The sequence below is a fragment of the Elgaria multicarinata genome, chromosome 18 (genome assembly GCF_023053635.1).
Source record: "Elgaria multicarinata webbii isolate HBS135686 ecotype San Diego chromosome 18, rElgMul1.1.pri, whole genome shotgun sequence".
Lineage (NCBI taxonomy): Eukaryota > Metazoa > Chordata > Lepidosauria > Squamata > Anguidae > Elgaria > Elgaria multicarinata.
In genome coordinates, this window is record NC_086188.1 from 3911653 (window position 1) to 3981481 (window position 69829).

Below are 69829 nucleotides of genomic sequence, written 5' to 3' on the forward strand. Positions count from 1 at the left end.
AAAGCAGATGTTCTCGCACCGAGCTACAGCCGCTGCCCCAGAATTGGGGGCAAAGGAGGAAGGCTGTATCTGAACTGTAAGGAGAGGCGTTTTGAAACTTTCACTTGCTGGCTGGATCTTTGAGAGGGAAGGGAGCCCTCTTCATCTCTGGGCACTCTTTTTGCATTTAAGAAATATCCTGTTTTTGCTTTTAAAGCCTTCATCTTTTTTCATGTTCTATTGGGGGGGTTAACTTTGTGAACTGCCCAGAGAGCTTTGACTGTTGAGTGGTAGAGAAATGTAGCACGTAAATAATAAGGAAGGAAATAAAATAAGAGATAGCTGTATATGATTCCACACACGCGCCTGATGTTCATACATTTGCTCTGTTCTGCAAACACCGGGGGGAAAATATGCCGAGATAATCGAAGCACCCTTAACCCTGATGCGCGAGATGTGGTTACGGCACATTAGTCTCCTTTAATATCACAACAGTTCTTAACTCAGGCAAAACAAGACAACACAAGGTGTGAAGGAGGCAGCCTCATATATTTATTTACGAATTAATAAATAAATCTATTTGACTTTTGTAAATTACAAATCAGAGAGAGAGAGAGAATGAAAGGAGGGCGAGTTCGGGATTGTCACCTGTAAGACAAAAGCACTCTAATGAGGTTATATTAATGAAGCTCTCTGAGGTCTGCGAATTAGAGGACAAAAATGACAAGACACTTTTAAACAGCTTTAAAAAGGTCTCCGGCCGACAAATAGAAAATCTCCGATATACTTTATGGTTCCCTTTGATTTCCACAGATGTCACCCTTTCCCAGAAGAGTGTCCAAACAAAGTCGACGACTTGGTCCTCTCGGAAATGTCCAAACTTGGCAAATAAATGCAAAAAAAGGGTGGGGAAGTGTTTCACGGAGAGCACTTGATTTGGCAATATCAGTAGCAAGCAATATGCTTGGATAACCGATTTCCAGTGTTGCTAGTTGCAAATGTTCTTCTCTTCAGAGCAATGGGAAGCAATCTGCAACTACAGGGGTGAAAGAGGAAGGAAGCAGAAGTTGTTGCTGAAACATGTCAAAGCACTGGTTTAACCACGCCTAGCCTTCGTTTCCTCCCCTCTAGGACCAAGTTTACAAGGCAAGACCCACCCCCTACCCTGGACAGCCCTCCAACCCAGCTTCATGAACTTAAAAAAGGTTGCTGTAGAGCTGAAGGATACGAGCCGGACTTCCCTGGAAAGAAGACGGACTCTTTGGGTCAAATAGCCTGTTTAGCCTGGAGAAGAGAAGATTGAGGGGAGACATGATAGCACTCTTCAAATTGTCACACAGAGGAGGGCCAGGATCTCTTCTCCATCATCCCAGAGTGCAGGACACGGAATAATGGGCTCAAGTTACAGGAAGCCAGATTCCGGCTGGACATCAGGAAAAACTTCCTGACTGTTAGAGCAGTATGACAATGGAACCAGTTACCTAGGGAGGTGGGGCATTCAAGAGGCAGCTGGACAACCATCTGTCAGGGGATGCTTTAAAAGGTGGATTCCTGCATTGAGCAGGGGGTTGGACTCGGCCTTGTAGGCCCCTTCCAACTCTACTATTCTATGATTCTACGTACCTGGAAATCACGAGCTTTATCAGTGAAAAGCAGTCGTATTTTGAGTCCCCTACGAAAACACACACACAAATACACAAGGATTAGCATCTTATTTGTGGCCTTTGGATGTGTGAAGTTCAACCTTTCGAAACAGACAGGAAAACAGTCTGTCCAATGCATTTTAACTTTTCTTCCCCCCCCCCCCCTGCCCCGCACAAACAAAAACAATTCAACCCTGAATTCGCCCCAGTTCTTGATCCTGGATTGAAATGTTACGCTTCTAATGTACTGTACCCTGCCCAGAGGTTATTGGACGGTTTAAAATCACTACTCTCACTTCCCCTTCTTCTCACCTCTCCTGAAAACTATCAAGACTAATAAGGGTGAGAGAGCAAGCTGGGCAAAAGGGCCAATGCGCCTGGTTGGTTTCGGTGAGCGGGTGGAGGAGGGCAGAGCTTAAAACACACCTGAAGGTGTCCTTTCAGGTTGGCAGGTGTCTTAAAATCCCCGTTCAGAACCTGAGAAAAGAAGAAAAGAACGTCAAGCATGCATCTGCCCCGCCTCATCGCTTTGCTGATTGGTCTTACGCCAAAGCCAAGGACTGCACAGTCTGTCACCCAGAATGCAGTGCGAAGATGCCCTCCTAAGCCGCCACCTCCGCCATGCCTGAAGGGTAGTCCTCGATACAACGCAAAAGCTTGCTGTTTTGTGCACATCGTCCGACACTCCTGGTCCATCAAGAATAAAGCGATCCTCTGAAGTGGACTTCCCCAACCTGGCGCCTCCCAGATGTGTTGGAATACAACACCCAGAATCCCCCAGCTAGCTGACTGTGGAGCATGCTGGGAATTGTACTCCGACACATCTGGAGGACGCCAGGTTGGGGATGGCTGCGCTGAAAGAATCTGGAGCCTAGCCAATATTTAAAGCGTTTAATTACTGCAATTAAAGGATTACAGCTGCAAGTCCAAAAACGAAAATAAACTGAACTGGTTCAGCTTGTCCCATGGGCCAGAAAAGCACCCTTCCTTGAGCGAAGGAACGTGGTGGAGCTCAGACAGAGAAGGACCTGCGTTTCTCCAGGACCACTGCGGTGCCTTCTCCGAGGGAAGCATTCGTCAGCTGCTCGCGGGGATGCTGTGATCAAGCCACAAACATCCCCCCTACTTTGCCCAAATCCACAAACCGAAGGGTTTAGAACAGTGGTTCCCAAAGTGGGCGGTGGGATTGCATAGAGGACGTTAAGAGGCAAAGGGGCGGCAGGGGGGCACTCGAAGTGGTCTTTTCCGAGAAGCGCCTCTCCAGAAGGTCTTAAAACCCAGGGACATTTTTATGGGAGAAGGTAGTTTGGTCCCAAGCCATATAGGGGAAGAATCCACAAGTGTATTAATACAGTTTAAGAAGAGTCCTTTTAACGGTGAATTGTAATGTTTCAAAAGCACCAAAACGCTAATGAAGAGACATACCCTGCTTGGTGTGCCCCGCCACGCCGGCTGCAAAACCGAGGCGTTCGCCCTCTTTTCCCCCCCTCCCTCGGCAAGCCTGCAGCTGGTGCTTCCCATTTAAAGGGGGCGCGCGCAGTACGGTCCCTTTTTCATTCTCAGCTCCTCAGCCCGGGCGTCCAGACCAGCAGGATCCAGAGGAGCGCGGCCCCTTCAGTTATGTTTAATTGAATAAACTAAAAAAAATGTAATTGGATTTTGAATAAATATTAAATTAATTGTTACTGTTTTGGATTTTATTGTTATTATCTTCCTTAGTGGGTCGTTGAAAACCGCTATTCTGAATAATGATTTTTATAGTGTAGGGTAGGGGGCACTGGGCATGAGTTTGCGGAACCAAGGGGGCGGTGACCTGAAAAAGTTTGGGAACCACTGGTTTAGAACCTCTGCTGAAAACCACCGGCTTGATGAGAAAGTTCCGAACTTTGCGCGGAGAGTTTAAAGTTCCTCACCAGTCACCACTTCAATGTGCTTTAAAGCAGCAAGGGCTGGGGGGAAGGGATTCATTTTTGAACCGTGTTGCTGCAAGTTGGGATTCGCCCTTCCACAGGGACCGACTGCTCTTAGCCCTGTGTCTTCCCCACCGTAAGGCTATTTGCAACTCCAGGGGAAGGATTTAAATTGGGAAAACAGTGCCAATTTGCACGGCTGCTGGTTTTTTACTCCGGTTTTACTCCTGGGGAACATGGGCGGGAGTGTGTTGTTGCTCGTGTCCTGCTTGTGGATTTCCCGTGGGCAGCTGTGTGAACAGAATGCTGGACCAGAAGGACCCTTGGTCTGATCCAGCATCAGGTTGCTTCTTATGTTCTTATCCTGTTTTAAACTTAAGATGTTTTAGATCACTTTTTACTCTGTATTTTATGGTGACAAGGTTTGCTTTGTGAACTGCCCAGAGAGTTTCAGCTATGGTGTGTGTGTGTGTGTGTATAGAAATGTAGTTAATTTAAAATAAATTAGATTACAATCAGTCAGCCTCTCCTGACACAGCACCTGCGTTAGTTAAGAATAAAAATCAGGAGATCCCGTCGGGAACCTGGCCGTTTCCATCTCACAGCGCTAAGGCGATGCTAATTCAGCCAGCTTTCTAGAGATGATAAAGATTATTCCCCTTTCTTTAAAGAGTCAGCGCCATCCGCTTATGGTAGTTTGCTTTGGGCCATGTTCTCACGGAGAAAAGCCTCTTTGCTGAGCTGCCGTAACATGTAGGGAAATTTAATCAGTTAAGCAGTTGATGAGTATGCTAAATGCCAGACAACCACACCATCTTTTATTGAGCGACGCTGAGCTGGTGGCAAAGTGCGCGGCTCCAAGCAACCGGGGAATCCGACAGGCCCCTTGCGCACTTACCCTGTGGGTGTTGTTGATCACCAACGGGTCTGGGTTCCCATAGTTGGGTGGGTTTGCATAGGGGTCGTAGCCCAGCCTGGCCAGCATAGGGGCAATATGGCCCATGTCCTGCAGCACGTCCGCCGGGATGTGTCCTAGCCACTTGCTCAAGGCCTCCATGTTCACCGGCTTGATCACCTGGTCTGTGGATCGCTCGATCCTGCACGGGGACAAGAAACAGCAAGGCCGTGTGTTTCCCAAAATGTCTTCATCTGCACAAACGTCCCCATTATTTTCTCTACGTGCCCTTTTGGTCTTCACTCAGGCTGTTGTGCTAATGGTTTGCGAGAGGCCAGAGTAACTTAGGTCGGACAAACGCCCGTTGATAAACTGAAGGACAGGCTTAGCCATCGTCTTGATATCAGTTTAAGACTTAAGTGCAGCTTATCAGCCTATTTTTAGCCGTAGGTTCAGTTTCTAAACCCCACTTTTGGTCCAGTTTAAAGAGTGCAGGTTTAGAAAGGTGCTCAGTAGTCCCATGCATTCACCAAAGAACTCAACCAACTGAATCCCCCTTTAAGCGCCATTCTTTGTAGTCCAGTGCAGCCCACAGGACTTGAGTCACACACCCTTGTTGTAACTAGGCCGTCTTGACAAGGCCCACCTCGCGTCAACACTGCTGGCTTTTCGGCACCAGGTTAAAACTTTTCTCGTTTCCCAGGCATTTCGCAATACGTGACGAGCTTCACTGATCCTGGAATCATGCGCTCAAGTTACAGGAAGCCAGATTCCGGCTGGACATCAGGAAAAAACTTCCTGACTGTTAGAGCGGCACGACAATGGAACCAGTGATCTAGGGAGGTTGTGGTCTCTCCCACACTAGCGGTGTTCAAGAGGCAGCTGGACAACCACCTGTCAGGGACACTTTAAGGTGGGTTCCTGCAGAGCAGGGAGTTGGACTCAATGGCCTTATAGGCCCCTTCCAACTCTACTATTCTATGATTCTATGTCTTTATAGTTGCTTATAAAGTTGTTTATAGTTGTTTTTAGAGGAAGCTATAGAAGAGGCAGAGCCTGTCAGAGGAAGCTACAAATTAAAAGTGCAGTAGCCCCCAAGTGCCTCCATGGTTCACACCAAGCTGGGGTCAGCGCTGCAATTCTGTTTTATTACACACACACACACACACACACACAAATTGCCAAAAAGGCACTACCACCTTCACTGACATGATGGAGAACAGAAGCTGATGAATTAAAGGGCAATTCGTCATCAGTCCCACAGGAAGCAATATAAGAGGCAGAGCCTGTCAGAGGAAGCTACAAATTAAAAATGCAGTAGCCCTGAAGAGCCTCCCTAGTTCATACCGTGCTGGGAACAGCGTTGCAATTCTGTTTTATTATCCACCCCCAAATTGCCAAAACTTAGGCCTGGCGGGGGAGGGGGGGACATGGTAAGACAAAACACAGAACGTTGGAATGTAAGGACTTGGTAAGAAGGTTGTCTGGATTCCTCACCTAAAGTGAGGAAATGAAAGAGTGGCAATTGCAGGGGGGAAAGGTAGTGCGGGAGCACCCCCTAGCTGCAGACCCTGCCTCTGACATTCCAAAGAAAACTGGAGCTGCTCACCTCAAGGCTGAGACAGTCCCCCCCCTCCACATCTCACCAGGAAGCAGCTTTCAACTGAGTCAGACCAGTATTGTCAACACTGACTGGCAGCAACAGCTCTCCAAGGTTTCAGGTGGGATTCTTTCCCAGGCCTTCCAGAGATGCTGCCGGGGGTCGAACCCTGGGCCTTCTGCGTACAGCGCAGGGGCCCTCACCCTGAGCTACGGCTACTGCGGGGGATGCGACAGGAGCCCCAGCACTCACTTGGAGAGCGAGACTCCGCCCGGCTTCCCAATCAGCTCCTCATGATGCAGCACCGCATCGCTCCAGGCGATGTCCAGGAACTCCATGATGGCCCGCATCGACTTCTGGGGGTGCAGGACGAGCTGTTCGTAGTAGACCGGGAGGCATCTGGACCGCCCAATCTCTAGACACTGGGAGTACATCACCTCGATGGCTTTGTTCCACTTCGTCAAGCAGTCCCGGTAGCTGCGGAGGTCAAAGCCGGCGATGGTGACCTTCCTGGTGATCATGGAATGGACCGAGGCCCGGCCGTCGCGCACCATGAGGAGGAACTTGGAGTTGGGGAAGAGGTGGGACAGGTAAATGGAGGACTTGAGCGTGAAAGGGTCTTTGTTGCAGAGGTACCGGGCCGGCTCCCCGTGCTTGGCTATCACCTCCAGGATGAAGGCCTGCATGGCCGCGTCCAAGACCTGGTCCGTCACCCCGGCCTCATCCAAGCGCATCTTTTCCCGCCCGGATTTGGACCAGGCTTGGCGCATGGCCAGCACGCGCGGGATGATGCGCGTCTCTTCCCCGCAGCGCACCTCCGGGTGGGCGTCCAGCATGGCCCGCATCAGGGTGGTCCCGCTCCGGGGGACGCCGCCGATGAAGATCAGAGGCATCTCCTTGCTGTAGCGGTATTCCACCCGGTTGGAGTCCAGCATCACCAGCTCCTCGTTCTCCGGGCGCATCAGGCCCCGGTTGGCGCCTTGGCCCAGCATCTGCTGGCACTGCAGCATCTGCTGCCCCAGGTGGGCAGAGACCATCAGGGCGATGGCAAAGCCCACCCCCAGGAGAACCCGCCGCATCGTCACCCGCATCCTCGCCCCGTCCACATGGGTCCAAGAACTGGCGGTGCTCGCTTTGCCTTCAACATTCGGAGAACGGAAGGCCAAGCCGCAGAGACCCTGCAGAGGAGAAGAGGGCCGGTCAACGCAAGGCTGGGATGTTGAGAACAGCAGAAGGGCCCTGATGGACCGAGGGTCCATCTAGTCCAGCGTTCTGTTCACTGTCCACTGATCAGCTTTATAGGATGACCCCTTTCGATTCTAGCATTATGGGAGTGGGAGAAAAAATGCCTCCTTCTCCACCCCGTGCTTCATGTTGTTCACCTCTATCCTTTCTCCCCCTGAGCCTCCTTTTTTTCCAAGCTAAACAATTCCAACTGTTGTAACCTGGTATAATTGGACACAAGGCAGAGCTTCAATTCATTCAGCCCTTATAGGTGAGCGAGTGCGGCCGAATCATTGGAAATGCCAGTGTGGTGTAGTGGCTAAAGTGTCAGACTGGGAGACGGGAGATCTGGGTTCTAGTCCCCACTCAGCCATGGAAGCTCACTGGGCGACTTTGGGCCAGTCACAGACTCTCAGCCCAACCCACCTCACAGGGTTGTTGTTGTGAGGGTAACATGGAGAGGAGGAGGAGGATTACGTACGCCGCCTTGGGTTCCTTGGAAGAAAAAAGGCGGGATATAAATGCAAAAATAAATAAATGAATGTGTTTCTTACGGAGAGCCACCACAAAGTCCTCTGCACGTGGATTCAGGGCTCGCTTTGCAGACTTCAAGGCTTTAGAGGTGGGAGAATTTCCAGCAACCGTCACAGAGGGAATCACACACGGGGCACGGGTCGGAGCTGGGAGCAGCGCGGAGTGTGCAACGAAGGGGCCGGTGGGCTGAGATGCCAGCTTGGATGGATGCCGAGCCAGCTTCTCACCCACCCAGCAAAAAAGCCACCCTGCTGTAACCCCTTCCGCCCAACACCGCCTGCTTCTTGTTTCCTGGCTGGGCTTTCATGCCAAGGGCCATCAAGACATTCAACGGCTCCTGGTAGCTTTTGAACGTGATCAAATATTAATCGTGCAAAAGATGGGGGCGGAAGGGGGGGGTGGAGAGGGGAGAATGCACAAGCTGCAGCCCTATCAAATATTCATCCGCCCACCCCTGCCAATAAAGACGTCGGAGAATCCATTACCCTGACAATACGCTCACCTTGCCCTGGGAAGTTCATTTTTGTTGCTCGCCTGCCGCTGGCTTCTCTCAAACAAGCAGAAGGGAGATGAATTCTGGGCTGGGGGCTGGGGAGAGAGGAAGGAAAAGCCACAAGGCCAGTGAGACTCTGAGCAGATTGGCTGGTGGGCCTTGCAGCTGACCTTCTCCGCAGCCGGTTTGCTGCCCGAGGCCGACGGTTTCTCAGGACTCTTGCCAGAGCACGTGTCAACTGGTTTTCCCCATGCAACACCCCCTCCAAAAAAAACATACAATTATTGCACAAGCCCCACAGCAAATTGCATTGCATTGGCGTGCTGAACTGCTGCCAGTCCAAGCGCTCTAAGTTCCACACATCTTAGCCCTTCCTGCCAGAGGCTCGGCTTTAGGAGAGGCATTTCAACCATTTAGAACGGGGATGAAACCGTGCAAAAAATGGGAAAGCCCCAAAGGATTGGCAGTTTGGAGTGGGGGGGGAAGAAGGGTCATGCCCCTCCCTGGGAAACCCCCAACGGTCAGATATGGTTCACAGACTGGAGGTCCAACAACCCGGATTAGTTCAACTGCCCAAGCAAATGCAAAAGCGGTCGATTGAGGAAGAGAACAAAACTGAAAAGGGGATTTCTGCACGTGTCATCCTGCCTCGCATGACCAGCTACAAAAGAGGGAAGGGCTCCTGCAGCTTGAACTGTTGTGATGAAGAGGGGATTTCACCAGGGGCTGCATGCATACAAAGGACACCTGCTGAAATTCCCTTTTCTGTGCAGCTGTTAAAGGATACAGGAGCCCTGTCCTCCTTTTCGGAGGGTCACCCTAGTTATTTGGGCATGTGAGGCAGAAAATCCCACAAGCACCTCTCCTCATGCCTGGCACCTAAAACATAATCATATTCAATGGAAACAGTAACAATTAGCTGCCACTTTAAATCGGCTGCCTGAGGTGGCTGCCTCCCTCTGCTTCATGGTAGGGCCGGCCCTGCTAAAGATGCACAAATCCATTTCATGAGGAACAGGAGTCAGACCATCCTCCGTCGCTGGGCGACCCCGTTCCTTTTCTAGGACCCAACAAGAGCAGCTGAACAGGATAAGCGCCATCTCTCTGGCACGGTGCAGGCCCGAAGCTAAGCCTGTTGCCGCGGCAACAGATGGGCGGCCATGTTGTGCTAAGCCGGGCAACACAGGGCAGCCCACAAAGAAACACAAACGTTGCTTAGAGGGAACCATTTCCCCCTCTTCTTATTTATAGATGGAGAGTAAGATGTTTAGCCTGATAGCAGGTCGGCCCACCTTTTTGCAGGAATGGGTAACCCTATTGGACCGTGGGCACATTTGGCCATTGGGAGAAACTGTCCAGGGCACCGACACAAAATGGCTGCCAGGAGAGGCATGGCAATCAATGGACAAGGAACTTGTCCCCAAAAAACCTGTCACCAGCCCAAAAGACTTGAGTACATCACACCAAACGGCTCCATCGGACCCACAGTTTTCGGCACCCAAAGGAACCTACGTCTCAGCAGCCAGTTAAAAAGAATATATATTCATTTTTAAAAAAAGAAAAAAAGGATACACCAATTCTCTCCTGTAGTTGCTGCTCCCAGGCCATTATTTCCGGTCTTGGAGCCCAGTTTGGGGGAAAAGTGGGGCAGGTGTGGAAGCGCCCCATCCCTCCTGCCGACTCTGTCCTGGTAGCCCTCTGCCCCCTACATGAGGATTAGCTCTGCCCTAACTTTTGGCCTCCTCTTAGGAAAGAAAATTCTTAACTGCTGCCCAAGAGCTGGTGGGGCAGAGTTGCTAACAGGGCAATCCTGGAATTCTCCAAATCCTGCCCTTTAAGCCGCCCGGTTGTTGCACTTGAAGTCAAGGGAGCGAAGGGTTATGAATCCTGAGCACAAGTATGTCTGTGCCCTGACGCACTTTGCAAAAAGAAGAGAGAGAGAGAGAGAGAGGTTGAAACGGGTAGGAATACTGGATTCTAGAACAGTCGCTTGTGCTTGTTGCTAAGGAATCCGACGGCTATTCAAAGGAGAGGGACCTTTGAACGCTCTCCGTCCACTCCTGAGAAACGCCGGAACAAAAGCAGGCTGCTGCTTTCTTCTCCTCCTCCTCCTTCTTCTTCTTCTTCTTCTTCTTCTTCTTCTGGTTTGAAATAAAATCAGCAATGATCCGCCAGATGCTGCAGAACATAAACACGCCGGGCCTCGGGAGATTTCGCATTTCATTACACCCCTTAAAACTCCAAGACGTTTATCGCATAATGAAGTGGGCAGGTTTTTTTGTTGTTGTTGTTTTAATGAAAAGGTCTCCTGTTCCGGAAGGAGTATGTGGGTTCGGGGTGGGTTGTGGGGCAGAAGGGAGAAATAAATATGGGACGCTTGCTATATATTGCAGAGCACAGCAGACCACGCCGGGGGCCTCTTTCTTTCAACCAGCTTAGGAAATCTGCAGAGCCTAAATGGAAAAACGTAGGAAGGTTGGGGAAAAGCAACTCTCTCGGTCTTCGACAAAATAAAGTCCCAACATCTGGGGACAAATGATCAATAACTAGGGAAGGACCAAAGGGCAACCACTGCATAGCAAGCTGCCTTATATGGAGTCGGACCATCGGTCCATATAGCTCAGCGCTGGTCCACCTAGTCTACCCAGACTGGCCAGTGACTCTCTGGGGTCTGAGAACGGACCCAGGATTATTGAAGCTGGGACCGTTTGCAGGCAAAACACCGGGACCACTGAACTTCACTGTTGCTCCCACTTCATGGAATCATAGAATAGCAGAGTTGGAAAGGGCCTACAAGGCCATCGAGTCCAACCCCCTGCTCAATGCAGGAATCCACCCTAAAGCATCCCTGACAGATGGTTGTCCAGCTGCCTCTTGAAGGTCTCTAGTGTGGGAGAGCCCACAACCTCCCTAGGTAACTGGTTGCATTGTCGTACTGCTCTAACAGTCAGGAAGTTTTTCCTGATGTCCAGCTGGAATCTGGCTTCCTTTAACTTGAACCCGTTATTCCGTGTCCTGCACTCTGGGAGGATCGAGAAGCGATCCTGGCCCGCCTCTGTGTGACAACCTTTTAAGTATTTGAAGAGTGCTATCCTGTCTCCCCTCAATCTTCTCTTCTCCAGGCTAAGCATGCCCAGTTCCTTCAGTCTCTCTTCATAGGGCTTTGTTTCCAGACCCCTGATCATCCTGGTTGCCCTCCTCTGAACACAGGTCCTTCCATCCGAGAGGAAGGACCCAATTCATCGTCCTACCAACCGTGCAATCCAGACTGCGTGGTGCCAGTAGCAGAAAGCAGGTGAGCAGCGGAAGGCATGTTAGAGCAAAAGGCCTCTAGAGCCGTCCGCGGAGAAGAAAAGGCTATTGACGCGCTACGCCAGCATAGCTCACCACAACCACTTGAGCTGCCCACAGGGATGTTCTCCTCGCAACGCCCATCACCGCCCCCAAGCTGCGGCCTCCTGGCTTCTTAAGTGAGCGGACGGCGAAAGGGTTCAAGAGCATTCCCCTTCGGCGTGTTTGAAGCATCCCACTTCGTGGAGCGCAAACAAGACACAGCGAGACTCCCCTTCCATCCGCAGAAAGGTGGTGGGAACGGCAGGCTTGATAGGGTGGCTAGGAGCTCCCTACAGGGCAAAGAACCCCTTATTGAGCTAAGCACACCCTAAGATCGCACGATACCCTGCAGAGGCAAACACTCAACAGCCACACTCAAGCATTCAGCTCCAAGCCTGCCATGAAACGTTGGCATTTGATTACTTTTAGTAGCATGAGCCTTGGGCGGTGCGGGGTCACGCAGGGCGGTGTGGGGGCCCTGCTCTTTCATTCCCCCATCACTGCAACTGCTATATACACCAGTTGCTGGGGAACATGGGTGGGAGAGTGCTGCTGCACGCATGACCAGCTTGTGTTCCCTGGTCAACAGCTGGTTGGCCACTGAGTGAACAGAATGCTGGACCAGATGGACGCTTGGTCTGATCCAGCAGGGCTCCTCTGATGTTCTTATAGTGGTCATATATTAAATTCCCATCTGCCCATTTTATAAAGAAAAAAGAAAAGAAAAAAAAACCTTCCCCCTAGCACGTATGAGTACATCTTTCTCAATGTTCCTACGGTTTGGCAAAGTGCATTTCCTGACCCTCAGCCAAGAGCCCCAGTTGCAAACGGCACCTTTTGCAAGTCAAAACATCCAAAATTGCACCAGCTCAGGAGAGGCCTGCTGATGCAGCGTCGTTTAATCCTCAGACAGGATGGCAATTACTACAAATCCCTTGTGGAATTATAGCCGCTTTCCAAAGGTTCACAGAGCTTTGGTGAGGGACCGAGTCGGATTTGGTACAATGTGTTGGCTTCCTCTCTACGGTCTTTCCACCAGCCGGCAAAGATCGCTTTCTTCAAAGTACCTTTGCCCTGGAACTAGTTCTGTTGGGTTGGGTGCTTTTTAAAAATAAATAAATAGATTTTTAATTTCTTAAGCGAATAGGAGGAAGATCGATTCCTTTGACATGTGGCGTCGGAGGAGTTTTGTGGATACCACGGGACGCGAAAAGGACAAATAATTGGGTTCTAGAACAAATTAAGCCAGAACTCTCACTAGAAGCAAAAATGCTGAAATTGAGACTATCCTACTTTGGATGTATAATGAGAAGAAACGACTCATTAACAAGAAAACAATAATGCTTGGGAAAGCAGAAGATATAAGGAAAAGGGGAAGACCGAACAGGGGATGGATTGCCTCCATAAGGTAAGATATGGACATGAAGTTACAAGATCTGAATAGAGTGGTTTACAACAGATGTACCTGGAGGTCACTGATTCATAGAGTCACCAGAAGTTGAAGTCAACTTGAAGGCACATAGCTAACTAACCCATTTCCCTCCCTGTCTGCTGTTGTCTTTCCTGGGATGAGAGACTGTAGGTTCCTCGGGGCAGGGAATCTGCCCTCTTCCATCTTGTAGAGCGCCATCCCTAACGACCAACCAAGAATGACAGAAGGAGAAATACCAGGTCACACCAAACGGCTCAGAGCACGCCTTGGGTTCTGTCTGCTCTTACGGCTGGTGAGCACGGCTCCCGATCCCCGGCCTGAACCCGGCAGCTGGCAGAAGCCGCGCCGCCGACATCCACCCCTAAGGGCTACGAACCCTCTGGGTGTCTCAGCCGCTGCTTTGAAGCCGCCTGGCTGAGAGTGCGGCCTCTGGAAGACAGCTGCGTGTTTCGAATGAGCTGCACGATGGCTCTGTGAAACTCTCTCTCTCTCTCTCTCTCTCTCCACCCCCACCAGAGCCTCTCTTTGTTATCTGGCCTCCAGTGCGATAAAGAGCTGAAGCCGCAAGACTGCACTTGCACACTCGGAAGAGGTTCAGAGAGGCTTCCTCTGGAAGCAGGCCAAGCCGAAAGAGCCCTTTTGAGTATCCTCGAGGCAAAGGAAGTGGTTCTGAAGCAGCTACGCTGGGTGAGCAAGAAGACCTGCTCGTGCTGCCGTCCATGGGTGACGGGCCTTTGGCTGATCCCACCTCCGCCTTTCGACACAGAACAAGGCAAGGAAGACTTTTGGCCCGGTGGGTGTTGAAAGCCTCAAGAGCAAGCTTTCGGGTTGCACAGGTCCCTTCTCAAAGGACGCGAGCGGCAAAGAGCAGTTTCCAAAATAACCGCGGTGCTGTCGCACACCCGGCAAGGCGAAGCTTAACCTGAGAAGGCGGCACGTTTTTTTTCCCTCTGACGGAAAAGAAGCAGAAAGATTTTGAGCAGGAACTCTGCTTACAGGACAGAAACACAAGCGCCCAACAGTTAATACGGCCCAAAGAGAGTTTTCATTGAAATGCACAAATGACGGCACTAGAAAATGAGAATCCACTGTTAAGATACTTAGGGCAAAAACTTCTGAAGATAGTCGGCAGAGATCTTTGCCTCCACTCTCTAGAGGCCCTGCATTTTGGCTAGATGGGCGATTTTGCCCATCTAGCAGCAGGAGTGAAGGAGGCTGGGGTGACCATAGGAAATGTCCCCTTTCCCCCCCCCCCCACGCTCCACACTCCATTTACCAAGCTACAAGGGGGAGGGGAACACAGTTTCCTGGCCGTGAGGTTGGAGCCCCTGCCCCAATACCTCCCGTTTAAAAGGATCCAGTAGCCAGTGATGGCAAAAGGACCTTTATCTGCATGAGACCTCAGAAAGCCTTTCCTGCCAGCCAGAGCAACCAATACTAAGCTAGATGGACAAAGGGTGTGTTCGTCTACGAGGTAGCTTCCTCGGTTCCCACGGAATTCTTGCAAACAAATTTAAATTAGAGTTCTTTTCTGGAGCCTCTCCTCAATACATATATATATATTTAAAAAAAAACACCATAAAATTGGCACAAACATGAAAAGCTAAAGAACTGAAAGGTAACAGGAATCTGTATGGCCACCCCAGGCACACTTTGGGGAAAGACAAGCTGCAAATCCTTTAAAATAAATAAAGAACAGGGCAAAAGTTCAGTTCTCTTGAAGTTCCTAGTTGCTCACCCTGCCTGCAACAAGATGACAGGAGTTGCATACTTGGAGGGGGGGAATTAAATATCCCTTTCTCTCTCTCTCTCTCTCTCTCTCTCTCACACACACACACACACACACACACACTCTCACACACAAAACCCACATTTTAATTGCTAGTTGTTTTGACTCAATTCTTCTCTGCTTCCTGTCACCGAGAACATCTCTCCGAAATATGCAAACGTTTCCTTTTAAAAAAAGAAGATAACAGCAACAGAACCCTTCTTCCAGTGCATAAATGCAACTGTTCAGTAGCACCAGCCGCTTTCTCAAACCGGTGCCTCAGCTTCTATTTGCCAGTACCGGTTAGGATGGAGGCTGAACAATGTTCTACCTGATCCGGTTAAATGGCAGAAGGAGCCCTTTGAGGCATCAGAGAGCCTTGGGTCCCGATTCCACCTCTGGCACAGATCCGTTGCGAGGCTCTGGGCAAATGCTTTTTCTGCCTCAGCTTCCCCGTCTGTAAAATGGGTATAATATACGGGTGGTCTCACAAGGACCGTTGCGTTTAGCAATTTGTCAAGCGTGTGGGTGTGTTTTTAGCCCTGCCCTACATGCAAAATACAACCCACTGAATTGGTTGGGGCTTATTCCCCAAAGTAAGCACCTCCAAGATTGCATGCTTTAAAGTACCATGTTTAGAGCAGCTACATAAAAAAAGGGGGGGACATCATAACACCCCCACACACACACACACACTGACCACCTTGTTTTCTAAACTTGAACAGGTATATCTGAAATTCACCAGATCAAGAAAGAATACAACAGCTTTAAGAAAGCTATAAAGACTTATCTCTTTCGGCAGGCCTACCCAGTTGAATTTTAAGATGCCTTTTAATAATGTACTGCTTTTAATAATGTGTTAGTTTTAAATGATTTAATTTTATGTATTTTATGGCATTTGCATTTATGTTGTACTCCGCCTCGATCCAGAGGGAGAGGTGGTGTAACAAATAATAATAATAATAATAATAATAATAATAATAATAATAATTTGCACCTTCCAGCAGTTATCCAACCTCTTTCTGGCAGCCTCCTTCCGTTTCCAGGAATATATTCCATTACTCATCGTTATCTCACAACACATGCATACGGAACTAGTCACACTTACAAGATACAAGGAATTTTTATCAATTCCACACTCTACAATGCATACATATTCCGCTACAGGGAAGCCATCCAATTCTGACCGCTGTGAGTTCAAGCCTTTTTCTCTCTCATTTATATCCCACCCGACCTCGCCTCACAACAACCCTGTGAGGTAGTTTAGGCTGAGAGTCAGAAAGACTCGCCCAGGGCTACCTAGTTGTAGCAAAGGAGGATTTGAACTTGAGACTCCACCACCCCAAATGCAATACACTTGTGTTTCATTTAGGCACACGCTGCGGTATTTTGCACTTTATAATTCTTACTCCGTACGACCAGCTGGGCCAGGATTCAAATCTATCTTTCTAGCTATGGACCCTAGAAGTCCATCTGTTACATTGACACAGTGCTCCAGAATCAAAGGAAAGCAGCTCAGTAAAAGCGGGGGAGAAGCTAGATGTGAAACACTGGCCTGGTTCAGACAACACGCTAAACCCTGCTGCTTAACCACAAAATGGTTAATGGAATGCATTAAGGTCAATACATTCCCTTAACCATTTTGTGGTTAAGCAGCAGGGTTTAGTGTGCTGTATGACCCAGGCCACTGTGAGAAGAGGAGTGCAGGAAAGTTTGTCAAACTCTGTTGCTAACCGCTGTTCGACAGTGGCCCTGTTCAGAAGACACCTTAAACCATGCTCCTTTGCCTTATTCACCGTGGTTAAAGCCGTGGTTTAAGGTATCTTCTGAACAGGCTCAGTAACACACAACCGCTGCAGATGGTTGAACGATAATGACAGCAGTCATTTTCAATACTGCAGTCACTCATGAGGACTAGAAACTTTATTTAAGAAAAGAAAGAGAGAGAGAAAGCGATTTAGGGAAGGGAATATTAGATCTGCTGATATTTACAGAACTCAAACAAACATTTATTTAGTCATATATGACTAAAATAGTTGAAGCAATACTGACTGAAAAGGATGTGTTTCCCCTTTGGCATTCCATTTCAGGTTGTCTTTGTGTTTACATTGCAATGGCAAACATTTGGCTCTCTAGCCGTATTCTATCAGGTACGTGTGATATGAAAAACAACACAGGGAAATGAAAACATATATACAGAAAGGGGAAGGAGAGAGAAAGAGAAAAAATTAAAGTCTCGTAGGATGTTGCAGAGGTGGAAAAGCTGAAAGGAGGAGGGAACTCTCCAATGTGTTGCCCTCCAGATGCATTGGTCGTGCTGGCCATGAATGATGGGAATTGCAGTCCAACATATGGAACAGGTTGGAGAAGGTTGGGCTAAAACATTTGGGTCTTTTTTTTTCTTTAGCAACAACAAAAAAGATCAGCAGGGATTGGGAATGATAGCGTTTTCCAAAATTGTGCAGTGTGGAATCAGCAGAGCGTGAAGGAGAGGTGGGGGGAGAGAGACCCTCTCCCTCCTCCCTAATAGTACTAGAACTAGGGTTCATCCTCTAAGATTGATATAGGAAAGGAAAGGAACCTCTCGTGCAAGCACTGAGTCATTACTGACTCTTGGAGGGACACCAGCTTTCGCTGGCGTTTTCTTGGCAGGCCTTATAGCGGGGTGGTTTGCCGTTGCCTTCCCCGGCCGTTATTACCTTTCCCCCAGCTAGCTGGGTACTCATTTTACCAACCTCGGGAGGATGGAAGGCTGAGTCGACCCGAGCCGGCTGCCTGAAACCAGCTTCCGCTGGGATCGAACTCAGGCCGTGGTGAGAGTTTCAGCTGCAGAAACTGCTGCTTTACCGCTCTGCGCAACACGAGGCTCCTCTAAGATTGATATAGGTCAGGCCTAATTCATTTATGGAATCTGTTGCCACAAGAGGTGGCGAACCTCAGCCTCCAGCTTAGATGTCTTTCAAGGGTCAGGAGTGGAGGAGAGATCCACCAAGGCCCGTTCTGGAACCTCCAGGGCCAGGAGGAGTCTACCGCGGCAGAGCGACCGCACACTACAAGCCTCGTCTGGAAGCACGCCTCGTAGCTGGGAGGCAAATCGAACTGCTAATGCCTCCACGCCCCGGCTGCAAACTTCTCATCAGGGCATCTGCTTGGCTTGGATGGGAAAAAGCTGGCTCAGCGGATGAGGGAGAAGTTTGGCCTGATGCAGCAGGGCTCATTCTTAAACCATCACCCCCAACTCTTGTCCCTCTTGCCCAAGCACCCAGGCGGAGGGCCTCAGAGTCAAGCGTACCAGAACCAACGCACGGCAAACCAGTATTGGGCAAAAGGCAGGATACAAATAAATATAATAATATAATCGTAACCACAGCATCACCAGCCCTCCGCCAACTCCGGACATGTGTTGACAGTGGCCTCTCTCTTGCGCAAGTAGCCGGATGCCTGCTTGCAGGCTGCGTGGCAACACGGATCTTGCCCCTCTGGCCTACGGGGGTGGGGTGGGGGGACGGAGGGAGAAATGCCGGAAGCAGCCCAGTGTCCATCTACCCACGGATTCTGACCTCTTGCCGCCGTAAGCTCCTGCGATTCTTTTGTGTGGTCTTCGGGTCCTCCTAAAGGCACAACCCTAATATGGAGTTGGGCATTTTTCTCACGGGGTTGACAGGGCTGCCTTTGATTTGTTTTTCCTAGCCCACAAAGAGCAGCTCTCTCTCTCTTGCTCTCGCGCTCTCCCAGTTGACCCTAACTGGTCTCACTGGAGACCCTTATTTTCTTACTCGCTGGGACATCGAAGGCACTGAAAGATGCATGCGATCCCCCCAAAAGAGCCACAAAGGGCTCCCCATCCGACCTTCTCTTCTTCCCAGTCCAACCCCAAAGCCTGGTGGCAGGCAAACCCCCGCCCCCAAGGGCCTAATCCCCCAACCCCGGCGCTTGGGAAGGAGGCGGCACCCGAGGCACACCCAGCTCAGGCAAGGGAGATCCTCCACACCCAGGCTCAGAGCTGGGGAGCCCATGACCCCCCCCCCACATTCATCACCGAGGGGGGCAGAAAGGCTCCAAAGCGGGTGGTGGGGACGGGTGGGTCCCACATCCAAAGGTTGGTTGCGCGCAGAGCGGCGCCCCCCCCCTCCGCCTCCCCTGCTGCGGAAGGCGAGAGCCGAAGAGGAGCCCGGCTGGCTCGCCGCCCCCACGGCCCTGCGGCGGCCTGCGGGGCCCATCATCCCCAGCCCGGCCGGCTCAGCCCAGCCTCCCAGCCGCGCGGCCTGCGGGGCTTCGGGCCGGCCCACGCCAAGCCCGCAGGAGGGCGGAGGGCCGGCTGCGGCCGCGGACAGACAGGCAGGACGCGGCGAGGGAGCGCGCCCCGGGCGCAGCCCTCGCCTTGGGCACCGTGGGAAGCCGCCGCCCCAGCCCGGAGAGGGGCTCTGGGGGCGGCCGGGGAGGGCGAGCCAGCTGCCCCTTGCCCGGCTTGGCGGAGCAGGCGAGGAGCCGGGCGCGCGGGCGAGCGATGCAGGCTTCCCCGTGGGCCGAAGCCCCCGCACTCACCGCCTTCCAGCTGTCCCCGCACACTCCGGCGGGGCGCCCTCCTGGCGGCGACCGAGAGACAGCAGCGCGCCCTCTCGCCCGAGCGCTGGCGGCGGTGGTGGAGGAGGCAGCGGCCGCTTCGCTCCTCCCGCGGCCCGGCTGGCCTGCCCCCGGCCCGCCCGGCGCACGGAGACGTCACGCGCACGGAGGAGGCGGAGGCGGAGAGGCGCGGGGGCTCCTCCCGGCCGCGGAGCGCAGCTTGGCCGCCTCCGCCTCCGCTTCTCCTCCGAGCCGTGGGAAGCGGATCCCCCCAAATCCACATGAGGCTCTCCCCTTATGCAGCAGGGGAGGCGGAGAGAGGGGGGGACTCCGCTCTGCGCGCAACCAACCTTTGGATGTGGGACCCACCCCAGCCCACCCCTCGCTTTGGAGCCTTTCTGCCCCCCTCGGTGATGAATGGGGGGGTCATGGGCGCCTCAGCTCTGAGCCTGGGTGTGGAGGATCTCCCTTGCTTGAGCTGGGTGTGCCTCGGGTGCCGCCTCCTTCCCAAGCGCCGGGGTTGGGGGATTGGGCCCTGGGCGGCGGGTGTGTGTGTGTGGGGTGCCTGCCACCAGCGCTTTGGGGTTGGACTGGGAAGAAGAGCAGGTCGGATGGGGATCCCTTTGTGGCTTTTTGGGGGGGTCACATTGAGCGGAGGGTGCCGCCCACCTAGAGATGTAAAATTTCCGGATTTTTTTTTTTAATACTATTTTTATTGGTTTTCAAGTAAGGACAAATACAATAAACACACCGAGTAAAAGAAAACACTCAACAACAATATAAATGTTCCCACAGCACCACTATAAAAAAAGCATGGGTGTTCATTCCTTCAATAAGCACTTGGTGCAGAAAAAGATGCAGGTTAAGTTAGAACCTCTGACCAAAAGGATTCCTGAGTTAAAAGTTAAAGGGGCAGCTTCTGATATATATCCCATGATGTTGAATTGTCAATTCCCAGAGAAGGGAGGGTTAAAAATGATTTGGGAACATGATCTGTGCACCTGTTTCACTGAAGGTGAATGGAAAAGCTTATGGCAATCAGCACCCTATAAAACAATATCAGCGTTATACTGAACGGATTTTTCCCAGTGTTTTTTAAAACAGTAGCCCCACCAAATGCACAAACACAACCTGAAATCATATACTAAGCCAATAATAAGAGATAGAAACACAGCACTGCTCCCCACCCTAACTTTGGGGAACAACTGAAAAGATGTGGTGCAAGGGGATGAGCTCCCCTAGGGCATCCCATGTGGACGTGCCCTCACTCTCTCCTGTACTTGGAGGGCCATCAGAGCCCTCCAAAGAGAGTAACCCGGTGGAGCAATGCCTATCATGAGTTGAAGTGAGAGTTCTACTCCTCAGCTCTCGTGGTGAAGCAATGGCTTTCATGAGTTGAACTGGCAGCTGCTTCCCCCTCCCCTGGGCACGTCCCCCTATTGCTGGTAAAAGACAGATATAGCCTTTTTAAAAAAGTTCTTCTTCAAACGCTCCTTGTCTCATTCTGCTTAGCTTGGGAAAAAAAGAAGCTGAAGGCAGCTGAGGCCCTTGGCGTGCTGTGGCTTGCCTGCCTGTCAGCACCACTCTGAGTGTATTTACTCGGAAGGAAAGCCAGCAGAGCAATTTGCTTTGGATCTGTGCTTGGAGTGCTGGGCGGGGCCAGCGTGGAGCAGGCTCTGCCTCGCCTCACCGGGCTTGTCCCAGCACTGCAAACCCTACCATTTCTTTGGGGCGCTCTTAGCTCCGCAGTTCCGTCGGCATTCTCGCTCGCCATCTCCTCCTTTTGCGCTCTCTTTTTAAAACGCCTTGCTGTTCTGCTTAGAGGCGTGGAGCAATGCCCTCGACAGGTTGCACAAACTGGTTCCTGCGGTCGCCCACACGCCCGGCTTCATCCACCCGGTTGGCTGCCCTCCAAGCCTTGCCGGGTTTTTGAGGCGGCTTGGCGCCTCCGCCTGCTGCCTTCCAGGAGCACCCTCCAAACACCCATGGCTGCAACTGTTCTCGATTTACAGGGGCAGGTGGATAAGGCCGTTCCCCAAGCTGTCGCTTTGAGGGAGGTGGGAACAGGTGGAGGGGAGGGGACTTCTGTGCAGCTTAGGGAGAAGCCGGGGGGTTCCTCTGAATTTGATGTGGTGGGTGCAAAGCCAGCAGACGAGCCAGGGGCCCTGAGGAGCTATTGTGGGCAGCAGGGGGTGGTGGGGGTGGAATGCAGGAGGGTTCTACAAGGGGCAAGAGGGAAGAGCAGACACTCGGTGTCATGTCTAGCCCTGCGCCTCCTGGGTTGGAAGAAGACGTTTCAGGTGATCAATCAGAATCAGGCCGTTGCTAGATGAGGGTTTAGCCTGTCCAGGTGATGCACAGGGGATCCAAGGGTCAGCCCGGGATAAACTCTCCCTTGGCCCGGGATAACTGGCACCAGTTGTGGCCCAGTATTTCCGCAGCCCCAGGCTGAGGAAGGTCTAGCCAGTTCTGCGGCTTTTCCCCGGCTGCACGGCTTACTCGCGAGTAGCTGGGAGAAGCTGAGCGCTGTGCCCATCGGGTGTGCGGGGGGAAATCACCGGGGGGGGGGGAGATTGGGGCCGGGGGGGGAAGAGCAGACCCAGCGGGAGAGATGGGGGAGAAGAAAAGAGCCAGGGGACATGGGGGGGGGGGAATCTCGGCCCAAGGGCGATGGGGGGGATCGGACATCGCGGCCTGGCTGGGGGGGGGGGATTGGAGATCACGGGGGGGGGGAATCGGGAGCAGGGGGGAGCGGGGAACCCTTTTTAAAAACAATAACAACGGACTACCTTGTCATTGGTGCGCTCCTGCGCACATGGCCCCTTTAAGGTTAAAAAATATGGCCGATACACCCCGTCACATGTCACGTGTGGACAGGAGCGACAGCCCGCGCTACGTCTAGCACAGGCTGACCCCTCCACACGCCGGGATTTAAAGGTAGGTCTAGCAAGGCCCCAAGACTCTGAAGTAGAGGAGTCGGCGCCAGAAACATGTCAGGCTATACCAGTGGGGGAGAAAGCTCTCACGGGCTCTTCACCAGCTGGGAGTGAGCCCTCTCCAGAGCTTATCTCCTCAAGGGCAAACAATACACAGTCAGTGGGAAGCCAACATTCTTCCGAAGGGGAGGGCACGGAGGGGTTAGCTGATCCTAGAGTACGCCGCAGACAAAAATGGGCGGAGCTAAAGGAAGGTGAGAGAAAGTCTGCCTGGCTGGCGTCCCGACAAAAGTTGTATCACAATTAGTCTCTCTAAAGTTAACGCGTCTTGGGAAAGGGCTTTCCATTCTTCTTGAAAGGACAATTGTCTCACTTAGTTTGCATAGTTTTGCCTACGGGAAAGTTCCTAGAGATTAGACTCTCTTCAGGTGGGAAAAGATGTTTGTTGCTTGCATAAAGCTTTGTGGATTTCTTAGCAGGCCTCGTTATTGTCTCCCAAGGAGGTGGGAGGTTTTGAGAAACACGACACTCAGAGAGATTCGGGGTGCCATGAATGACTCAGCAGCCATACGTGGAAGGCAGAGGGAATTATGATTCTGCCTATATTCCCAGCTTAACAAGGCCCAAATGGCCCTGGAGGAAGCAGAACCAGTTCCTCTGTTCAAGCGTATCTCTACACGGACAGAAGGAGCGCAAAGGGTGCTTCTGCACCATCAAGCCAATACTTTGGCCTAGGGATGGGTGGGTTTTGTTAAATCCATTCCGTCTGGAAAGGTCCAGCATCTTCCATTCCATTGTCTGCTCATTGACGGAATCAGATTTTTAAAAAACAGAATTTCGTTCTACTTGCATACATTCGCATTAGGGCTTAATTTGCAAATGCACAGATGCGCATTACTTAATGCAAATGAGCGCAAATCCCAGGATGATCCCTGAGGACATTCAGATGAGTCCAGAGCAGGAGTCTGTTTTATGGGTCCGGTCCCTTCACCCTCTTGATGGACAGTGAAAGGCTTTTGAGTGACCTCTATGCGCTGTAAAAAGGAAGGACTTCTTCACGCAACGCACAGTTAAACTATGGAACTCACAACCACAAGATGTGGTGACGGCCACCAGTTTGGATGGCTTTAAAAGAGGGTTGGATAAATTCCTGGAGGAGAAGGCTATCCCTGATGGCTAAGTGCTACTTCCAGTATCAGAGGCACTAAGCCTGGGTGCACCAGTTGCTGGGGAACATGGGTGGGAAGGTGCTGTTGCACTGTGTCCTGCTTGTGGGTTCCTAGTTGACAGCTGGTTGGCCACACTGTGTGAACAGAGTGCTGGTCTAGATGGAGCTTTGGCCTGATCCTTAAGACACACACACACACAGAGAGAGAGAGAGAGATGAAAGAGAGGCAGAAAGTTGAAGGGGATCTTTGAGACCAGCCTTTCCAGTTTATTAAGATGTCTGTGTTGGCAGAAGGGGGATTGCTCCAAAAACTTTCTTCCAGATGGCCATGCTGCCTGGAGATGGTGGGAGTTGTATCCCCAGCACATCTGGAGGACAACAGGTAGGGCAAGGCTGCTGTAGGCGCACAGAACAAATGATTTCCCCCATCAAAGAAACCCTCTCCGTCCAAAAAACAACCCTGTGCAGACCATGAGACCTAAATCCCACATGGGGGAAAAAAAAAAAGCACACAGGCACACTCAGATTTGAAACATCTTGAAAAGGCTTTAGTTTGCTCTCACTCCAGAAATGTCATCCACGAAGATGCAACGTATGCAGGAAAGCGCGGCGAAGGAAAGCAAAGGGGGGAAATGGGACGCGTTCTTGCTCACTGTGGGTCCCTCCGTGGGGTTCGGTCAGCCCAAGCACTCGGCAGAAAGGGCCCGCTCAGTTGGGAGAGCTCTCTGGGGCAAAGAAGGACCCCTTGGGCACCCACTGCATGTCCCGGACACGTCGGATGGACTGGATCTGCGGCTGGAAGGCCGACCACTCGTTCCAGTGTCCGAAGTCTCCTCTCTCAAAGAGATACTGGTAGCCCCGGTAGCCAGGGTACTGGTATCCCACCCAGCTGTGGAGGAAGCAAAAAGGAGATTAGCATAAGAAAATGCCGGCAGGGAACGGCGACCCCCTTACGCATCACGGCACGGCGGCCTGAAACCACAGTTGCTGGTCAGCCGTTTCCCTTGCATGGATGGAGCCTCCCGGTCGTGTTGGAGGTCCATCAAAGGCCACCGGGTTTGTGCCACCACTGTGGGTTCATGACCTTTCACAAAAGCTTCAGGATTCACCCCAGGAGCACACGGATGGATGGCAAAGATCCCCTCTACCCCCAGGCATTTAATGGCCTATATGATGGAGCATTTGTGCCAGTCGTCTGAACAGGTCTAGCATTTTATTGAAACCATTATTAGCTGTCTAAATTGTTTTACAGTTTGTATATTTAAATTATCATGCTGTATTATTATTATTTTTAATGAATTGCGGTAAACCGTCCGGAGAGCTTTGGCTATTGGGCAGTATAGAAATGAAATAAATAATATAATGATAATGATAGGACAAGGCAGTAGCGGTCACCCTTTTCAGATTCCTTCCGCCTTAGATTAGGCTGAGACCCAGCTGGGGTTCTGATGAAGACCAATGATATAAGGGGCCCTTTCGATCCACCCTCCCCCAACATGGCGCCCTTAAGGATGAGCAAAATACATTGACTTTTTAACTGAGTATCCACGCACACACAACGGCCCCGTTCAGAAGACACCTTAAACCAACGGTCCCCAACCTTTTTGGCACCAGGGACCGGTTTCGTGGAAGACCATTTTTCCACAGACCGGGGAGGGGGGGGCGTTGAAGGCATGGTTTTGGGAAGCCCCCCCCACTCCAGCATCTTGGCTGCCCCAGGATGCTGGGGCAGGCGGGCAGCTTTGGAACGGCGCGCCTGCAAGTCGCTTTCCCAGAGTGGGTTCTGGCCGGGCACACCGTTACGAAGCCGCCCCCACCCCCAGCTTCCTGGCTTCGCTTCGGCTGGGCAGGAGAGATGGCGCCCTGCACCCAGGTACGCTGGGGTGGGGGGGGGGGTGAAAGCAGCTCACCTGCACGGCCCGGTTCCTAACAGGCCACGGACCGGGACCGGTCTGTGGCCCCGGGGTTGGGGACTCCTGCCTTAAACCATGGCTTTAACCATGGTGAATAAAGCTTTTTGCTTTAGTCACCACAGTTGAAGCCGTGGTTTAAGGTGTCTTCTGAACACAGCCCGGCTTTCTGGCTTAACCACCATGGTTAAAGCCATGGTTTAAGGTGTCTTCTGAACAGGGCCAATATCTGCAGTGAATGCTCTGATGTCCCCGTAGGTCTGCCTTATGCCCCAGAACCTTTCGGTCTGTAGGGTTTACACCGTTGCCCTCCCCACCCAGTCTCCTGTCTCTGAGAGAAGCGGCATCGATTGCTGCGGAAGAAAGCGTTCAGATGCAGGAGCTCTGCTTACATTCCACTGGGCACCTTCACGCTCCCCACGCGGCCGCAGAAGCCGTGTACCCAGAGGCTCGGCACATCGTCTTCCTGGATTTCCATCTTGTTCCCCTTGAATTTGGCGCTTTCGAAGAGGAGGATTTTCTGCTCCTGTGCCTCCTGCTTGACAGAGACAGACAGATAGACAGGCAGTTTTCTTACTGCCTGAGCTGTGCAATTCACCTGTACCCCTTCAGCATTTGTACAGGACTTCGCATTTTCCTTCCCCTTTTAGCCAACACTGCCTGAAATGTCCTTTTTCTAAGCCAGTCAACCATCGGTCCAAGTGTACTCCAAGTAGCAGCAGGAGCAGCTGCCCTAGATCTCTGGGGCAAAGCAGGGGTTGCATTCCCAGGCCTCTGGACCTTTTAACTGGAATTGCACAGGATTGCACCTTGGCTGGTCTCCTTGCAAAGCAGGAGTGTCACCCCTGACCTGTGGCACTCTAGCAATGGGGGTTTAGGGGAAGGGAGTTCAGCTCTGCAGAGACCGACTCCCAGGACCTTTTGGGGAAAGCCAACGTCGTCATCGTTTTGGGGCCGGGATAAAACTTTCCTTTGCTCACAATCATTTGACAGCTTCTTAATGGGTCTCGAGAGTTTGATTGCTGGCCGTTTAAAATTCTCTCCATGTATATATACAAATAATAATAATAATAATAATAATAATAATAATAATAATAATAATAATACAAAATATTTCTAACCCGTCTCTCCATTCTGATTGAGGCGGAGAACAACAGCAAGTATGAAATACATAAAATATTAATCAAAACACAGTATACATTATTAAAACTTCCTAAAAACATACTAAAAGCATCCTAAAATTCTACTGGGTAGGCCTGCCGGAAGAGATCAGTCTTGATAGCTTTCTTGAATGCTAAAAGACTGTCAAGCTGATGAGTCTCCTCCGGCAGGCCCTTCCACAGTCTGGGAGCAGCAGAAGAGAAGGTCCTCTGGGTAACAGTTGTCAATCTAGTTTTGGTTGACTGAAGTAGATTCTTCCCAGAGGACCTGAGTGTGCGGGGCGGATTGTACTGGAGAAGGGGATCTTGCAGGTAGCCTGGACCCAAACCATGTAGGGCTTTAAAGGTGATAACCAACACTTTATACTTCGCCTGGAAACTAATTGGCAGCCAGTGAAGAGATTTTAAGACTGGTATAATGTGGTCACCCCTAGATGTACCGGTGACCAGCCTGGCTGCCATATTTTGAACTAGTTGAAGTTTCCGGACTAGGCACACAGGTAGCCCTATGTAGAGCGCACTGCAGACGTCGAACCTCGAAGTTACCAGCGCGTGCACTACCATCTTTAGGTCTTCTGACTCCAGGAAGGGGCGCAGCTGACATATCAGCCGAAGCTGATAGTAGTAGACACAACCTGGCCATCGCGTCTATCTGGGCTGTCCTTTGGAGTGACGGATCCAGAAGCACCCCCAAGCTGTGAACACAGTCTTTCAGGGGGAGTGTAACCCCATCCAGAACCAGTTGACACACCTCCAAACCCAGGTTCTGGCCTTCGACACCAAGCACCTCCGTCTTGTCTGGATTCAACTTCAGTTTGTTTTCCCTCATCCATCCCATTACCGCCTCTAAGTGGTAATAGTTTTATAGTGTGCTATTGGATTGCGTTTTTTAGCGTATCGATCTTTGTAAACCACCCAGAGAGAGGGGCGGTAGCGAAATGTAGTGAATGAAATGAAAGCCACACTTCTTCCCGAGGGGTCTCCTTAAGAGAGATTTGCAGTGTCCATTGCCCCCCCCCCCCCTGAGTGAATCCTCCCCCAACCCAGCCTGGCCCGGACTCACCATTCGAACCGGCCGCATGGACCGGAAGCAGTCGCTACGGCAGCTGCTGGACCAGGTGTCCCATCGCGGGTACTCGCCTTTCTCCAAAACGAACATCTCGCCGCGGAAGTTGGACTGCTCATAGGCTACCCATCTGCAGGGGGGGGGGAGACGGGGGACGGACAGGGGACGGATGGACGGAGAAGAGGGCTGAGAGCCCATGGCATCTGGCACAGGGATGCAGCACCAGCACTTTTTTGCTAGCCGGATGCTGCTGCCACCTCCACAAAATTCCCTAATCCTTTGAGCTTAGCTTCAGTGTTCACAGTAGCAGGGTGGATTTTCCCAGCAACAATAGATTGTTCCCTGCTGCAGTGCAAAATATTTGGGTGTGTGCCTTGGGCTTCAATGAGGGCTTAAGAGCCCTTGGTGGAGATAAAAAGTGCTGGGTTGGCTGATGTGAATCAAGGCAGCTACCTGCAATTTTGGACTTTCCTTGGGGCTGTGGCTATAGACCTGTCCTTATGATCACCTGTACTCCAGAATTTGCCATGACACCTGCTGCTAAGAACATCAGAGGATCCCTGACGCTGGATCAGACCAAGGGTCCATCTAGTCCTGCACTCTGTTCACACAGCAGCCAACTGGCTGTCAACCAGGGACCCACAAACAGGACATGGTGCAACAGCACCCTCCCGTCCATGTTCCCCAGCAACTGGTATACAGAGCCTTGCTGCTCCTGATAACAAAGGTAGCACATAGCTGTCAGGGCTGGTAGCCATGGATAGCCTTCTCCTCCAGGAATTTATATAACCTCCTTTTAAAGCCATCCAAATTGGTGGCCATCACTACATCTTGTGGTAGTGAGTTCCCTAGTTTAACTATGCGCCATGTGAAGAAGTCCCTCCTTTTATTTGTCCTGGATCTCCCACCCATCAGCTTCATGGGATGACCCCGTTGGGTTCTAGTATTTTGAGAGAAGGAGAAAAATGCCTCCCTCTCCACATTCTCCAGACCAGGCATCATTTTGTACACTTCTACCATGTCTCTCTGCAGCCTCCTTTTTCCAAGCTAAACAATCCCAGTTGATGTAACCTTCCCTCCTAGGGGAGATGCTCCAGCCCCTGGATCGTTTTAGTCGCCCTGTTCTGCACATGCGTAGGGAGGGCCCAGCACATGGACAACCGGAATGGCAGAAACACAGAGGGCGAATTGGCACTGCAGCAAAGGAGGGAGGGAGTTGTGTGAAATTGGCTGTCAGCATTTCCGCCTGGGCAGGTTCTCAAATGAGAAGGTCAAACCTTTCTGATCTGCTCACTCCTACCTGATATGCGCAAGCCGGCTTAAGGGTAAGGGAAATTACAGGACTCTGCACGTGCCCAGAAGCACTCTTTTTCTCCTTCACAAAGTTCCAATGGTTGAGCTGCTCATGAGCACAAAAAGTCCTGACCCTTTTGTAGGGACCGTGAGCCACAAATTCTGCGAAAGTTTGGATCCCTTGCTCGCTTAATGTAAGAAGTGCGAAAAGAAGTAGCTCTTGGAAGCACACCTCACACACCATAGCTACTTTGCAAGATAAGCTTTGCTGAACCGGAGCTGCTGTATTGCAAGCTATGCAAGAAAGGCCTAGGTCAGAATGAGCAAATGGCACAAACCAAAAGGCACTACTTTTTGAAACAAAGCCACGGCACTGTGAAGTAGCCTAATAGCTGTTACAGGACTATATTTAGAATCCGTTATCCCAATGGACACGATAAGGGTAATTTTGCCATTGCGCAGAGAAGGGGCGGGGCTTCGAGACCAAGAGGGCGGCGCCTAAACCCTCCACTCTGGGCTTTGCCAGAGTTGGCCGGTGCCTAGTCCAGAGTGCCAAATCCTTACACATACTCTTTGGGCTCCACATCCTTCCTGCTGCAGGCTAAGGTCACTTACGGTCCAGAGGAGACGATGACGCTGCGCACCCGGTCAAATCCCTGCTCCCCCAGGTCCAAGCACTCGCCGGTGAATTCCCTCCGCTGGCCCTGGAAGTTCTCCTGGTCAAACACGACAACCTGGAAGAGGCAACGTCCGAAGATTCCAGCAGCAGCCTGCACCAGAGATGGTCCACAAGGGATGTCTGGCTGCCTCAACCCAGAACGTGGGCAACAGGAGCGAATCCACACGGCCGATTTAATGTTGAGCGGGAGCAGTTGGGGGGCGCTGGTGACACGTAACGTTTGTGGCACGTGACGTTGTCACCAGTCCGAAAGAACCCCGCAGACTCCCTTGGGGAAAGTAATATTTTCACAGAGTCTGGCTCCCCCCACTTCAATGCAGCCCCTATGAGGTCCAGCTGCTGTGGGCCTCATTCCCCCAGATTAAATCTGGCATGATGGGAGTCCCAGGGGTGTGTCTTCCCCCTGGCTGTGACCTCAGTCAAGGGGTGTCGTGAGGCCTTCCCTGTCCCCTGCCCGCATTGTCGTCTTTTCTGCCATTTCATCGGAGCCTGTGCAGAAACATCTCAGGTTCCTTTACTTTGCCACTCCCTGCAATTTATTCTTCCGCCCTTCTCCGCCCCTCCGAAGTAAACAAGAGACCGAATCTGGGTTTAGCTGCCTAATTTCCTCTAATTGCTAATTCTCTAAATCGCTGTGCCTTCACACACACACATACATACACACACACACCCCACAAGACCACAAAGACAGCCCCAGCACAGTGCCTGTTTCACATCTGCAAGGAGACCAGGGGCCTTCTATCGGCCCCATTCCTGCCTCTCTGCTCAGGAGCTGCTTACTCGGAAGGGTTCCGCTGAGGCCTCTTCGCCCTGGCCGTTGGAGTCGGGGGATGAGTTCGTGGATGGGGTGGGGCTGAGCTTCTCTTTCCTGTCCGGTGGAACGGCCCTTGCACTTTCTGACATGGTCACGTCCGGTGGAGGCCTGAAACTGTAATGCCTTTGGGGTTAGAATGTACCACCCTAGCCTGGTGCTGGATTACAAGTCCAGCCTTGTAGTTCCCAAGACCGGACGACAATTCCCATCATTCCCAGGGCACCAAGTAGGGGAAGGCTAGATTAAAAACAACACTTTTGGGTGCGTGGAGACACCCATTGGGTGCTACCCTACTTAATTTGGACAGCAACATCCTTGGCTCACGGCCCCATGCTTTCTGCTGCTCTTCCCATTCCAGCATTTGGGTGGGGCTCCCCCCCCCCCAGGGCTTAATTTATAGCAAGGTTTAACCCAGGCATCTGGATCCAGGCTCTCGGCTCAACCCTTGAACATCCCAAGAATTGGTTTCCAGCAGTGCCCCTGAGCAGGTGCAAAGTGCTTTTCCCTCCCTGCTGAGTATTAAGGAGCACAGCTGGGATTAGGGGGAAAGACACCCATGGATCAGATGGAGTTCTCGCGTTGTTGGATAATTTTATTGAGAAACGTGATTTTCGCATTCATTTCGGAAGCGGCTCACCTGCGAAAAACAACGAGAGACCACCCGTAAAACAGTACTAGCTAAAGAAACCACAAAAGAGTGGACGGGCATACAGGTGGCCGAAACGAAAGCAGTTCATTTGCAAAGGGCAACCGAAACAAACAGAAAAAGAAATAGAAAAAAGAAGAAAAAAGGTGTTTGCCAGTTTTCATAAAGTTAGTTAATATAAACTTTTCTCCACCCCTCACCCTGTGCATTTTGCTCCTTTTGAGAGATCTCAGGAGCTTTTCCTGCCTTTTTCTAAGAGCTCATCTCTGCTGTGTGTGTGAGAGAGTTAATCATGAAAAGTGTAGCCCATACTGAGGCCATCTTTCCACTCTTTGCTCGTTCGCCGGCCCTGCCGTGGCATGTGTGTCTATTCGTTCAGTCGCTTCCGACTCTTCGTGACTCCATGGACCGGCCCACGCCAGAGCTTCCTGTCAGCCGTCGCCACCCCCAGCTGGCATAAAGATCGGCAAAAGAAGCTCTTTTGAGGACGCCATTACCACCCGTGTGTCCTCCCCCCAACAATGGTCCCTCGTTCTCTTTGTACACCTCTGTCCTCTCTGCCCTGAGCCTCCTTTCTTCCAAGCTGAAAATCCCAGAAGTTCTAACCTTCCTTCCTAGGGGAGATGTTCCAACCCCTGGATCATTTCAGTTGCCCCTTTGTACCCCTTTTCCCCAGTTCTCTGGAGGCTCAACCATGTACACTTGGGACCACCAGCCCCAGTCGTCTCCAGGGTGCAGGGCCGGTGCCTTCTCCCTCCTCTTACCTGGGCCGGGGCGGGTGTTTTGTGTTGGAGTGAGCAGTCTAGCGTCGCGACTGCCCTGCGCGCCCCCTGGTTTTATACCCAGCAAAGGCTGAGCCCCCAAAGGACACAATGGAGAGAGACGTTGGCAAGCCCAAAGGCTGGACTCATCACATCTCGCAATGGGGGCGCTCAGCTGGAAAACAGCAGACACACTCTCCCACCCCCACCCTGGCCACTGCACACCCGACGCTTGCCCCTACGCCCACGCAGAGCAGCTGCTGATCCAACACCTTCTTTTGTGGATCTGCTGATGAAAAGGATCAATGCTGCCTGGCAGAGCCATGATATAAATAGTGTCAGGATGCAGCCAGGGCAGGAGCCCCTTGTAACTCAGTCTTCTCCAACCCGGTGCCCTCCAGATGTTTTGGACTACAACTCCCATCACCGCTGACCATCGGCTCTCCTGGCCAGGGCTGAGGGGAGGTGTCATCCAAAATGTCTGTGGGGCATCCGGTGTGACCCACCCACGTCTACATGAAAACCAAACAGAACCAGAGCTGGATCATCTCAGCATTTTGGGCCAGGCTCAACCCACCCACCCCGTCGGCCCTCTGGTTGGCTGTGGGAAATCTCCATCTCTTCTTGGCCCACCCTAAAGGCTTGTCATCTTGAGGTTTATATAGTATTTATAAACCCTTTATTCACTATACCAGTGAATTAGCAGAATAGCAGCGGTTCTTAACTATGAAAGTCAGCAAAGACCAAATTAACTTCAAGACAGAGTCTGTTTTGTTTGGTACAAAAATAAAGTATTTTACTGATAGAAAATAACACAGTTTATGGCAATACAAATTTACACCAACATACTCACACACTTGGTCATACAGATTACAGCAGGGCTCACAGCAGTAGAGAGGGAATATTTTAATCTGGTTACAAAGCTCCAAAACTCTCTTTATATACACTTCCCTGAACAAATGATGAAACCACTAATTGGCAATGGCAAGACAATTAGACTTTTGCATCATCCCAATAATTCAATAAAGTCCACCTGCAAACTTGACCTTTAAGCTGATTGACTGATGCTGAGTCTTCAGTTTCTTCCAGGTTTTACAGGCTTGTACAAAGATATGGAAATCACAAAAAACCAGTCCTAATTCAGGACTCCAACATGTCATGGCTCCTCAATAGTGAGGGGAAGGTACATTCTGTACATGCTCTGAAGCGCTTTGTATTTCCCCACCTTTGGGCTAAGCTGTGGCAGTGAAAAAGTGGCTGTGAATTCAGGCCAGCTCAGTAGCTGCACACCCACCCACACCCCTCTGCTACACATGGCTGGGTCCTCAGTTCGGCGCTGGGAGGGGGCTTGAATGTGACCAGTCTGGCTGTGCGCCAGGCCGGCTGGCTTCGTAGCCTGATCCTCTGCGGGACAGACTTTTGTTCTGGGCTGTGCTGAGTCAGAAGATTCGGGCCGCAAGTGAACCCGTATAAAAACCCCTCTGAAAAAGAAGAGCTGACGAGGACCGCCAAATAGAACCAAGCTGGAGTTCACTCAGGTAAGCACCAGGAAGCGCTTGAGAAACACCTCCGGTTGTTGGGGGGGGGCAGGGGGCGGGGCAGAGATCCAGACAGCCCTGGGCAATGCCAGCCCCCCAACTGTGAGAACTCTTGTCCCAAAACTGGAATTGGGGGTCTCAGGAAAACATTTTTCTGAGGCCAGCAAGCCCGGCCGTGCATATTAGTGCCGAGAGAGTGAGGTACTCTGTACATGCTCAGAGACACAAACGCTGTCCTAACTGAAAGCAGATCCCGGGGCTAACGGCTGTCCTTGCATGTTGAACACACTCAGGGGCAGCACCGCCTTAATCCCATTCCCCCCCACCCCCATGTTCCAGGGATGAGCTGTGGCATCAAACGCTGTTTGTCCAGGGCTCACCACAGCTCCCTTGCAGCCCTCTGTGATCCCTTCGGCCCTCTCATTTCCTTGCCGCTCGGGGGGAACTGGCCAGCATGAGCCAACAAGGCGGAAAATTCTCTGGGCTCTGGAAGGTACGGAGCTGTGTGATGTGGTGTATTTTGAGGGGGGGGTTGAAGCTGGAGAGAGAGTAGCCCCATTTCCAGGAGGAGCTAAAAGTGATCAAGAAATTCTGAGGGTGAGTGAAGGACATGGGTATCAGGGATCCTGGGGGGGGGGGGCGGGCGGAGAGGGAGATAAATAAAAGCAATCCATTTTATTTATTTTTCACTAGCCATTCTGATCTGCAAAGTGCTTCCTTCTGTCCACCTTCACAATAGCTAGCATCCATAGGCGTGCACAAGGGGTGTGCCGGGTGTGCCCAGGCACACCCTAATGTCTCAAGCAATATTGTCTCTCTGCTTGGAGACACATTTTGAGGGGAGACACAGACTGAGTGTCTCTTGGAGACACTGCTTGGAGACACAGATTGAGGGGAGACATGAGAGCACTCTTCAAATACTTCAAAGGTTGTCACACAGAGGAGGGCCAGGATCTCTTCTTGATCCTCCCAGAGTGCAGGACACGGAATAACGGGCTCAAGTTACAGGAAGCCAGATTCCAGCTGGACATCAGGAAAAACCTCCTGACTGTTAGAGCAGTACGACAATGGAATCAGTCACCTAGGGAGGTGGTGGGCTCTCCCACATTAGAGGCCTTCAAGAGGCAGCTGGACAACCATCTGTCAGGGATGCTTTAGGGTGGATTCCTGCATTGAGCAGTGGGTTGGACTCGATGGCCTTGTAGGCCCCTTTCAACTCTGCTATTCTATGATTCTATGATTTCAAAGTGGCCAGGAGGAGGGGACCCAAAGGCTAATATTCCCTCGTAAGACCCTCCTCTGGCCAGTGTCATCACAAGGCCCCACCAATGCTCATTCCCCCACCACCACCACCTGCAACGGCTCTCTTGCAGTCAGGGAATCTGATCACAGAGGAGGGCATCGATGGAATAGTGTCTAATAAATAAATGGATCAAAATAATGAGTATTCAATACATATTCACATTGGAAAAAATAATTGATTAATGAAATTCCCTGGGTGCACATCCTAATGAAATGTGCTGTGCACGCCTATGCTAGGATCATTCCCATTTTATAGACAGAGAACCGAGGTGGAGTGTGGGTGACTTAAGGGGGGCCGGACAAGGACTCCGGGACAGAGAAGGAGCGTTAGTTCAGAGGTCTCTGGACTGAGCTTAGTTTGCCACCTACTAGAGACAGGAAGGGAGAGACCTAGAGAAGTGCTTAGAATACTGGACTTGGAAGCCCCGAGTTCAAATCCTGGTTAAGGTGACCAGCTCCACACACCACCCTCCATGTTCATGAGCTTGTCTGGTTGGCGCACAACACCTTCACAAGCACCTGTGCTGTTTTTCTATATGTGTTGCTTTGAGGAGTTGTATGTAAACAAGTGTGTGTGTGTGTGTGTTGCTTCTTTCCTTCTTGCAGAAAAGGAGTTGGCAATCTGGGTGTCCCTGCTTTCTTCGGGGGGTGGGGTGGGCTTCCAATTACTCAAGATGGAGGCATGAGATTCCCCTCCCCCCCCCCATGTCCATCAGTCCTGTGGGGCCAGGGGAGGTCTCGAAGCAGGAGAAGGCAGCCTCTCCCCTGGGGTTGCCTCTCCCTTGGCACCCTGAACCCCAAATCCTTTCCCCCTCCTCTCAGATTGTGGCGTGGGACGAGCCCGCCTTCCAGGGCCGGAAGCACGAGTTCACCGCCGAGTGCTACGATCTGGCGTCCTGTGGCTTTGACAATGTGTGCTCAGTACGCGTGGAGAGTGGCACGTGAGTGAGCCCCTGGCCCTCGGCCACCCCACCCCTGCCGGTGCCCCCTGCCGTCCAGGGCAATTGCCTGTTTCTGCTCTCAGTTGCCCTATCTTCTCTCCTGCCTTGGCCATGCTTCAGGGTTAGGCCCCCTCCCTTGGCGTGTCCAGACATTCAGTCTCTCTGGCGCTGCAATCCTGAACCCACTTACTTGAAAGGGAAGGGGGTGTGGCTGAGGGGAGGGGCCAAGGGGAGGGGGCGTGGCCCTCTGAGAAGCCAGAATGAGACTGCAGAGTGCTGAATTCTTCAGCCCTGCTGTGAGTGAAGGTTGTTGGGTAGGGTGACCCTATGGAAAGGAGGACAGGGCTCCTGTATCTTAACAGTTGTGTAGAAAAGGAAATTTCAGCAGGTGTCATTTTTATGCTTGCAGCACCTGGTGAAATTCCCTCTTCATCACAACAGTTCAAGCTGCAGGAGCTATACTAGAGTGACCACATACAAAAGAGGGCAGGGCTCCTGCAGCTTGAACTGTTGTGATGAAGAGGGAATTTCACCAGGTGCTGCAGGCATAAAAAAATGACACCTGCTGAAATCCCCTTTTCTACACAACTGTTAAAGATAAAGGAGCCCTGTCCTCCTTTCCATAGGGTCACCCTACTGTTGGGTACCGGTGGGCTGTCTTTGCCACGGAAACCCCTGAATGACCGCCTACAGCCTGGCAGCTTTGTTCCCATAGGTGGGTTGGCTTCGAGCACCCCGGGTTCCAGGGGCAGCAGTTTGTGCTAGAACGAGGCGAATACCCCTGTTGGGAAGCCTGGAGCGGCAGCAACGCCTATCACGTCCGGAGGATGAGTTCTTTCCGGCCCGTCTCCTGTGCGGTGAGTGAGGCATGAGGGGGTTGCAGAGGACAGGTGGTACGCCGAGCAAACACTTTTACATTTGGGAGTGGGGGGAATACCCTCTTCAAGTTTGCGTTTGCTGAGGTTTTATTATTATTTATCCATGGTATTTATATCCGGTAAGTAATTCCCCTCCAGTCCATTTTATCCTCCCAACAACCCTGTGAGGTAGGCTGGGCTGAGAGCAGGGTTGTCGGAGATATCAACAACAGATTCAAATGAATTCATGTTTGTGTGAACCCAACCTGTGGGTCCCACAGCAGATCACGTTTTTCCTATTCGCACTGAGTTTGCAGAGATTTGCACAAATTAAGACATACACTAATGGGCGCTTGGAATGTGCATGACTGCAAATGGAATGGAATTCTCACACATCTCTAAAAAAACCAACAACTCCCAGCAAGCAGTGGTGATTGCTGAGGGATTCTGGGAGTTGAAGTCCAACTCGTCTGTCGGGGATGAGGTTGGGGGAGATTGCCATAACAGATGGGGCCACGCAGCTCTAGAAGGCAAAGAGACGCAGAACGAAATGGTGACCACCGGACGCCATCTTTGCCTTACCACAGAATCACCGGGAGAGCAAACTGAGCATCTTTGAGCAGGAGAATTTTCTGGGCCGCAAAGGGGAGCTGAGCGACGATTGCCCGTCCCTCAAGGCCATGGGCTGGGGCAGCAATGCCGTGGGGTCCCTCTGCGTGCACTCCGGCGCGTAAGTATGTGGCGTGGCTCCCTGGCCGCCTCTACAAAGGGTCTCTCTGGGATCGGATGGACGAAGGGCCCCATTTTCCATATTTTGAGACAGAACTGACTTGCGGCATTTGCACGGAGATGCGGTGGCCACAGCTAACTTTTGTGGCTCTCCAAGGCTACAGAGAAACAGAAATGCTTCACCTTCTGCCTCCGTCTGCAATGGACTGGTACCTGCAGGATGGAACCAACACACCTTTTGGGAAAGGAGGGGAGGATGGAGGCCCTTCGTCAGGAAGAGACACACACACATGCACACAGACACACGTGAATGGACCCAGTTTCACTCAGGTTCAAATAGCTCTTAGTTTGATGCCACGAAGCCTTCAAGCAAAGTTATGCAGCTGTCGAAGTTGGACACAGTGGGCCGGCCCTGTCTGAGTGGAGCCATGGCTGCTGGCACCCCTAGGAATGCCCCCTACCATGGTGCACCCCTACAAACACCTTAGGGAGGGATCTGTCCGCTCCATTCTCCTGAGGGGGCTGCCCCGCGTCAAAGGCAGATGGGGCAGCCATGACACTCTGTACGTCGGCTTGCTCATCATCTCCCCCGGCTTCAGATTGCACAACGGACTGCAAAACTAGGCACTGGTTAGGGAAGTCTGCCATCTTGTGGCTGAAGTTGTTACTTAACCCATTTTAAAAAGAAAAGAATCCCAAGGCGCACACACGCACACACCCCAGAGTACGCTCGCCAAGTTTCCATCACCTATGATTCACAGTCTTGGCGCTATGGTGCTGATGGCCAGTCAGACAGACACAGGTTGGGGAGGATGGGAACTGTAGTCCAACACATCTGTTGCATAATTTATGCTAATCCGAGTGTGTTCAAATCCAATATTGAGACACTCGCGAAAGATCACAAGCAAGGCGTTGGGCACCAAACGTTTATTCTCGAGAATAGGTGATGACCTGGCGCTCATGCAGCAAAGACAGAGTCACACGGCGCTGGGGCAGGACAATAGCCTATATACTTCCATGCAGTGGTCAGAAGGGGTATTGCAGCTGAAGTTGCCATGTGCTTTGCTTCTGTAGCCCCACCCCTACTGGTGATATGGCCAAGGGGCAGTCCCAAGGACTTGGCTGGGTTTGACTGGTCAGTTTCATTTGAAACTGACCTATGGTGTGGTCCGGGCAGTTAATCAGTGGAGTGGATTCGGCAGGATTAACTCAATCAATATCGTCTGGCAAGAAATGGGCTTGGAAGTCGCCTACGACTCTGTGCCACTTGCAGGGGGGTCAATGGGGTTTTTATTGAGGGGCATCTGGCTACTCCCCTTTCCTGCCTTGTTGTGCCCAGTCGCCTTTTCCAGGTGTCCCCGGGTGGGCTCATGGTGGGGTGTCCTAGGGGTGTGTGTGTGCACGTGTGCAGGTGCATGTGTATATGCGTGTGCGAATGCGTGTCTGGATGTGTCTGCGTGTCAGGGAAAATGGACATTCTAGATGTTATGTCACATCCAGAGGTGGCGCCCCCGCCCCCACCCACCCCGGATAGAAAGGCAAAGTCCCTCGCTTCCCACTGGCTCCCAGGGTGCTTCCTGCCTTGAGCAGGGGGTTGGACTCGATGGCCTTGTAGGCCCCTTCCAACTCTGCTTTTCTATGATTCTTTTCTATGATTCCATCACCCGTTCCACGCTCCTCCTGCCCAGCTGATTTTCTTGCCAATTTTCAGCTGACCTTTGCTCTCTCCTCCCTCCTCAGCTGGGTGTGCTCCCAGTTCCCCGGCTACCGGGGTTTCCAGTACATCGTGGAAAGCGACTGCCACAGGGGCGAATACAAGCACTTCCGCGAATTGGGCTCTCACGCCCAGACTTTCCAGGTGCAATCCATCCGCCGGATCCAGCACTGAGTGAGAAACCGGCACGTGGCAGGATCTCCCATCCGCCTGGGCCCTGATCCGGAGGGGGCCGCCGAGCCAGGCCTGCGTCACCCTGTGTCCCCTTGCCACGCACTGGCCAAGCCAGGAGCCGTGCAAATTTGGGACTTCCTTCCACTGGTGTGCAATAAAGGGTACTTCTTTAAACCTTTCGGACACCTGGCAGTGTTTTTTATGGGAAACATTTCTCCACTGCCTTGCCCCATCCTCTCCATCATAGCATCGGCAAGGGAGGAAAAGTGTTGCGCATAAATGGAAAAGACGCTAAAAGCGAGAGAACCAGCAAGGGCCCTAAAGAAGCCTTTTTTAAAAATGCCGCCCCCCAGCCCAGCCAAGTCCACCACTAGCAGCAGCAATCCCATCCTATTTTGCCCTAGGTGTGCTCAGAAAACCGGAAAATGGGCTGATAGAATTTTTACTCTTCTGGGGGCGACAGGTCTGTGGAAAGTGGAAAGAGGGTATTTCAGGCTGCAACGCCGGAGCGTCCCTTTATGAATTTCACGGCTGCAACGTAGAGACGGCAGCTGCCTGCTTAGTTAGTTCTAAAAAGGGGTTAACATACATTCCAGGAGCAGAGTTCTAGGGAAGGCTGTTAATAGAGCCTCCATGTTCAGAGGTAGTGTACCTCAGAATAACAGATGCAGGTGGACGAAGAGCAGGGGTCGGTTCTCCCTTTAATGTCCTGCGTGTGGGTTTCCCCTTGGGGCACTTGCTCGGCCACTGCGGGAAACAGAGCCTGGACTTTGAGAGGCCTTTTGTCCGATCCGATTATAGGGGCTCTCCTTATTCTTCTGGTTCTGTGGATACCTGAGTGCACAAAGCCTGCAGCCGTGAAGCCTCGTTGGAGCTTGGCGGTGTGGACTTTTATGCCTACGGCTTATTATTTGCACAAGAAGCACTCCGAAAGCTGTAACCAAGCACTGTATAAGTGGGGAGGATCATTAGAGAGCCGTTCATCCATGCGGAAATCAGGATTTCAGGCAAAGTAGGGCTTCGATTAAAGTCCACAGCCGCTGAGACTGATAGGAACTGGCCTCTCGGCCCTGCCTTTAAAAAGGAATAAATGGAAGCTCTGGGCTTTCTCAAATCCGGGAGCCATCCAAAGCGAGGCCATGCTTGAGAATCCCTCCTTCCCTCCCCGCTCCAGATGTTCCAGCTGGCTGTTGCTTGGAAGTTCAAATCAGCAGGCCTTCTGCTCCAATGGGGCGGGAGCGCCACCATGTGGCTGCCCGAGCCAGGTGCCCCACACCCCTGATTGCACACATCGCTCAAGATGTGCTCAGGGTGGTTCAGCGCAACTTTGCTGCCCAGATTCGCACACAACCAGAACTCGCCACCCCTTGCTAAGGCCTACCTATGTGGGATGGGCAGGAGAGGGTGAGAAGACCAGCCATAAATAACCCTGGGGAGGATGAGGAGAGATCATTGCGGCCCACGCATGCCTCTACCCAGAGCTATACTCTGCCCCCAGTGGCACACTATGCACAGTTAAACAAGGTATTTTGCAGCCACAGCTGAGCCCTTGAAACGAGTCACTTCTGGGAATGGTAGTTTTCCGAGCCGAGAATGGGAGTCCGTATGCTTTGAACTCCATGTCCCAGAATGCCTTGTGAACCAGCCTTGGGGGGTCTGTGTGTGTGTGTGTGTGTGTGTGTGTGTGTGTGTGTGTGTGTGTGTAAGGAGCAGTATTTAACCCTTGGTATGCCTGAAAAAGATGTTGCTGGTGGAAGACAGAGAATGATACACGAGCAAGGAGGAGGACGGCTTAGGAAGGAGGCACACACGGGAGACGTGGATGCTTAGCCCACGTGGCACGGTCCTCACAACCGGATGAGCCACGCACAAACTGGTGGCTCACAAAGCAGAGCAGGGAAGAGGCTGCAGCCAGTCCAGGGTTGCAAAAGCTTGAGACGATAGGCTGGAATTTGCACACAGCAAGCTTTTCATTGCATGGAGAGCAATGTTATGGCCTGCACATTGAGCTGTCTTTAAAGACACAGCAGCAGCTCATTTGGATCAGTTGGCAACCATGCACACCCACCAACATTTTGCAGATGAACGTAGGGGACACAAGCCCTCTGCACACCCTCTGGCACTACTCATGCGGAAGGTGCTCCTTGGCCTGCTGGACTCATTGACATTGCAAATGCCGCCATTTCCCCCTCAATGGGCTGAAACAGCCAAAAGGGGCTGTGTAGATTGTTCTTTGGGAGTATAATGACATATGCCTTGGATCAGCCTTCCCCAACCAGGGCCCCTCTGGATGTGTTGGACTGCAACTCCCATCATTCCCATAATGATGGGAGTTGAAATCCAGCACATCTGGTGGGCACCAGGTTGGGGAAAGCTGCCTTGGGGAAAACAGAGCGGAATTACCTTAAAGATGCTGTCATTGTCCTGCGGCACATTCACAGCAGTTCAGATGAGACTCCTCAGCCCCGGCAGCGTGTGAGATGACCGGCTCTGCTCTCACGCATGTGCGTTTATGACTGTGCGAACTAGCAGCAAGGCAAGGGAGACTTGTGACAAAATGATGCCGTGTAGAAAGCCCCTGCTCGCTGTCTTCGTTGTTCAGCCATTGTGCCCTCTGCCATAATACTCCATTCCCTCCACCATCCAACAGTCAGCATTCTGCACACACTGAGCCTCCTCAGTCCTCATTGGGCTGCTGGGGGATTTGGCCCTGCTTAGGTTTCCCCCACACAAGGATAGTTTGTGTTTCTGCAAGCCTCAGGGCTTCCCTGTACATTGATGGTGCTATATAAATAAATAATAATAATAATAATAATAATTCCCCCAGTCTGCAAATACCTTCCTGTTGTGCATGGGTGGTGCCATTTTGGCTGCAGGGCAACGACACTCACCCCTGAACATCAGAAATACCAGGAATGATGTCACCCTCCCATTTCCCTTGATCTCCAGATGTCTTGAAGTTCACTGCTGACCATTAAGGATGTCAGAGAAATCTGGAACGGAACCCAGTGAGTCTGGATTTTTATGATTCTGACTCGCAGATTTTTGCAGCGGACCGGCTTGTCCCCTGTCGGGCTTGAGGACCGTTTTCCTAACCTTTGGGAAATTTGCGCCCATTCTTTCATAGAAAAATATGCAAAAGTAATAACAAAAAAAGCCCCCAGCCAAAAAATGAGCATGATGTCAGGACTGTCCTACCTTACAGGGCTGTCAGGAAGATCACCGAGATCCTGTTGGTGAAGCATTTCGACCACCTAGGGAAAGCAGCGTTATGTCAGTAGCTACTGGACAGGAATGCCAACTGGCCTCTAAATAAATTTAGAGAAGGATTTCTCGGCAGTAGATGGTGCTCTTGCCCAAGGAAAACTATTCAGCCTCCTGCTCCACATCAGACTATAATCTCTCCTTAGCTGGCGCTCAGACCAGGCAGACCAGGCCGGCCGGCTGAGCCCCTTGCATGATGCTCACAGCTTTGCAACGAGGTCCTAGAGGTGGATCTAGAAGGATCCCCAATGTGCACAAGAGAGGCTGTGATTCGGAGCGGGAGAAAGAGAAGGACCACGTGCTCTGTTGGGTTTCCCAGAAGGAGAGCAGTGAAATCCAGCAACTGGCGTGTCTTTGCAAAGTCAGCCGTGGGGACAAAGGTACCAACTGCCCAACAGGCGAGCCGTTTCTCAATGGGATACCCTGGTGCACTTGGGTTTCTCTCCTGCCGATTTAGGAGTCTCCTGTTCAGGAGGCTGCAAGCTATATGGCTGAGCTGAGATTTCATAAAATCATAGAATCGTAGAATTGGAAGGGGCCTCTAAGGCCATCGAGTCCAACCCCCTGCTCAATGCAGGAATCCACCCTAAAGCATCCCTGACAGTTGGCTGTCCAGCTGCCTCTTGAAGGCCTCTAGTGTGGGAGAGCCCACAACCTCCCTAGGTAACTGATTCCATTGTCGTACTGCTCTAACAGTCAGGAAGTTTTTCCTGATGTCCAGCTGGAATCTGGCTTCCTGTCACTTCAGCCCATTATTCCGTGTCCTGCACTCTGGGAGGATCGAGAAGAGATCCTGACCCTCCTCTGTGTGACAACCTTTTAAGTCTTTGAAGAGTGCTATCATGTCTCCCCTCAATCTTCTCTTCTCCAGGCTAAACATGCCCGGTTCTTTCAGTCTCTCTTCATAGGGCTTTGTTTCCAGACCCCTGATCATCCTAGTTGCCCTCCTCTGAACATGATCCAGCTTGTCTGCGTCCTTCTTGAATTGTGGAGCCCAGAACTGGATGCAATACTCTAGATGAGGCCTAACCAGGGCCGAATAGAGAGGAACCACTACCTCCCGCGATTTGGAAGCTATACTTCTATTAATGCAGCCCCAAATAGCATTTGCCTTTCTTGCAGCCATATCGCACTGTTGGCTCATATTCAGCTTGTGATCTACAACAATTTGAAGCCAAGCTTCCTGCAGCCCAACCGAGCACCCCCTTTCTACTGGAGCACACTGCCTCTGTCTCCCCATTCTCCAAATCTGTTCTGGTTTCGACCAACGGTTCATAGGTGGGCTCCCGCAAACCACACGTCACCCGCGTCTCCCTAAGGAGCTCAGGGTGCCATGCCAATTTGAAGGAGGGGCTTTAGCTGAGCTACATGCAGACAGTCCTGGGTTCGACCTTCCGACACCTCCAGGTAGGATGGAAAAATTCTCACCTGAAAATCCAGAGAGCCATTGCTGCCAGTCAGTGCCGGCAAAATTGGGCTGGATGGCTCTGACTGTATAAGGCAGCTCCGATGCTCCGATGAGAGGAGTGCCCCCATTTTATTTCCACAACAACCTTGTCAGGTAGGCGAGGCTTTCCCAAGGCCACCTGGGCCAGATTTACACCTTGTGTCAAATCGTTACGAATGTGGAATAAAAAGCAGGAAATAACATTAGGGAAACGGTATATAGAATGTGGATTATGCCCCAACAGTGATCAGTGCACTTCAATACCACTTTTGTAAACCACCCAGAGAGCTTCGGCTATGGGGCGGTATAGAAATGTAATAATTTTTATTTATTTATTTATTTATTGCATCTATACCGCCCCATAGCCGAAGCTCTCTGGGCGGTTTGCAAAAGTTAAAAACAGTAGACATTAAAAACAAATATACAAAGTTTAAAAACATAACAAGCATAAAAAACACAGTATCCTTATAAAAACAGCTATTCTGGGGTCCGTTAAAAACAAACAAACTCAGCATATGTTGTTAAATGCTGTTAAATGCCTGGGAGAAGAGAAAAGTCTTGACCTGGTGCTGAAAAGATAACAATGTTGGCACCAGGCGAGCCTCATCGGGGAGATCATTCCATAATTGGGGGCCACCACTGAAAAGGCCCTCTCCCTTGTTGCCATCCTCCAAGCTTCCCTCGGAGTAGGCACTCGGAGGAGGACCTTAGATGTTGAGCGTAGTGTATGGGTAGGTTCATGTCGGGAGAGGCGTTCCGTCAGGTATGGTGGTCCCAAGCCGTGTAAGGCTTTATAGGTCAAAACCAGCACCTTGAATTGGGCTCGGAAACGTATAGGCAGCCAATGCAGGCGAGCCAGAATCGGTGTTATATGTTCAAACTTTCTGGTTCCAGCTCTCAATCTGGCTGCTGCATTAATATAAAGTAGTAGCATAGGTCTAGTGAACTCCAAGACTGAGTGGCATTTCCTTAGCTCAATGCCCAGGCCATGACACCATCCAGGGTGGCCAACAGAGGCTGCCTCCTCCTCACACGGTGGAGATCCTCAGATGTGCAGGATTGCACTTAGTTTTTAATTGTTCCTATTGCTTTTATAAAATAAATAAATAAATATAAATTTTAAATTCTACACGGGTTGAATTTTGGCTTGATTAATGGTTTACTTTGTTTTTAGCTGTGTATGTTTTATACGGTTTGCATGGTTTTGATCTGTACGCCGCCCTGAGATTCTTGTGATATAGGGCGGGATACAAATGCTTGAATAAATAAATGAATTAAACGCCACAAGTGGCCTTCCCCACAAAGGAAAATCAACCCTGGGTGGGCCCTGTGCCCCTGAAATTTCTCCGTGTCCAGAAGTGGCTGCATTCGCACAACACAGCAGTATCTTATTACTGTTCGCTGTTTCGAGCACCATCTGGTGGAGAAGCAGGGCACAGATTTCACAAAGACGCCGGTGCAGGTGCATTGCTTTGCACCGTTGCAGAGGCAGGAGGAGGCCTGACAGGTTGGGATCTCGTGCAAAGCGAGCCGGGCATCACGCCACTGGGGCCCCAGACCAGTGCCACATCGAGGGCCTGGCCCTCTCCTCTTCAGACTCATCCCGCGGCGTCTTCTCATTAATCCCCACCTTTGCAAAAGCCAGCCGGCCCTAATGAGATGCTAACTGGATTTTCTGTAATATCGGGTGAGGGAAGGTCAGCGAGGTAAGTCTGCAGTCAGCGTATTGTTATTATCAATCAATAACCTATTTATTTTCCAACACTCCTATTAACCTCAGCCAGCCAATCGCCATTTCAATTTGAAAAGGCTTTGCAGGGATGCTGTGCTGAGTGGACAGCTCTGATTGAGAAAGCAACGCCGGTGACCCGACCCCTGAAGGTGGAATCCAATTAGAGTCATTTTCATTTGGAGAGGAATATTTTTTTAAAACGTGTTCTACATCCTCTCTGCTTTGGCATTTCACGGGGCAAATACCGACCGACCCGCAAAGGAATAATGAGGGACCTCCAAATTAATTCCCTGAATCTCCATTTGTGATGGCCTCATAATTCCATGGAAGAAGGTCCCAGTTTCAATCCTTAGCATCTCCAGGTAGAGCTGGTCAGGAACGAGAGACCCTGGGCAACTGCTCCTGTCTATCAGCCTCCACCTGGCTTTTCAAACTGGTGTGTGATGGCTGTTGCAGACCAACATAGCTGGAAAGCCCAGGCTGGGGAATAATAATAATAATAATAATAATAATAATAATAATAATAATAATAATAATAATAATTTTTCTTACCTGCCTCTCTGATTGAATCGAGGCAGGGAACAGCAAGCATAAAATACTGATTAAAACATGACATACACTGTTTAAAAACATCCTAAAAGCATCCTAAAATTCTACTGGATAGGCCTGCCAGAAGAGATCAGTCTTGATGGCTTTCTTGAATGCTAAAAGACTGTCAAACTGATGAGTCTCCTCCAGCAGGCCATTCCACAATCTGGGAGCAGCAGAAGAGAAGGTCCTCTGGGTAACAGTTGTTAATCTAGTTTTTGCTAGCTGAAGTAGATTCTTTCCAGAGGACCTGAGTGTGCGGGGCGGATTGTACGGGAGGAGGTGATCCTGCAGGTAAATTTAAAATACATAAAACTGAATTAAAACATAATATGCCCTCCAACAACCTTAGGGACCGGGCAGCTTAGTAAGGGAGAAGGCGCTCTCTCAGGTATCCTGCATTTAGTAATGATACTGATGGACTGGGGATTCCAAGGCTGTAAGAAGAAGAACCGGGAGCCAAGCCGACAGGACAGGTTGTGTTGTATAAACTCGCCTCAATCAACCTCAAGCCCTGAAATATGTCCATTTCCTTTTCTCTATAAGTCCCAGGAACTGCCTGTTCCATTGTTTCTGACCATAAGGATCCGGCGTTGCAGCTCCATTCAGCTTTAGGTAAATGTCATGTAGGCCCAATCCCAACCCAAATTAGCCTTGTTGACAGCTCAGGTCAGTTTCAGGTAACACTGACCAGTTAAATCCACCTGAATCCCTACAGCCTTCCTGGATATACCACCTTATTAGGAAGAGGCTATGTGCGAGAATGTGAATATGTTGCGCAAAGGATACTTGGGAGCAGTTAAACAACGCACGTTGGTAATGGCGGCTGCCAGGTATTTTTTGGCTGCAATTCTCCTTCTGATCACTGTATGTATGTGACAGCGCATGCCTGGGTGACGTGACGGGTGATGCGGACCAATGGGATGTGGGTTAAATACGTGTAACACCTGGATGTATATATGCTATTGTTTTGCTCCGGCGCGGTGTGACCCTGATTTAGCAGCAATAGCACCAGGAGGTCACCTTATTCTCAAGAATAAAATCTGTTAGCCCAATGCTTTATCTGTGATCTTTCTCAAGTGTACCAAAATTGGACTTAGTTACACTTGTACTGGCATAATTTATGCAACAGTTGGAGGAAGACGTGGTTGCGATTTCTTTTAAGGCCGGTGGGCTTGGAGGAAGCGCAGTCGCTGGCGGGCCCAGTTCTAAGCCGTTTTAAGATTTTATTTATTTTATTTATTTACACTTATATACCGCCCCCCATAGGTAGAGCTCTCTGGGTGGTTTACAGAAATTCTAAAATTGAAATAAAAAAACAAGTATACAAAATTTAAAATTCTAAGATGAGGGTTAGAATTTTATGGATGAGGGCTAATAAACTGAGACTCAATCCAGACAAGACGGAGGTACTGTTAGCGGGTGGTTCATCTGTCCGGCAAAGTGATGTTTGCCCTGTCCTGGACGGGGTTGCACTAAAGGATCGGGTCCATAGTTTGGGGGTGCTCTTGGATCCAGAACTGTCACTTGAGGCACAGGTGAACTCAGTGGCAAAGAGCACCTTTTATCAGCTTGGGCTGATATACCAACTGCGCCCTTATCTGGACAGAGATAGCCTAGCTACAGTGATCCACGCTCTGATAACCTCTCGTTTGGATTACTGCAATGCGTTATATGTGGGGCTGCCTTTGAAAAAGGTCCAGAAACTTCAACTGGTACAAAACAGGGCAGCCCGTTTACTAACAGGGACTGGCCGACGAGACCACATCACGCCAGTCCTTTTCCAGCTTCATTGGCTGCCAGTCCAGATCCGGGCCCAATTCAAAGTGCTGGTACTAACATTTAAAACGCTAAATGGCTTGGGGCCAGGTTATTTGAAGGAACGCCTCCTCCCGTATGTACCTGCCCAGACCCTAAGGTCATCCTCAGGGGTCCTTCTCCGCGAGCCCCTGCCAAAGGAAGTGAGGCAGGTGGCTACCAGGAGGAGGGCCTTCTCTGCTGTGGCACCCCGGCTGTGGAATGAGCTCCCTAAGGAGGTTCGCTTGGCACCTACATGATATGCTTTTAGACGCAGGTGAAGACCTTTTTATTCTCCCAGCATTTTAACAGTCTATAAATAAATTTTAACTCGGTGTTTTAAATTTGTAATTTTGCATTGCTGCTGTTTTGATCTGGTTGAGCTTTTATATTGTATTTTATAGTATGGTTTTATACTGTTGTTTTATACTTTGAATGGTTTTAATTTTTGTGAACCCACTCAGAGAGCTCCAGCTATTGGGCGGTATAGAAATGTAATAAATAAATAAATAAATACGCAGAACATACGTACATAAAGCAACTTATTCTCCTTCAGCCTGCTCAGTTCTCAGTGCACAGTTTTAGCCTGTGCCAGTCAGCAGCTCAGCCATCTGTGCCCAGACCCCAAGGTGATGGGCACTTTGATCAACTCCGTGGATGGGAGTAGAGTCACCCAGGCTCAACTTTTCTGTGGCAGGATCCGCCACATGCAAAGGCTGTTGCGAGTAATATACCTTCAATAACAACAAGCTGAAAATCAGGGTGAGGATCTGCCCTCTTCCTGGCCCTACTCATCCTCATGCTCATTCATGAGTTGTTCTTTAGCCGACGCAGTGAGTGAGGGGGCTACCCAGGACCAGCCATCACGCTGGGCCTCCTCCTTGAACGGCGCAATATCCTCGCTGATTACCAACATTAAATTAACTCCGCAGAAGAGATCTAATAAGGCTTTCTCATGGCATCGTGTCTTGTAGGAAATCGCTTTGATGTCTCCGTGGGGCCCTATTAGCCCAAAAACAACATTTCCCCCTGGAGACACCCATGTGCTTTGCGCAGCAAACGCCTGTAGCGAGGTGGTGGATTGGAGCCGCAGAGGGCTCGTGCTTTCCCCCTGCTGGTTTCTCCGACTGCTTTCGAGGGTGGGCTGGGAGGCGACAGGTGCGTCTTCTGAAATGCATGACGTTCAGGTGTTCCCTATTGTCAAGGGCCAGAGGAGAGTTGAGCATTATCACCTTGCGCTTTCCAGTCTAGAGATTTCTCTGTTGCTGGCCTATGACCGATGCCCTCGCAAGTGAGCCCAGCAGCTCAGGTTTAGCAATGGGTTTTGGATTCATTCGACGAGCTGAGGTCTTGCAAAAGAGCCCTGCTGCTCAGTGCTTTGCAAAGCTTATTATTCTTGGACTTGCCAAGTGTTTTGGCCTCAGAAATCTTATCATGGGCCGCTTCGGATGGGGAGAAAGTCGATTTGAGAGGGAGAAGCCCTATGAAAAGAGACTGAAAGAACTGGGCACGTTTAGCCTGGAGAAGAGAAGACTGACGGGAGACATGAGAGCACGCTTCAAAGACTTAAAAGGTTGTCACACAGAGGAGGGCCAGGATCTCTTCTCGATCCTCCCAGAGTGCAGGACACGGAATAACGGGCTCAAGTTAAAGGAAGCCAGATTCCAGCTGGACATCAGGAAAAACTTCCTGACTGTTAGAGCAGTACGACAATGGAACCAGTTACCTAGGGAGGTTGTGGTCTCTCCCACACTAGAGGCCTTCAAGAGGCAGCTGGACAACCACCTGTCAGGGATGCTTTAGGGTGGATTCCTGCATTGAGCAGGGGGTTGGACTCGATGGCCTTGTAGGCCCCTTCCAACTCTACTATTCTATGATTCTATGATCCCATCCTCACATAGCAGATGGAACCAGCTTTGCTGTGTGGGTAGAGGCTGCTTGCAGCTTTTGTAAAAGGTGCTGGACCAGTGCCATAGCTGTACACACATACACACACACACACACACACACACACAGAGAGAGAGAGAGAGAGAGAGAGAGAGAGAGAGAGAGAGAGAGAGAGAGATTAAATTAAAAAAGAAACCCAGAGAAGGTTCCTGAAATGGCAGGAAGTGTGGAGAAGCGTCACTAAGTTTTGTTTCTTGATTAGTGCTGGATGTGACTGTAGTAGGGTGACCATATTTTGGAAACCAAAAAGGAGGACAACATGGTTGCCCCCAAGGGGGCGTGTCCAGTACCAAGGGGTTGTGCCCACCCAAACATAGCCTTGGTCACATGTCTGATTTTATAGCACACATTTAATAGGGTGACCATATTTGGGAAACCAAAAAAGAGGACTCCTAGTGTGTGTGTGGGGGAAGCAGCTTTCTGAGTGCTGCAGAAAGTACGTTATTCCCCCGCCACCTTAAAGAACCCGATTGGAGTGGAGGAGGGGAAAGGATTTCATTCTGCACCACCACCATCCACTCCAATGGGGGCCTTTTCTATAATGTCCACGAATGACCCACTTTCCCCTTTAAGACCTCAATTGGAGCTCGGGGTGGGGGAATGGTGTGCCTCAAGAAAGCATGTCACTCCCTCCTGCCATGCTAATGGCAGCCTTAAAGGGGAAGGTGTGTCATTCCAGGACATTATTGAAAATTATAGAAAATCCCCCCTGACACCATGGAAAGAACAAAAACCAGGACAAATCCGGGGAAATCCTGACAGTTGGTCACCCTAGACTGTAGCACCTTGCTAGAAAAGGAAGTCAGTGCACAGCCTCCAACAGGTGCTTCTGCCGGCTGCACCTCAAGGTCCTTTTGAGGCACCCACATCTCTGCAGGGCTCGTCGCCGCCGTGTGCAGCAGCTGGCCTGCAAGCCGCTGCTTCTGGCGCTGACGGACGGTGTGGAGCCCCAGCTACAAATTCTCCAGAGTGGGCTCGTATTTCCTGGATGCCAGAGGCTGCATCTTCCAGATGGGCAAGATTTAGGAGCGGGGAGGCCTGGAACCAGTGTATTCGCACTCTGTTTTATGGCACAGGCACCTGAAAGGCTGGTGTGTATGTCTGAAAGAGGGAGAGGAAGAAAGAAAGAAAGAAAGAAAGAAAGAAAGAAAGAAAGAAAGAAAGAAAGAAAGAAAGAGGGAGGGAGGGAGGGAGGGAGGGAGGGAGGGAGGGAGAGAGAAAGAGAGAAAGATCCCTTTTGCTGTCACAAAACTGCCTCTTTCAGTTCCGGAACTGAATGAGTCTTTTTGCAAGAGGTTTAGGCAAAGTTCTCGTTTTGCAAAGAAACCCTTCATTTGCTCCAGGGCTTCTTAAACTTCTTGAATTTGCTCCACCTTCTGAACTTACTCTATGGGTTCTATGCAGACCCCCCCCCCAAAAAAAAATATTCTGTTCCACAGGCCAGTGCATGGTGATGCTCGTGCAGAGTTGCACCACAGGATTGGTGCAACCCTGTGAATCAGGATGCTCTCTGACTTGGGTATTTGTGGAGAAATGGGACAGGGCTTCCCCGACCCCCTCCTAGCTAAGAACGAAGCAAAAAGAAGAAGAAGAAGAAGAAGAAGAAGAAGAAGAAGAAGAAGAAGAAGAAGAAGAAGAAGCACCTCCTTCGAAGTGCAAAAATACACTTGCCTCTCTAAGAAGCACTAACCATCAGACAAAATAAAACACATGGAAGGGGCATTTCAGCAACAGATCACAGGCTGGGAGAACAAGTAAGTGTGGGGGCCTATCTTGAGAAACACAGCTGAGGCAGGCATGTCTTAGATATACCTCTCTGCAGCTTGAGTGCCATTGGGCAGCACAGAATCAATGTTGAGTCCCTTTCTGCTCTGCAAGCAGAGGCATGGGTTCATATCCCACTGCTGACACCACGTAACGTTTTTGAATCCACACCAGGAGATGACACTATCATAAAAACCACTCAAGAGAGTGAGTCAACAGTTTTACACAACAGTCTTCCTCGGTTCTAACAAGCAGCCCCACACATCGTGTGGGTTCATATCCCACTACTGACACCATGTGATACAAGTATGGTGTAGTGGTTAAGCTAGGACTGCTGAGACCCTGGTTCAAATCCCCACTTGGCTATGAAGCTCACTGGGTGACCTTGGGCCAATTACTCTTTCTAAATCCAATCTACCTCACAGGGCTGTTGTGAAGTTAAAGTGGAGCACGGGGAGAGGAGAGAACCAAATATACTACATTGCGCTCCTTGGAAAAAAAGACTGGCTATTTAGTAAATTAATTAATCAATTAGGTTTTGTGGTTCACAAAGAAAGATAAGAGGAATGAGGACCAGCATCAGACACAACTTTAATCTGCAGTGGCTCCCTGTTTATTTATATTTGAGAGTCAGTGTGGTGTAGTGGTTTGAGGGTTGGACTGGGAAGACCCTGGTAGGGATTTGAACCCCGACTCTAACCACTCTGCCACTGCAACTTCAGACTTTTCTCCCCTTGGGACTTTAGGGCATGCCCACAAACGGCCATTATTATTATTATTATTTTTTAAAAAGTCAGCTACTGTCCCATAGAAGGGAATGTCTCTAAATTATAAACCGTGTGCATCTCTCCACATTCAGGTTTCTAAAATGGCTTTCCGCGCAAGCCTAAGGCTTTGGCTTCACCTGGTCCGTTCCCCCACCCACAGCACCTGTTCGCCCGCCCCTGACACACCTGGGCCGCCCTCCTGTTCTATTCCTCCCTGGGCCGTCTTCGTTTTAAACCAGAAACACAAATCCTTTTATCGCATCTCTTTGGGTGGATTTGCCCTTTGATTTAAACTGCCTCCTGCACCCCCCCTTTCCTCCCCTCTGGTTTTCATCAGGCCCGGAGCTCTGCCATTTATCTGTCTCCTAGAGCTTTCTCCTCTTATTTCTTTGGCCCTGATCAATACAACCGGGGCGGGGGGGAGTGAAGCTGGCAGCCTCCCTACACCGACGTGTGTAGTTTTTCTTAGGGGACTTGTCCAGTATTTCTTGTTAAGCTTCTGTCTCGGCTTGTTCTTTTTCTCATTAGGTTTTAGCACAGGGCTGGCCGTATTTCTTCTGCTGCTTCTCCCCCCTTCCCCCCACAACTCTGCTCTGGAGATCCCCGGCCGTTTTTAAGAACAAGACTTTTAAAAGTTTCATTTGACTCCAGTGGGCTCTGGAGCCCATTCGGCTAAGAAGGGGGAAAATAAACAGCGGCATGTTTTCTTTTATTTTCCGGCAGGGAAAAAAAAAGGAGTCCAGAGTTTTGTTCCCGGCCATGAATTTTAGGGCAAAAGGCACACTGCAGATAATTACTTTTTATTTCCCCTTTGTTTATCTTTCCCCTTCTCCAGATACTAGAGGTTGAGGGACAGCAGATGTTTCAGAGCACCTAGACAGCGGAGGCTTGCCGTGTACATAAGGGTCAGGCGAGTGGGGCGTTGTCGGCTAACCCCCTAACCCCCCCACTCCCAATATATACGGCTCTCCTCTCTCCCATTCCCCGGCCCTGGCGTTCTGCACGCACTTGCTTGGGTTAGCATTCTAAAAAATAAAAGAATACAGAGCGTCCAATTTGGTTGGAAAACTCTCTGAACCGTTAAAGTGACCAAAGGTCTCTAAGCTGGTCTCTCTCATCCTAGGGAGCCGGGTTTTCAGTATCAGCCTGTCCTGCGGCAAGGACAATTTGGACACACCTCCAGTGGGGATGTGTAACATAAACATTTGGCAGAACGGGTGATGAAAAGGGACTTCTGGGGTCGTCTGCACGCCCTTGTATACAGCGTGATGGCTGTGCAGTGGCGCTGCGTAGTTTGTACAAAGCAGCCTCCAACTTGCACCCATGATGGGATTTTCCCCCCCCCTTGAAATTGTGCTGACTTGCTGTGACTTTTTAAATTACTCTGAGTTCACCGCCGCCTGTCAGGGGTGACCTCGCTTCGCATCAAGGCTGGGGGCCTGCCAGAGGCTGGTCGAGGCCATTGGTTGGTCAGGGGGACACATAGGAAGGCCAGAGAGGGTGGCCTTGATGTTTGCTCGCTCCTGCCATGGGGGATTTGTTTCTTTTACCCCGCAGCTGCGATGCTGCGTGGTTTCGAAGGAAGGAGCGGCAAAGCGACGCCATCAAGGCAGCCCCCTTGTCTGCCCGGAAAGCTCTTGCTACTGATCTCGGAAGCTACATGTGATCTTCTGATGGGAATCTGCTCTGCCTGACTTAAAATAAGAGTGTCGTAAAGTTGGAAGGGGCATTCTTGGCTAGCTAGTCCAACATTCTCCTTGATTCAAGACCCAGCAGATGGCTGTCCAGTTTCTTCTTGAAGGCCACCAAGAGAGAGACCACCACTACCCATCTTGGTCATGGGTCCCATTGTCAAACTGCTCTTCCTATCAAAATGTTCCTCCTAAAGTTCAAGCAAAATCTACCCTCCTTTAATTTAAACCCATTAGGTCTCTGGGGTTGCAGAGAAGAAATCTTTGCTTTCTTCAATGCAGCAGCCCTTTGGGGATTGGCAGAATTCTCTCATGGCTCTGGTCAGTCTTCTTTTCTCCAGGCTAAGGGTGTCTTTACATTAAGGGGAAATCACGTTCCTTACCCCGGACGTTTGTGCTTCCTGCTTTGGAGCGTGATTGTTATGGGCTGCACTACATGGGCAGAGAAGGGCAGCCAAGGGGTTTGAATTGAATACTTCCCCTCCATTCAGTTCCATGAATGGAACAGCACCACCTAGTGGCAGAAGTTCCTGCTTTTTCGGATGTTACCACTTTAAAAGTAGATCTTTTCATGGCAGAATTTCCAACAGATACAATGAGAGATGTCTTGGTCACTGACGATGTCACTTAAAAGACCCGCAATCATGAGCGTGCAATAAATTATTCTTTTAGAGGACCCTTCAATCTACCCAGTTCCTTCAACGTTTCTTGCTCAGCAGATGCAGAAGCACGTACTCCACCTCTTTCCTTCCTCTGGTTCCCCTCTTATTTTCTTCTGCCTAATTTCTTATCTTCCAACTTACCTGACTGCAAACTGGATTTTCGATAACTCTGCAGGGGCCCAAGGTGGTAAGGCTTTCATTAATCAGAAGCCTCTTTCCTTCCCAAGGCTTTTGTTCCAGCCAATGGAACATCACCTCCTTTCCTTAAAACTTTCTAGAGTTCTTGTTCTGATGTAAGTTATGATGCTTCTCTTTCAACTGTTGTTTATTGCTAGGGCTACAGATCGTGAAAAAGCTTAACAAAGGAAGCAAAACAAACATGTACATTTGTCGGACGAGGAGGACTGTGAGCACGCCCACAGACCCAGAGGTAGGGTTGCTATACATCCTGGAAAACCAGGAATGTCATGGTTTCCAAGCATTTCCAAAATGTCCCGGCCAGTCAGTCAAGAATCCCGGATTCCTGTTCCAGCCGGCCGGAGAAATTCCAACCTCCAAAATGGTGCCGTGAACCTGCTCAGTGGAGTGTAAGGCCTTTGCTAGACCTACCTTAAAATCTGGGCGAAAGGAGGGGAAAGCCCGCAATGCAACTATCGCGGGCTGTCACCCTAGTCTACATGTCAGGCGTGACGAGCGAAAGGGAAGACCCGTCGCATCCGCCATTTTTTTTTTTTTTTTTAGATTTAAAGGGCCGGCTGAGCAGGAGCGCACGAACGACAAAAGGTAAGGTGTTTTGTTTTTTTCAAAATAAACTTCCTCACTCCCCCCACCCTGCCCCCGATGGGCGCAGCACTCCTGGGGAGCACTGCGCCCTTCTCCTGACTACACGCGAGTAATTGTGCGGAGCCAGGAAAAGCCACGGAATGGACTACATGCTTGTGGTCTCGGGCTCAGCCGAGACTGTAGGAAAAATCAGGCTTAAAGGGGTAGGCTATATCCCGGGTCCAAGGAGGGTTGATCCCTCCCTGAGCCCAGGATCCCCTGTGCGTCATCTGGATGCACGGGGCGATCCCAGGTATCAGCCCAGGATATAGCCTGGTCTAGCAAAGGCCTAAGGCTCCATATTGAAGTCTCCTCTAGCTTTTGAGTACTAGTAGAGACATGTAATTTAGTGTCATTTTTTTTTCCTGTTTGTTTGCTTAAACTGTTCTTTTATTTATTTATTTGCAGGTGCTTAAGTACTTTAGTCTGCAATCCTATGCACACTTACCTGGGAATAAGCCCTATTTAACGTAATAGGATTTGTTTCTGAGTAGACACACATAGGATTGCAGTGTTAGATAACTAACGCTTAGATAGCTTTCTTTCTTTCCCTAGACCTTTACCTGCCTGGACTCTAAGGTCATCCTCAGGGGTCATTCTTCGTGAGCCCCTGCCAAAGGAAGTGAGGCAGGTGGCTACCAGGAGGAGGGCCTTCTCTGCTGTGGCACCCTGGCTGTGGAATGAGCTCCCTAAGGAGGTTCGCTTGGCACCTACATTATATGCTTTTAGACGCCAGGTGAAGACCTTTTTATTCTCCCAGCATTTTAACAGTCTATAAATAATTTTTTACTTGGTGTTTTAAATTTGTAATTTTGCATTGCTGCTGGTTTTATCTGGTTGAGCTTTTATATTGTATTTTATATTATGGTTTTATATAGTTGTTTTTTCCTGTGAACGTTTTTAATTTTTGTGAACCGCCCAGAGAGCTCCGGCTATTGGGCAGTATAGAAATGTGATAAAATAAATAAATAAATAAATAAATAAATAAATATTGTTCAGTTGTTGTTGTTTTAAAAAAAATCTAGCCCCTGCCCCCTGAAAAAACCCAATTGTCCTGGTTTTGTGGATTCAGAATATGGCAACCCTACCCAGAGGAAAAGATCATGGCGACGCTATGTTGTGGGCTCTCCCACACTCGAGGCCTTCAAGACGCAGCTGGACAAGCATCTGTCGGGGATGCTTTAGGGTGGATTCCTGCATTGAGCAGGGGGTTGGACTCGATGGCCTTGTAGGCTTCTTCCAACGCTACTGTTCTATGATTCTATGAATCCTGCCAGAAACCCTGGAGAACTGTTGCTGCTGGCCAGTGTCGACAACACTGGGCCAGATGGACCAAGGCAAGTCTGACTGTGTATCATGCACCTTCCAATGTGGCTTTGCCCTTGGGAGCGGGGATCCTCTCTCTCTGCACCTCTGCCTTTGGTCGTCCGTGGCCGGTCACGCCACGCCTGCTGAGCCACGCCTCACCTGACCCCGAGAACCCTTCTGTCCTCCAGATGTTCCAGCACATCATCCGTTGGGAGATCAAGGACGAAGACGCCCGCCACCTCTCCCGGAAGTTCAAGGACTGGGCCTACGGGCCCGTCTACTCCTCCCTCTACGACCTTTCCTCCCTGGACACGTGTGGCGAGGAAGTTTCGGTGTTGGAGATCCTGGTGTACAATAGCAAAATTGAGGTAAGGGCAGCGGTGTAGCAGAACCAGGGCTCTCAGGGTTGGAGGACCAGGACTTTTTTATCAGCAGGGACATCGATGCTGCCTTCCACCCCGCTCAGATGCTTTAGGGTGGATTCCTGCATTGAGCAGGGGGTTGGACTCGATGGCCTTGCAGGCCCCTTCCAACTCTGCTATTCTGTGATTCCATGATTCTATGATTCTAAGCCCTAGCTGCCTCCTGATGCCCAGGCTGCATAAGTGGAATTTTCCTCAGTGTCTACCACTGAACCTCTATCGCCTCATTCCCAGGAGCTCCACGCAGAAGCCGGCCTTCGCTCCGCGGAGGACGTCTTTGGCCTCCTCAATGAATAAGCCACGTCCTCCTCTTGTCATGGCACAGAGGCCATTTCTATGCAGATGATGCTCTAATCTCCACGAGGAGGAGTGGGAGAGGGGGGGAACAGCCCTCCAACTGTTGATGAAATTCAATCTCACCTCCAAGTCTGATTATGATAATTTGCGACGCGCCGAGGAAAAGTGAATTATTATTAAATGCAAATAAAAGTTAAATAATGCTGTTTGGGAGCCGCTCAAAACGACAGAAAAGCTATAAATTAGGGGGGGAGAGATTTGAACTGCAGATAATATATCACGGGCGCGAGGAGTTAAGCGTCTCTTAAGGTCTCCGGGAGCTGGCGGCCCTGCGAGGGATCATCTGCATCTATGCAAAGCGGCTCATTATCTCGATAGGAAAATGAGGGAGAGGCCGGCTCACTTTAATCGGAGGAGTGGTGGCCCGTTACAGCTTCCACCTGTTGATTTAAGGGGGTAGGGAAAAGCTTTGGTGACCTGGATAGTGCCAGGGAAATGGGTCCAGGCATGGGGCAAAACGGAAGTACTTTGGCCACATAATGAGAAGACAGGATACCCTGGAGAAGATGCTGATGCTAGGGAAAATGGAAGGCAAAAAGAAGAGGGGCCGACCAAGGGCAAGATGGAGGGATGATATTCTGGAGGTGACAGACTTGACCTTGGGGGAACTAGGGGTGGCGACGGCCGAAAGAAAGCTCTGGCGTGGGCTGGTCCATGAAGTCACGAAGAATCGGAAGCGACTGAACGAATAAACAACGACATGGGGCCACAGAGGGAAATGGATGCCACACAGCCCCCCACCTCTCCAACGTGCCAGCGCTCCTTCCTCCATGAAATTCTGCTCCCTCCCTTGGCTCAATACAGCCTAGAAGGCCAGTGACGCCGTTAGGGAAGGACTATGGTAGGGTGACCCTATGAAAAGGAGGACAGGGCTCCTGTATCTTTAATAGTTGTATTGAAAAGGGAATTTCAGCAGGTGTCATTTGTATATATGGGGAACCTGGTGAAATTTCCTCTTCATCACAGCAGTTAAAGCTGAAGGAGCCCTGCCTTCTTTTAAATCTGGTCACTCTAGTATAGCTCCTGCAGCTTTAACTGTTGGGATGAAGAGGGAATTTCACCAGGTTCTCCATATATACAAATGACACCTGCAGAAATTCCCTTTTCTATGCAACTGTTAAAGATACAGGAGCCCGGTCCTCCTTTTCATAGCCTCCTTCCTACCTTGAAGGAAGTGAAGTCCTGCACATCGCCCTGTGATGAACAGGGGGGGCCCTCCAGTAAAGGTGCAATCCTATGCATGTTTAGACATTTCTTTTAAAAAGGCCTATGACTCCCAACAGGTCCCCAGCCGGGAAGGAAGAAGAGTGAATGAGCAGTTGGGTATGTTTTGTGTTTTTACACGTTTCTTTAAAGTTAAAATGTGCACCATGGCCCTCTCGTTCACCAGAGGTTGCCTGTCCTTCCCCAGATACCAGATGAGCATTAGAAAGAACATCCTGAACTTATACAATCATAGAATAATAGAGTTGGAAGGGGCCTACAAGGCCATCAAGTCCAACCCCCTGCTCAATGCAGGAATCCACCTTAAAGCATCACTGACAGGTGGTTGTCCAGCTGCTTCTTGAAGGCCTCAAGTGTGGGAGAGCCCACAACCTCCCTAGATAACTGATTCCATTGTCGTACTGCTCTAACAGTCAGGAAGTTTTTCCTGATGTCCAGCCGGAATCTGGCTTCCTTTAACTTGAACCCGTTATTCCGTGTCCTGCACTCTGGGAGGATCGAGAAGAGATCCTGGCCCTCCTCTGGGTGACAACCTTTTAAGTCTTTGAAAAGGGCTCTCATGTCTCCCCTCAATCTTCTCTTCTCCAGGCTAAACATGCCCAGTTCTTTCAGTCTCTCCTCATAGGGTTTTTGATTCCAGACCTCTGATCATCCTGGTTGCCCTCCTCTGAACCCCCTCCAGCTTGTCTGCATCCTTCTTGAGGTGTGATAAAAGAGGCCCAGAAACGCAACACCTCTTCCAGTTTGCCTCTTCATCCGATTAGGCAGAGAGAAATGCATTTCTAGGCCCTTTGGCAGACCACTTTGGTCTCCCTGTTTTCTCCAGAGGAGCAAAGGCTGGTTGGCTCACTCATTAACGGACAGGGTAATTTTCTAATGGCCTCACCGTCATTATGGCGCCATTGTTTTCTGAAATCTCTGATCCGGTGCAATCCCCTCGCGATTCCTCCGTGACGTCCCATTTTATTAAAGCGCCATTGAACTATAGCCTATTGATTTAGATTTCACAGACAATTGAAATTTAAATGGACTCCAAATTGAATGCCTCCATGCAATCCACAGGCCGCATGGAGGAAGACGACACATTTTGGAGCTCCAGCAGAGGAAAGGACATTCCTATATGCTGTAAAAGGTTGGTTGGAACCACAGATGTATGGATTTGGTAAAATCCATCATGTCTGTGTTTCACGGATAGTCAGGCGACTTTCCTTCCACTTTCCGCTCATGGACCGAATTGGATTTTTTAAACCCAGAATTTCATTCTGCTTGTGCGAATCCACATTCACGCCGATGCAAATTAGCATGAATCTCCCATGAAAGTGAGAAAGCAGACTGCAAGAGCGCTGAATCCGTGCATCTCGGAAGAAGCCATTCCGCTATGGAATTTACAGGTTGGATTGATAGAAATGCTTTAGGGTGGATTCCTGCATTGAGCAGGGGGTTGGACTCGATGGCCTTATAGGCCCCTTCCAACTCTACTATTCTAAGATTCTATGAAATACAAACTCCTTTGAATCCTTTGCAGACATCCCCATCATCCTTAGTTGGGATTTGGGAGTTTTCACAGAGGCAGATGTGCCTTAGTTACATCACGCTCTACGTGGGGCTGCCTTTAAAGAGTGTTTGGAAACTCCAGCTGGTTCAAAGAGCTGCAGCCAGATTGTTGACCGGGGCTGGTTACAGGGAGCAGACAAGTCCCCTGTTAAAACAGCTCCACTGGCTTCCAGTCTGTTTCCGGGCATAATTCAAAGTGCTGGTTATGACCTATAAGGCCCTATATGGTTCGGGTCCAGGTTATTTGAAAGAACGCATTCTCCCTTATGAGCCTGCCCGTGCTTTGAGATCTTCTGGAGAAGCCCTTCTTTCAGTCCCACCTTCTTCACAGGCACGCTTGGTGGGAACATGGGAGAGGGCCTTCTCGGTGGCTGCTCCGGTGCTCTGGAACTCTCTTCCTGGGGAAGCTAAACTGGCTCCCTCCTTGATGGGCTTTCAGAAGCAGGCTAAAACTTTTTTGTTCCAGCAGGCCTTTGGAGAATAATCTGCTCCTCCATCTATGTTTTTTGTTATACATTTCTTTTCCTAGGTTTAAAATGTATATCTTTTAAATTTTGTAAGGCCGCCTTGAGGCCCAGTATTGGGCCAAAGGCAGGTACCAATAATAATAATAATAATAATAATAATAATAATAATAATAATAAAGGAGAGACATTGGTTTTTTTGTTTTGTTTTTTCTGGAGAGCTGAAGCTGGTTTGAATGAGGGATCACTCCTCATGCTATGTATATTCATTCCACTTCTATCTCTCTGGTTAAACAAGGTTTTGCAGGTTTCATTTCAAAATCCTGCTTGATCAGCTAGGACAGTTTGACCCATTGGAGCCGTACATCACGGGAAGCAAAACATACCCTAAACCACTTCCTGTTCTCTTAAGAATTATTGCTTATACTCCGCCTGTGCTTCCCAGAGTCCGAAAAATCTCTTTCCCAAACATCAACCTCCAGAGGCAGTCCAGAATTGGCAGAGAAACACTGGCTTTGCATGCAGAAGATTCCAGGTTTCGTGCTTGGAAGGATCTCCGGTTCAAAGGCAACAATGCTGGGAAAACCCGCTTCCTGGTTACTGTTTCTCAGATCACCCTAATTTCCAGGATGGAAACCTTTTGAGGAAGGACAGGCTGTGGGGGGTGACCTCAGGAGCTCGTCTCAATCTTAGGGAGGGCGAGATGGGTGAAGTCCACCTGCTCAATGAGTTTGCTTATTCCGGCCTCCACTTCTGTCCGTTGGGGATGCAGCGGACTCTCCATAAATAATACGAAAGAGGCACAGTCTCCAACTTGGCTTCTATGGCTCCCGCCGGTAATAATCTCTCCATTATGGCTGACCTTTAATGCCGGAAAAGATCATTCTCCCCACAGCAGTGGACTCTTTATTGGCTGATGGATAGAGCTCCTCCAGAGAAGCCCAGGCCTCCAGGGATGCAAAACGGGCTGGCCGGCAATCGCCTTCCTGAAGCTGCCATTCCTGAAAACATGCAGCCCAACTCCTTGGAATGGGAGGGGCGGAGACCACTGGAAAGTGATGTTTCTAACTTGCCCACTCAGTATTTTTGCCTCATGTTTGGTATCAGGTTAAATTAAACCAGGTATCTTGGATTATTATTTATTATTGCTTTTATAGCCTGCCTTTTTTCCTCCAAGGAACCCAAGGTGGCATACATAATCCTCTTCTTCTTCTCCATTTTATCCTTACAACAACAACCCTGTGAGGTAGGTTGGGCTTAGAGTCTTTGGCCCAATCTACACCAAGCAGGATATAACACTTTAAAAATGGTATAAAAACAGTATATGTAATGTGTCCTGGGCCTGAACAGTTGTTATAACCGTTATAAACCATTATAAGCAGTAGTGTCAATCCTGCCTTTGACTGGTCACAGTATAGCTGCAGTATAGCTCCTGCAGCTTTAACTGTTGTGATGAAGAGGAAATTTACCAGGTTCCCCATATATACAAATGACACCTGCTGAAATTCCCTTTTCCATGCAACTGTTAAAGATACAGGAGCCCTGTCCTCCTTTCCATAGGGTCAACCTAGTACCTTAGTCCCCAGAAATGCAAGTGTACACTGTGACCATTCAACCATGGGGGAAGATTTCATTCTGCACATGGTCAGAGGTACGCTCACTCTCCCTTCAGCCTCCAGTGTGATTAAATATATCATTATGTCAGTGTGTATACATATTAGCATAATAGTACTGCAAACACATTGTGCCAAAGCTCCATAATACTTTTTCTTTACTGGGCTCGTGTATCTTTAACAGTTGTATTGAAAAGGGAATTTCTGCAGGTGTCATTCATATATATGGGGAACCCGGGGAAATTCCCTCTTTATCACAACAGTTAAAGCTGCAGGAGCTATACTAGAGTGACCAGATTTAAGAGAGGGCAGGGCACCTGCAGCTTTAACTGTTGTGATGAAGAGGGAATTTCACCAGGTTCTCCATGTATACAAGTGACACCTGCTGAAATTCCCTTTTCAATACAACCGTTAAGGATACAGGAGCCCGGTCCTCCTTTTCATAGGGTCACCCTTTAAGGCACGCTGTTCCTGCAAGCGTAGCCCCAGAACCGATCTCTCCAGAAATTATTTGTTACTCTTGAGGAGTGATCCATTCCCTCCCCTTTCACACTTCCTTTATAGCTGCCGGCTGAAGTATCCCCCCACCCCCCTCTGCCCCCGGCTGCAAAGTTCCATCAAACAACTTCCCAGGTTGCTGCTGTGTGCAAAGAATAATTGACATCAATTAAAGACAAGCTAATCATCATCTCGCGGGTGACAATTCTACAGGGGAAGCTGGCTCACCATTATCTACATATAGATTAAAAATTGTAATTGGACCAGAGATGGGGCCAGGTGGAATCTCACACTTTCCAGCTGATAGCGTGCCAGTGAGTGACATGCTGAAATGTTACACCGTGTAGGGAAATTACCTTGGCTGGAATCAAAAAGCTTTCGAGTGGAAGGTGAAAGCCCTGTTTGACTGAGAAAGTGGGTGCAGCCCTTCACCATGGAGGGGAGCCTGCATGGGGTGAACAGGTGCAGGTGGTATCATAAATCCCCACTGGCTTCCAGTCTGTTTCCAGGCACAATTCAAAGTGCTGGTTATGACCTATAAAGCTCTATATGGTTCGGGTCCAGGTTATCTGAAAGACCGTATTCTCCCTTATGAGCCTGCCCGTGCTTTGAGATCTTCTGGAGAAGCCCTTCTTTCAGTCCCACCTTCTTCACAGGCAAGCTTGGTGGGAACATGGGAGAGGGCCTTCTCGGTGGCTGCTCCGGAGCTCTGGAACTCTTTTCCCGGGGAAGCTAGGCTGGCTCCCTCCTTGATGGGCTTTCGGAAGCAGGCTAAAACTTGTTTGTTCCAGCAGGCCTTTGGAGAATAATCTGGCCCTCCATCTATGTTAATGTCTTATAATTTTGTTGTGTATTTTTTAATTGTTTATGGTTTTGTTTCCCTCCCCTCCCCCCATGTATATTTTAAACTTTGTAAGGCTGCCTTGAGGCCCAGCATTGGGCAAAAGGCGGGATACTACTACTACTACTATTACTACTACTACTAATAATAATAATAATAAATCACAGGAGTTGCAGTGGTCAGAATGGTCATTAAACAGACCATGGTCGGAACACCAAGGCAAACAACACCAGATGTTGTTTCAATCGCAGCTTTTAAAGCTCAGCTAAAAACTTTTCTTTTTCCTAAAGCTTTTAAAACTTGAATTTGTTCTGACTTTATACTGTTAGTTTTACTCTACCCTGTGCCTGTTTGGTGCATTCTCTTCCCCTCCTTATTGTTTTATTATGATTTTATTAGAATGTAAGCCTATGCGGCAGGGTCTTGCTATTTACTGTTTTACTCTGTACAGCACCATGTACATTGATGGTGCTATATAAATAATAATAATAATAATAATAATAATAATAATAATAATAATAATTTAGGGACGCACAGAAGAGCATTCATAGTTGTTCAAGGTATATCCAAGCAGAGTCAGGGAGATAGGGTGACCATATGAAAAGGAGGACAGGGCTCCTTTATCTTTAACAGTAATGTAGAAAAGGGAATTGCAGCAGGTGTTAATTGAAGTGGGTGAAATTCCCTCTTCATCACAGCAGTTAAAGCTACACTAGCTATAGTAGAGTGGCCAGATACAAAAGAGGGCAGGGCTTCTGCAGCTTTAACTGTGTTGATGTAGAGAGAATTTCACCCTCTTCAATTGACACCTGCTGAAATTCCCTTTTCTCGATTACAGTTAAAGATACAAGAGCCCTGTCCTCCTTTTCATATGGTCACCCTAAGCTTGCAGGAATGCTACTGAGATGGAGCCACAGGAACAAGCACTGCTTCCAGCAGTCAAACAGAGTCTGGGGCTTGCCTTTTAGTGGGTTGCTGATGACTGAGGCCAGCTGTGCTGAGCTTCTGTTTGTGCAGGTGCTGAGCCCCTCCCCAAATACTTTCAAGTTCAGCTGTTCTGTTTTCCTCCTCTGCCCCAAATGGAGGTGCATCGGGTGGCACCAGTAGGAAAAACTTCTCTTGTTGGATTTCTGCCTGACATGTGCTTATTTATGGAACAGGTGTCCTGGCAGAGAGGAGAAAAAAGGGCCTACCTTTGTGCCTAGTCTGGAAACTTCAACTAGTTCAAAATATGGCAGCCAGGTTGGTCACTGGTACATCTAGGGGTGACCACATTACACCAGTTTTCAAATCTCTTCACTGGCTGCCGATTATTTTCTGGGCGAAGTATAAAGTGTTGGTGATCACCTTTAAAGCCCTACATGGTTTGGGTCCAGGCTACCTGCGGGATCGCCTTCTCCCGTACAATCCGCCCCGCACACTCAGGTCCTCTGGGAAGAATCTACTTCAGTCAGCAAAGACTAGGCTGACAACCATTACCCAGAGGACCTTCTCTTCTGCTGCTCCCAGACTGTGGAATGGCCTGCTGGAGGAAACTCGTCAGCTTGACAGTCTTTTAGCATTCAAGAAAACTATCAAGGCTGATCTCTTCCGGCAGGCCTATCCAGTAGAATTTTAGGATGTTTTTAGATAGGGTGACCCTATGAAAAGGAGGTCAGGGCTCCTGTATCTTTAACAGTTGTATTGAAAAGGGAATTTCAGCAGGTGTCATTTGTATATATGGAGAACCTGGTGAAATTTCCTCTTCATCACAGCAGTTAAAGCTGCAGGAGCCCTGCCCTCTTTTAAATCTGGTCACTCTAGTATAGCTCCTGCAGCTTTAACTGTTGTGATGAAGAGGGAATTTCACAAGCATCTCCATATATACAAATGACACCTGCTGAAATTCCCTTTTCTATGCAACTGTTAAAGATACAGGTGCCTTGTCCTCCTTTTCATATCGTCACCCTATTTAAGAAATATTTAAGAATGTTTTTAGGGTGTTTTTTTAGGATGTTTTTAACAATGTATATTATGTTTTAATCCAGTTTTATGTATTTTATCATTTATTGTTGTTCTCCACCTCGATCAAAATGGAGAGGCAGGTAAGAAATAAAATTATTATTATTATTATTATTATTATTCAGAACTTGAAGATCTGGGGGGGGGTGGAATCAAGCCTAGCTGGAACAATTTTAGCTCAACCCATGGCTTGATTGACTGTATTTTGGGCCTGTATTTTGATTGGCTGGGAGACCCACATAAGCCCTGCTTATACATGGTCTCTTTCCTCCCCCCTCATCATTAAAAACTTCTCTGCACTCTCCAATAACATGAACCAAATGCAGAAAATATCATATTGAGAACGGAGGGAGATTTGGGTGTCCTGGAGCGATCCACCCTCATCCCAGAGTTTTTTTAAAAAATTATTGCTTGCTTTAATTATTATTACAACTCAGCATTTCTCACCACGGTGTAATGACATCTTTTGTTTTAAAGCACATTGTCTGAGCTTGGCGAAGGAGGAGGAAGAATTAATACCGGCAGTGAATCATCTTCCAAAGACTTCCTTTCAATTATTGTTTCGTCACTTGAACATTTATTACAGTAATAATTACGTATCTAATATGCTCATTATTTTTTAGATATATAGAATAAGTCTGAATGAATACAGCAATTAAATGGATTGCGGTCCTAGCAGGATGCTGAGGAGCAATAAATGACTTTCTGTGGTTGGCTTTTGCCCCATTAAGTACCATTTCCAGCTGCCAAAAAGGATGGACCTTTGAACTACCCTCTTACTCTGTTTCTCCCGTTCTGCAGTAGGCACTCCTAAAATGTGAGGTGGATGAGCTTCCTTGGAACTAAATGTGCAAGAGCAAATATATATTTATTATTGAGATTTATACGCCACCTTACCTGCTCAAAAGCCATCAAAGGCAAAACATCCAGTTTATCAGGAATGGCTGGTCATGTATTTGTGCTGTCTTGGGGAAAGTCATACACTGGGGAACGCTTAAACTCAAAGGGCCCGTTCAGATGACACTTCAGGCTCTGTGGTTAGCAAAACTGGGGTTCTCTGGGGTTTGCTCTAACCGCAAGCCATGCTGTTGCACATAACACTTTAAGCCATGGTTAGAGCCGCTAACCCTCCGGCAGATGGTCTGACTGTGGTTAGTGAGTGAGCAGGGTTTAGCTCAGGGAGAGCTCTGGCTATTGGGTGGTATAGAAATGTAATAAATAAATAAATAAATAAATAAATAAATAAATAAATAAATAGCAAAACGCACCGCACAAGGCACCTTAGACCCTGCTGCTCAACCAAAAGCCTGAACCAGCAGAGTTTAAGTTGTCTTCTGAACAGGCCCAAAGAATTTCCCAAACATTCACTATCTACAGTTCTGGTATCTTCCTTCTCATGAGAATTGAAAGGAAGCATTTCACTTTGGGCGTGTAAGACAAAAGAATGACTTGCCCTCAGCCCACACACTTCTGTGAGTATTTGTTTTAATTGTTACGTTTATATTCCACCTTCTTTCCTTCTAGGAACTCAAGGTGGTGTAAATGACCCTCTTCTCTCCACTTTATCTTTACAACAACCCTGTGAGGTAGGTTAAGTTGAGAGGCAGGGACTCCCAGGGAGCTACATGGCACATGGGGACTAGAACCCAGATCTCCCTAACCACTAGGCCACACTGGATCTCTGCTCTCTTGGCATGTGGCTTGGAAGGAGGCGCATGCTAGCATGCAGAGATGCAACAGGGAGCATCCTTGGGAGGCGGCTATTCCTGTGTTATCTTTGCCTTGGGAGTCTAGGGGGTACAAGCAGGTAAGAGTTGGACTGTAGCTTCAGCACCTTGGACAGCTCCAGGCAAACTATTAGCTCAAAGAAGAGCCCCGTTCAGGCATTTCTCTCAACGTGCGAGAGCTAAAGGAGGGTGTCATATATGGAAGCCACCCTGCCTTTCTGGTCTCCCTGCGTTTAGCACAAGGGTCTGACAAAGACAGCATGTCAGGACATTAAGGGGGGCTTGGGTGTGTACCCACAATCCAACCATGCCTGATGCAGAAATACAGAATTATTTCTGATGGATGCTGATTTAGACTGTAGCAAAACCAGATGAGTGATTCATGCAGAGATGCAACAGGAAGCCTCTTCCGAAGAATTTTGTAGACTCCAGTCACTGATTGATTCAACCACAGCTGCTGCAAAGATATGGCACAACATTTCCCCCCTTCCACAGTCTTCCAGTGGGGATTGATTGAAAGGAGGCATTCTCAGCGCAGCCAGAAGAACATTCAGAGACATCGCAGGCAGCCTCTTTTGTGGCTGGGCTTTCTGAATGGGGTCCCAAGTGCCCTTTAATTGTTAATTTATGCGGCAATAGATTAGTTGTTTCATCACAGCCCTTGTAAGTGCACGCAGATACACGATTTGCAAATGATTAGTTCAAAACTGAAATTATAAAAGAATATTTAGGGTGAAAACAAATAAGTTTAAGAAAAAAAGAAGAGAGAAAAGAATGGTTATATTAGATTTTATTTATATGCCATCTTTCCATAAAAGAACTTCCTTTCCTGGAAGAAGTAAAACATACACACACACTCTTAATAGCATTGTATTTTTTAAAAACAACGAGAATTTCAATAACAGTGCATTTCAAGACATAATCCCAACCTTTCAGTATCAATTCCTAGAAAAAAAGAATTCTTAAAGAAGTCAAGCTGGATAATCATTCAAGTCTCAAAGTGCAAGAGCACCGTCAGTCTTCAGCAGGACATTTGGGGCTTCCTCTAAGCCTCCCCCCAAACTGCTTTGATGCCCCCAACTCACACCACTGGTTGACAATTACAGGGAGAGGAATGTGGAATCCATCAACACCACCACCACCACCCCGGCTAAATATCCCAGTCACCACTCCAGCCCCACTGCTGTGTGCCTGTTTCTCTGTTTGTCCTGGGCTCAGAGGCTGCGACTCTCCACACGGTGTCCCCCTTCACCTGCGCTGGAGCTGAGCGGCTTCTCCCATCAGCTGGCAGCTGCACTCCGACTGCAGCCCAGTCGTCTAGTCCTTTCATAGACAATGCAGGCGAAAACCCCTTTCCTCCTCCTCCTCCTCCTCCTCCTCCTTCTCCTGCTGTTTTTCTTCTTTTCCTCCTCCTCCTCCTCCTCCTCCTCCTCCTCCTCCTCCTCCTCCTCCTCCTCCTCCTGTTTTCTTCTTCTTTTCCTCCTCCTTTTTCTTCTTCTATTCCTCCTCCTCCTCCTTCTTCTTTCCTCCTTCTCCTCTCCTCCTGTTTTTCTTCTTCTTTTCGTCCTCCTCTTGTTTTTCTTCTTCTTTTCCACCTCCTCCTGTTTTTCTTCTTTTCCTTCTCTCCTCCTCCTGTTTTTCTTCTTTTCATCCTCCTCTTCCTCCTCCTCCTCCTCCTCCTCCTTTTTCTTCTTCTTTTCCTCTTCCTCCTCCTATTTTTCTTCTTCTTTTCCACCTCCTCCTCCTCCTATTTTTCCTCCTCCTCCTCCTCCTCCTCCTCCTCCTCCTCCTCCTCCTCCTCCTCTTTCTCTTCTTCTTTTCCACCTCCTCCTCTCCTCCTCCTGTTTGTCTTCTTTTCATCCTCCTCTTCCTCCTCCTCCTTGTCGTGGAAATGTGTGAATGGGCTGTTTTATCTGTGCCCACCCTGTTTTGATGTAAGCCCCTTCTATTAGAAATTAAGTTTTATAGCAATTTGATCCAAACTGTAACTGAAAATATATTGAGTAAGACTTGCTCAACCAACAAGAAGTGTTGATACATTAGTCAGAGTGTGAGCCTCGCAGAGAGGACAGGAAGAGTAGTAACCACAAAGGAACAGATGTTCCAGGATTGCAATACCCATCTACGTATTGTTTTTCTAGTCTTAGAATTATCTGCACTCTGCACATGCATAAATGCCTTGTCTATCATTGGTTACTGTATTGCAAAGCTGTATTATGATTGGTTTATTATATGAGGAAGTTCTGTTGTTGCTTCTGAGGATGTTACCCTATAAGC

At 49.7% G+C, this 69829-nt stretch overlaps 3 protein-coding genes across 4 annotated transcripts; 1 reads left to right on the forward strand and 2 right to left on the reverse strand.

The window, feature by feature from the left end:
- Positions 1–509: 509 nt before the first annotated feature.
- Positions 510–19474, reverse strand: TPST2 (tyrosylprotein sulfotransferase 2). Of its 2 annotated transcripts, none has more exons than XM_063143873.1 (7): positions 19357–19474; positions 8288–8373; positions 6280–7205; positions 4431–4629; positions 2049–2099; positions 1603–1651; positions 510–1015 (listed from the first exon to the last, which is right to left on the reverse strand). In XM_063143873.1, the coding sequence occupies exons 3-6, from the start codon at positions 7116–7118 to the stop codon at positions 1622–1624; spliced, it is 1119 nt and encodes a 372-aa protein (XP_062999943.1). In that variant the 5' UTR covers positions 7119–7205; positions 8288–8373; positions 19357–19474; the 3' UTR covers positions 510–1015; positions 1603–1621. The 2 variants fall into 2 exon arrangements, with proteins under 2 accessions (XP_062999943.1, XP_062999944.1); XM_063143874.1 differs by lacking the exon at positions 19357–19474 and adding an exon at positions 11666–11685.
- Positions 19475–24156: 4682 nt separating this feature from the next.
- On the reverse strand, positions 24157–30489 carry CRYBB1 (crystallin beta B1). Its single transcript, XM_063144319.1, has 5 exons — positions 30367–30489; positions 29523–29641; positions 27612–27744; positions 25781–25923; positions 24157–24367 (listed from the first exon to the last, which is right to left on the reverse strand). Exons 1-5 carry the CDS (start codon positions 30487–30489, stop codon positions 24187–24189), a joined length of 699 nt encoding a protein of 232 aa, XP_063000389.1. The 3' UTR covers positions 24157–24186.
- A 3310-nt stretch (positions 30490–33799) lies between these two features.
- On the forward strand, positions 33800–39062 carry CRYBA4 (crystallin beta A4). The gene is made up of 5 exons (XM_063143969.1): positions 33800–33838; positions 35470–35588; positions 36304–36445; positions 37033–37175; positions 38915–39062. Exons 1-5 carry the CDS (start codon positions 33800–33802, stop codon positions 39060–39062), a joined length of 591 nt encoding a protein of 196 aa, XP_063000039.1.
- The last annotated feature ends 30767 nt before the right edge of the window (positions 39063–69829 follow it).

Bases quoted from the DNA above. Each gene is read 5' to 3' on its own strand.
- TPST2 (XM_063143873.1), bottom strand. From the start codon at position 7,118: ATGCGGGTGACGATGCGGCGGGTTCTCCTGGGGGTGGGCTTTGCCATC. The intron at 2,100-4,430 runs GTAAGTGCGCAA...TTCTTTTCTCAG, and splicing joins TGATCAACAACACCCACAGG to GTTCTGAACGGGGATTTTAA. The intron at 1,652-2,048 runs GTGTGTTTTAAG...GTGTTTTCGTAG, and splicing joins ACCTGAAAGGACACCTTCAG to GGGACTCAAAATACGACTGC.
- CRYBB1 (XM_063144319.1), bottom strand. From the start codon at position 30,489: ATGTCAGAAAGTGCAAGGGCCGTTCCACCGGACAGGAAAGAGAAGCTC. The intron at 25,924-27,611 runs GTGAGTCCGGGC...TCTGTCAAGCAG, and splicing joins CCATGCGGCCGGTTCGAATG to GAGGCACAGGAGCAGAAAAT. The intron at 24,368-25,780 runs GTAAGCAGAGCT...CTTCCTCCACAG, and splicing joins GTGAAGGTGCCCAGTGGAAT to CTGGGTGGGATACCAGTACC.
- CRYBA4 (XM_063143969.1), top strand. From the start codon at position 33,800: ATGAGCCAACAAGGCGGAAAATTCTCTGGGCTCTGGAAG. The intron at 36,446-37,032 runs GTGAGTGAGGCA...GCCTTACCACAG, and splicing joins TCCGGCCCGTCTCCTGTGCG to AATCACCGGGAGAGCAAACT. The intron at 37,176-38,914 runs GTAAGTATGTGG...CTCCCTCCTCAG, and splicing joins CTCTGCGTGCACTCCGGCGC to CTGGGTGTGCTCCCAGTTCC.